The 72,089-nt window shown below is 44.4% G+C and overlaps 1 protein-coding gene across 1 annotated transcript; it reads right to left on the bottom strand.

Annotated features, from left to right (window-relative positions):
- Nucleotides 1-13,860: 13,860 nt before the first annotated feature.
- On the bottom strand, nucleotides 13,861-56,107 carry LOC146821720 (GTP cyclohydrolase 1-like). Its single transcript, XM_085612756.1, has 6 exons — nucleotides 55,636-56,107; nucleotides 24,159-24,268; nucleotides 22,876-22,931; nucleotides 20,008-20,039; nucleotides 16,945-17,029; nucleotides 13,861-15,164 (listed from the first exon to the last, which is right to left on the bottom strand). Exons 1-6 carry the CDS (start codon nucleotides 55,964-55,966, stop codon nucleotides 15,038-15,040), a joined length of 741 nt encoding a protein of 246 aa, XP_085468882.1. The 5' UTR covers nucleotides 55,967-56,107; the 3' UTR covers nucleotides 13,861-15,037.
- Nucleotides 56,108-72,089: the final 15,982 nt, after the last annotated feature.

The following is a 72,089-nucleotide window of genomic DNA, read 5'->3' as shown; positions in this document are numbered from 1 at the left end:
ATCAGCCGGGCTAGCTTGAATTCAGCAGGAAAGTGAGCAAGGGACCCACGTCTGGGCATCCCTTAATCATATTTTAACATACATATAAAAGTAAAATATAATATTTGTCATATATCCACATGTGTAGATAATATAGGATGTTAGACTAGTCTCTGCTTATAGGTTCAACAGCTAAAAGCAACTGGTTTAATTAGAAGACTGTATGTGAATCAGTGAGTTGAAAGGGTAGAAAAATAGGTTGTATAAGGAAAATAAGGAATAAATGGAAGGATGTGATCTTATAAAAAGAATTGGGAAATACAAAAGTTAAAATAAGGGTATTGAGGCAACAGGCCTACTAAGTAGAGAGTTTTTGGAGGTTAGAGAGAAAAGTGGACAATCTATCAATGGAGTAAATATTGATGCATTGTCCAGATCAACCTCCCTTTTCAAGTTTAGGGGTTTGCCAAAGAGAGATGGGGTCCCCTGTAGAATACTTGGTCAAAGTCTTTCGCAGAGACAAAGACCGGATAGGAAAACAGTGTACAGAATGGTACGAAGCCACTAAACACCACACACCCATGGCCACAGGAGCCTGCCAGTCCTCCCACTCAGAAGAGGCCCAGAGACAAACCAAAGAGCGGTACAAAGAAAAGTAATTCACAGAAAAAAAGTAGTAGGCGCACAAGTCCAGAAGAGGTCATGAAAAAGCCCCAAAAATGGCAAAAGCCAAGGGGTCCCACTGATAACATAGGGAAGAAGGGACTACCAGCTGAAGTACAGGACAAATTAAATAACTTATTAGCTTTAGATACCAAACCATGGACGGAGATACAGGCACTTGTAATACATTTTTGTAAGAAGAGGCAGGAAAAGGAAAAGAGTGAGAAAGACAAAACAGAGAAAGCAGCAGTCAGATTGGTCCAGCAGAAGTTGGCCAAGACAACTGAGGGAGACATTGTCACTGCTCCTACTACGTTGGCCACAGTATCCCTGGGTGTGCCTCCTGCAGGCATTCCACAACGCCAACCACACGCCCAAGGGATAAATAACATGAATAGAAGAGGAGGGCGAAGATGTTTTGGGGAAATAGCTCATATATATTTCAGAGCGGACAAAACATGCTACTATTACAGGAAGCCAGGACATTTTATTAGAGAATGCAGAATTAAAAAGAATGATCAATGTAATGGACAGACAAGGGCAACATATGGCCAACAATTAGCAGAGCAGCATCCATCAGACAGATGACAGCCCGAGAATTTGAAAGGAAAGCAGAAGATCCTGGATTTATGTAAGTACGTTAAACAGTGGGTTTTTTGATAACAGTGTGTTAATAACCCCCACTGTTTGTGTCTATCAAACAGGCTAAAACACAGAAGGACAAAATAACATGGATGGCTGAGATGCAGCAAACTTTTTGCAAATTAAAGACCGAGATAATAAATGCACTGTATTGGGAACACCAGATTATAACAGAGGTTTTTCGTTTTCTTTTCTGCAACTGCAATGTTCATTTTCTCACCCAGAAAGTATCTATTAGGCCACAAGCCAATTGTATATTTTAGTGGCCTACTTGATTCTGTTATGAAAGGCCATTACCCTTGCGAATGAGGACTAGCAATGGCAGCCTTTGCAGTGAAGACAATGTGCCCCATAGTTTAAGTTGCACCTCTGGCATTGTACGCTGAACATGCAGTATTTGCGATCATTCAGCAAGACAAAACAACAGTAACAACACAAAGAGGATCAGGCTATGAAATAATATTATCATCACCATCGCTCAAAATAGCTAAGTACTATACAGTCAACCTTGCTACCTCCTGTGCACACCCCATTCCAGGCAGTGTTGCATATTTTTGTAGATTAGCTTTTTCTACAATAGATTAGGACATGGGATTGAGACGCATAAGTGCAGTAGTGGTCAAAGTCATGTAACTTGACTCTTCAGATATACTGTAGATAACAGACCAAATAACTTTTCCACTTCATTACTTAGCCCAGGCTACTGAACTAGTAACTTTAGTGACAGCCCTCAAACAAGGGGAGGAGAAACAATAACAGTATACTCTGAATCCACAACAGTGCTCTCCAGCATCATGAGGTGGAGCAGATGCGGATTCCTTAAGTTTGATGGAAGTCCCGTCATGCACCGTCCCCTCTTGAAAGACTTCATACAGGCCTTAACACTGCCACATGTAGTCGCAGAGCTGAAGTGCACAGGATTTTGTATCCCGTGGAAACACCTTGGCTGATTGGGCAGCCAAAGATGCAGAACCCCCCGGCCCCCTTAGTGACAGACACACCACAGATTTGGTTACTAGTGAAACATCGACACCATCGGACTCTTTGGATGCATCAAGCTATTACACTGAGTAGCTTACCTGCACCTTAGAGAGATACAAGAAAGTGCCCCAGAGAATGAGAAACAGTTATGGGAAGTCAGAGGGTGCACATAGATAGGAATAGATTTAATATATAGATAGATATCCACAGGGAAACCTGCCATGCCCTAAGCATTACTACAGATAGCCCTAAACCAGCTACTTCTTCTTTTACTCACTGCCAGAGACAACATGTTCTTCTAAAATGCCAAGATTAAGTTGTAATGAACATACACACCGGTACCATGTGCCGGCAGTATTCATCAAGCCCCACCTTTGGGGTGATAGCTTCCATAATATCCCAACATCAAAGACCCTTTAAGGAACTGCATATTGACTACATTGATATGAATGTAATCATAATCACTGTCTCATAGTTGTAGTCTGCCCATTCTCTTTTGGGGGGAAATTTGTTTATTCAGGTTATTGTTAATATAAATACAAATAACATTGAAGCATAGCTCATTAGGTACATTCATATACATCTTCCCACTTGCAGTATATGTCAGGGTAGAGCAGGAGGACCAGGCAGGTATCAAGGACCTGAGAGACAGTCAGCGCACATTCAAATCTGCAAGTCTGCCCATTCTTAAGAAGCCAGACATTGTGTCCACTTTAATGTCAAGTCTGCTGCTAATTTTCTCATCCATGAGGTAAATACCCCAGTGGGATGTTCCTGAGTGTGATTAGGTCTGACTTTTGGCACCCATGCCCTCAATAGTACCTCTTCCCACCTCACCGCCTTGTTAGGGATAACGCACAAACTTTGTCAACTTATCATCTCCAAGGACAGCCTCCTAAAAACCAAATCTTTCACTAGCACTGTTCATCTTAAGAAACACCTAAAACCAGATTACCATTTGGAGAGTAATGAATATATCTGTGCCACTAACTAGACATAAGTTGCAGATTGAGAGTGCACCTGAAGTAGTACAAACTAACAAAGCCACAAGGTTCTTCTCTAAACAGGTTATATGTGTTGCTGATGTGCACCAATACACAGACACCCTGGCCATTGGGAGCTACAATTAACATTGATAATCTTTCGCAAGTGACAGACCTCTAAGTTCCAAAGACCCTTTCTTGTAACACACAGCACAGGTACTGTAATGAAAGTCCACTACTACAAGCCATGGATTCATCTGACAGGCGTCCACCTAGCCCCGAACATGCCATCCTTCCTTTCAGACACCGAGCAGGAAAAAGAGGTAGGAGAACAGGAGAAGCAACCGGAGTAAAGCCTCCCTCTAACGTTCCAAACATTAGAGAATACTTTTTTCAAGTTATGTATTTCTTGTTTGTTTTTCCTTCTCGATGTACTAATGCTATTCTTACCCTTAGTGAATTTATATTCCTTAGATCCTACATCAACTATTACATGCATGTGCAGAACTGTTGATAATGATACTGACCATCACCCTCTCCATACTGCTTTATTTAAGAATATGTGGTACCAGCATATGCATAGTATAGGCACATCCACATCCATCATCAGTTGTTATATATGCTGCCACAGCCCCCTTGTTTCTGCAGTGGACAGATCAGATTGACTCTCCCTAAAGAGGTATCCCCAAATATTACACGCTGTCTCCTGCACCTCTTTATATGCAGAATAAAAGCACACCTACAACCAACTCATGTTAGCCCTGTAACTGCACAAGTTAATACAACTAGATTTGACACCACCCCTGAAGTCCTACAAGTCCTGACAGAAAAACAAGAGCTAATGGAAGAGATATCAAGAATGGCAGAAGGCAGGGCAAAAGAGGGCTCACACAGAGTGGGGAAAAAGGGGTATTACACCAAGGCCAATTAGAAACAAATTGCTGTATTTCGATAGCATGTATCATGAAAACATTGTTCGACAGATGTACAAAGAAAAGAGTAAAAACAAGTAATCAATGGTAATAGGTCATTAGGTATATATATAGGCTAAAAGATGTACTAACTCGGTGATTTGGACCTCATGTTATACCACAAAGCATTAAGAACAGTTATCATTAAAACAGTTATCTACAAGGTGTGCATGCGAATTTCTGCAAGTTAATTCCTTGAAATGCACACAACAATTAAAAACAGATATAGGAGGGGAAAATAAAAAGGTAGTAAATCATCACAAACTTGGTATGTAAGGTGCAAGTGCTATGTTAATCAGGAGAGACTTTCTTGGATTGTGGTAATTTCCCGGTGTCACCTAATATTTGGTGAGAACTGTGTCTCGAGGCTTTTTACCGGCCTCCGGTGTCGCCCACGTCCTGTAATTGGGTAATTAGGTCACCCCTTGCAGGGCTTTATGCCTGACTTTCCAGGCATGGGTTAAAAACATAGCCACCCCGCAGGAGAAAAGGACGCGTGGGTCGGATTTCAGGATACGCAGAGCCACCCGGTGATCATGGGTGCCCTTGTCTCTGCAGATTGGCTTTAGCCATTTAGACCTAGCATTGTTATAGGCCGGGCAGGCAAACATGACGTGGGCAACACACTCCAGCTGGTCTCCACATCAAGGGCAGCCTTTTGTTGTGTTTTTACTTGAGTGCCACTTTGATGTTAAAGCGTTGACTGGGAGCGAGCCAAACCTAAATTGAATGTACAGGGCCCTATCACGCGGAACCTGGATTACATCCAGGTATGCCTCAAGGCTTCTGGTCTGTTTTAAAGTAAGAAATTTGTCTGTGAGTCTCCCCATATTCGGCTTGCTGAGCTCCTGACTGTCAATCCAGCCCCGGTATAGACTCTTGAGCTCTACCTTGCTCGGGGGGTTTTGGGTTTCCCATGATTCTTTAAGGCCCAATTGTACCAGCGTTTTCTTAACATTTGATAACCATTTGACCCTGTGGTCCACATCTAAGTTTGTCACCTCCGTTAGAGCTGCAGCATATTTGGTGAGCTCGGGGGTATGCCTTAGGCGAGCCCAGGAGAGCAGTTAACGGAGGTTGGCAATGTCTCTGAATGGTAGTCTACCCATATCATACATTAGGGGTATTAGTGGGGTGTTACATGGGAGCATCACCAGATCCCTCAAAAACGCATGCTCCGATCTGCTAATCTCATCTACGTTCTTGAACCCCCATAGCTCAGCTCCATATAGAGCTGAGCTAACTGCCTTTGCATCGGAAATTATGAGGGCAGGGACAACTGGCCTGCTATACGAGGAGCGATGTTCTTTGGTTAGTGCCCCGACTAAGCGTTTATGATTCATAAGCATTTTGTCTGAGAGTCGACTGCCGAGGTATTCAAATGTGCTGACTCTCTCCAAGGGGGGCACTATTCAGTGTGAGATTGTTCCTGAAAGATTTATGGGGGTTAAATACCATGAGCTTAGTCTTAGAGGTGTTAATGACTAAACCCCGGGAGTCACAAAAGGATTGGTATCTATTCATCAATTTTTGTAACCCAGCTGGGGTCTTCGACATCAACAGGGTGTCGTCAGCAAATAGAGGCGTCGGCACTTTGCCGCCCGTCAGGATTGGGGCATCAGCTGGATCTTCTTGAAGAAAGCTCACCACCCCATTCACATAAAGGAAGAACAGGGTGGGGACCATGACACAACCCTGGCGGACTCCCTTGCCTACCGTGATCTGCTCTGTCAGCTGACCTTTGGCCCCCCATCTCACCTGGGCGTAGTTTCCATCTTGGAGCCGAATCAATAGGTTGAGGATTAGGGAGGGAATGCCCATATCTTTGAGGATCTGCCACAGCCTGGTCCTAGGTACCAGGTTGAAGGCAGTCTTTAAGTCGATGAATGCAAGGTAAAGGCTGCCCTTTCCAATTAGCACGACTTTCCAGTATATAAACATTAGCCTAAATACCTGGTCGATCGCCCCAGTGCTGGCCCTAAAGCCAGACTGGTATAGGGAAAGGACGTCCTCCTCTTCGGACCATGTTAGAAATCTCTGTAACAGGACCCTGCTTAGCACCTTTTGCATTATGTCGATCAGACTTATTGGCCTGTAGTTTGAGGGATCTTCCCTGTCGCCCTTTTTGTAAATCGGGACCACCTCAGCGCCTTTCCAGGATTCTGGGACTGCGCAACCTGCAACTATAGCATTGAACAGTAGCTGGAAGTAAAGTGACCAGCCTCTAGGGTCAGCGAGGAACAGATCTCCTGGAAGACCGTCTGGTCCAGTGGCTTTGGCAGAGACTAACTTCTTAATAGCTGTCTCGATTTCGGCCAGCGAGAAGGGATCTCTAGCATTCCCAACTGGAGGGACGTCTATGGAGCTGCATAGCTCCTCCAGACGCCCGTCCTCAGTAGTGGAATACAGTTTCCCAAAATGGTCATGCCAGTCTTGGCTTGTGATGTGATTAGGCAGAATGTCTAATTCCCTGCTGTTGCCAAGGCTCACTAATGACCAAAAGTGGTTCCTGTTTTTTCCAAGGCTAGCGTTCTTTAATTCCTGCCAGTGCAGTTCATCCCACTCGATCTTTACTTTGCAAAGGGCAGCCCTGTAGTTCTTCCTAGCCAATCTGATCTGAGGGCAGTTCTTAGTTCTAATTGCCAATGATAGGGCCTGCCATTTGAGACTACAGTTCTTAGTGTACCATGGACGACGGTTTTTGTGGGGGACACGGTTTGCTGTGTCTGCTAGGTGCTTGAAAAAAGGAGCTCAGTTGTTCTATTGTGTGGGAGTGGATGACAGGAACTGCTGCCCGCTCGCCTGGTCCGCGAGTGTGGCTTGGAGCTCAGATGTATTCATGGACAAGACCTCCCGTATGCCAACTAAGTTAGAATCTTGCAAGGAGACCGACCTTGTGCCACTTCAAGTGCCTTTTGCAGGTGGATGGGACGATGTCAGTGCTAGATTTTGAGACCCGACTATTCTGAGGGTGGGATGGTGACACACACGGGATCTTCATAGTCATGCATAGAGGGTTATGATCGCTGTCAGTCGTGGTGCCCACAAACATGTTGGTCGTTTTGTCCCAAACTTTAACATCGATTAGAATGTAGTCTATGCATGATGGGCAACTGACTCTGTTTAAAGTGTTTGCCCCCTGGGTGTCTGATGAAGTTCTACCATTGGCAGCCCTTAGGCCGAACTCCGTGGTGAGCGCATTTAATTGAATTGCTAAGTGAGTCCATCTTTTGAAAAGAGGTATGCTGAGTGGAGGGACTGCCCATTTACTATCAACTCCTTCATGCTCCAGCATGACGTGAGAGCTCAAAGGCTCAAAGGTACAATTGAAGTCGCCTGCGACCAGAGTTCTTGCATGGTGCGCACAGCTGGATATGGCTTGTTCTAATAATGTGACAGTAGGCGATGGGTTGCCCCCTTTGGTCCCTCTAATGTAGACATTGAACAACTCAAGAATGTCCCTGCCCCTAGGGCCCTTGATGGTGAGTCTCAGGATGTCGGGGCTTCGGAATGGGTGTGTACTGATTTGGCAGCCTAGAGCAATGTTCACCCATACAATTAATCCCGCTGAGGGACGCCCTCTCCCCTTGGTGGTCGCTGGAGAGCAGAAGCAAGCATAACCTGTTTTATATAGTAGAACCAAATTCCAGGTCTCCTGGAAGGTACAGAAAACAAATCTCTCTATCAGATCGTTCCAGTGAGGGAGTAAGAGTTTATTGTTTAGACCTGCTACATTCCATGATATGATCTTTAACTTAGTTGGGTCTAGGACCTTGACAGGATTATAGTTTGTCAGTGTTTTTTGGTATTACACTGAGGCATGTTTGGAAGGTCTACCCATTGTCCGAATGTAGTAACTATTTAGTTAACCCTCTACCCCCTGATTGTGTGAGCAGACCAGGTCTTAGCATTACGGGATCAGTATTTGCCCATGACAAATAATACACTGCAGTCAAGTTCACATGCAGAGCAATATCATTATGGAATGGAACCAAGACAAATGGTCACCTAAGATTTGATAAGTTAATAGGCCAATGTCATGAAAGAAAGGATGTAAAATACAGAGATATAGATGGACAGGAATTACCACACACCCTAGAATAACAATTAATTTAACACTGTTTTCTTTTTGTTTCAGAGAAAAGTGGACAGTAAGGGTGGGGAGCAAACTTAACTGCAAGATCAACACCTAAAACGCTGCTATGCAGGGCAGCACCTCCAGCCTAATGGATCACTATTGGATGTGTGGGGCCCGGTTGCACATGCAACTACCCCCGAACTGGAATAGCTTCTGCTCCCTTGTGACTCTACACACCCCCTCCCTGGTGATCTCAGGTGTGAACATGTCTCAGTTACATGACCACCACATGGGCCGTCCAACAACCTTGCTTCATCAGCACCGGACAAAAAGAACTGCTGAATTCTATGGTACTGCAGTTTGGAAAGAAGTCCCACAGGAACAGATTATTCAATGACACTAGTGGTTATAAGTATTGTGGTGGAAGATGTTATGAGTTACCACCAGATGGTTGAGCCAGGGGGAGCTGAGAAGGTCTGGCTAGGCCCAGATGTCGTTTGCAGCCCCTTGTGAGCTCCCCCACATTTGATCTTGAAGAAGAACTAAAATTAAATTTGATAATGACAGCTATGAAGGGGTGTATGTGCAGAGGGGCAATGGGACTTTGGCTGAGGCCATTCAGACATTGCCCAACCTACATAAGAAAATGGTCAACGAGGGGGGTACCCCTGATGAGTGGTTCATAAGTTGGTTTGAGTGGGTGCTGTCATGGATGCTGGGGTTGTTTAAGGCCTTGTTGCCTTTGGTGGTGGTGTTGCACTTGGCGTGTCTTATTTTCCAGATAATAACAGCATGTTGTAAAAGGATGACAGTTAAAATGGGAGGAGCCTTTTTGGTTTGGAAAAGCGCTAAGAATGTTGAGGGATAGAGTAGTGAGCATAAGGTGATCCCCTAGTAAATGGGAACGTAGGAAAATAGTTGAAGAATCAACTAGAGGGGGGACTGGTGTAGGGAAATAATAAAAATTCATTTTATAGACACCTACACATCAGTGTAAAATCCCAAACCCCAATACAAACATTTCAGGTATGGAATAGTTTTAAACCTATGTAAGTAGTGAACCAACCTAGGCTAATACATGGATGTGCTGAAAATTATAACTGTGGGTTCTGCAGCAATACATAGGTCATAGTGCACATTAGTTTTAGGAAATACACATTGTATGGTCAATTTAGCTGTGCTGAAACACATAGATTATAGTTCTTAGCAGACTCAAACTTGACAGGATATCAATACTTAGTACAGATGTCACAGTAAAGGTTACCACATCTCTATCTGATAAACAAACACAACGAGAGTCCAACTGTAGAAATTGCTTTTGCATTGTCATTGAGCACAGGATGTAAACATGGGTGGATTCTGCCTTAGTGCAAGCCTGTTGAGACTGTGTTAAAGTCAGATAGGCTGGGCCCAATGACATCAAACAAGAGATAATCACTTGCTGTGCAGAAAAAGTAAAATGTTTTTCTATGATTATCTCACCCTTATTCTGAGAACTAAAAGAAAACCCCAAAAGAAGGGGTTTCTGCTAAACATGGACATGTACACAATTCTTGGAAATATTTATGTGTGTTGGCAATATTTTATCTGTCCATCTTGCATATGGGAATTTGTACCTGTGTTTTTTTGTGGCTTTCACAACATATACCACTGCTTGCAATCCAGAGCTTTGAACTTCAGACTTTGGTCTCTTTTTGAGACTGGATGATTTTTCCAATTGATTGATTGATTAAAACCATAATATTATGTAAAAGTGTTTTGTCTTACTTCATTAGTAGACTTTCCCTCCAACATGCACTTGTTTTCTGTCCTCCCGCCTTCTGCCCACCCCCGGCACAATGTAGTATTAAAGAAGGGGCAGCACATGCTTATGCAGCTCCTTCTGTAATACACATAGTGGTGGCACACACTCAGTTCATCCCCTGATGGCAGCCCTCTGAAGGGATTAAAAGGAGTCCCTTGGACCCCCCCCCCCAGATATCCACCTGAAGGAGGGTCCAGTCACTTACTATGCCCACCAGCAGGTAATCTCTCTTCCCAATTCAAATTGCAGACAGGCTGCCGCCTGCAAAGAGAACGACAGAGGGGCTGATTCAGACAGCTTCTTGGTTTTTCACTAATACACTGCCCCCAGAGACAATAAGATATCTCCGAACAATTGGCTAGTTATTGGTAAAACCGTGTCCTGTGAGGTTCTGCTGCATTCTGTTTTTACAAGTACAAAGTCAGTAAAGATCACATCTTCTCACGCTTGCAACATCTGGAACTCCCTACCTTAACTGCAAACCTCTCAGCTAAGTAACTTAGATTTTCTGACTGTTTCTTTTCTGAATTACATAGTTGATCTGTGATTTTTTATCACACTCCGTTCATTGTGTTCTACTTAATGACAAAGCAAATAGGTCTTGATTTTCATAAGTGAAAGTGCTTTATTGAAAGGTGAGTTCTTCAGTCTGGTTCTTTGGATAAGGGAATAGGTCACCTCATAAATGATCCTTTAGTTCACTCATACAAACATTGATTTGGGATTTTAACAAAAGTATGTTTGTTTTAAATTGATGGCCTACTACTAGCTCTGATGGAGCCTGCTCTAGCGCACGGCCTATGGTGACTGATGTCTTGCAGGTCCCAGCTCTGTTCAGTGAGGTGGAGTGGCTTCCCAAGACCAGAACGAGGATCAAGCAGTTCACACTTTACAGGTTGTTCTGATCCCCATTCCCTGGGCCATCTTGAGCGTAGGGTGGGAGGCTGTTCTGTAGGACTAGCCATTTATTCAGGAATGCTTTCTGAAAACAGGCAAAAATACCTTCGACTTTCTAATCTAGTGCTAGCGTTCCAGATTTCCCGTAGGGTGATGAGCAGGCTACCCTAAAAAGAGTGCTGTATGTCCTTTGCTTTGTAGCTGTCTCTTGAAAATGTAGTTTTTGGTGTGGAAGCAATCATTGTGGAAGCAGTTCATATTAGCATTTTTAGCAGAAGCCTGTGTAAATCTGAAGCTTAGGAAGATCACTGGTGATGAAAAAAGTTTCATGATTGAAGTAAATGGCCCTCGGCTAGAACACCACCTCTTTGGTTAAATGCTCCTTGTGTGTCTGCTCTGGAAAGAATGATACTATAGGCGGGAACAGTTTCTGAAAGTTGACCTTTAATGGCAGTATATCATAAGGAAGGTTCAAAATGGTGGTTGTCCATCACCAAAAGACCGATCACTTAGTAAATCAAAAAAAGACAAGCACAACATTGCCAAACAGCACAGGTTAGGATGACCCCAGCCCTTGTCCATCTGATTTAAAAAATACATTTGTCTTCACTAGTTTACAACAGAATGCCTTTGGGTAAGCATTTCAGTTACTTCATAGCATTTAACACACATAACTTCTGACATAGAATGCCTTTCACATAGAAACCTCAAACATTATTTCCATACACCAATCAATAAAACACATAATAATTTGAAACCACAGTTTGACATATTTTGATAATCGTTCTGGAGATTTTTTTTCAGACAAGTCCTCTGTGACAGCTAAGTTTGATTAAAGCTGAGAGAAGAGTGTCGTAGACACTATAGGTTATAGCTCGGTCAACTTTCAGATAGCACCCATATTGAGTCAGTTATTTTCAGTTTACTTTTGTGTCAAAAGCCTAGTTTTTTCAGACATATATAGAACTACCTCTTATGCTGCAAATCCTATCATCGATATCATACATTTCATTTTTTTATAAGGACACTAACGTATTTGTAAAATATTTGTCAAGATTCAAAATTACGTATTTCCACACAACATTTGAATTAGAGCTGCCTCTTTGTTCTATTTTACGGAACACAAAATAGGTTAGCATGTATGTCATTTTTTTGACTGAGCTCTCAATCACATTCACATTTGAGACTCTTAAATCTAGCTATCTAAAATACAGATAAATATCTATCTATATATTTATATCTATATATCTATATATCTATATATATATAATGTCCTAGTGGTGCCTTTCTAATGCACACCATCTACATGTATGCATAAATAAATAGGAGTCGAGGAATGGGACCTCTTGTTGGTTTTAAAAGCTACTTTATGATCCATGAAGTTCTTTATAAATTGAGATTAAGCAATCAATTTGACAATGTCTCTCTATTGTACATATAAACTCATTAAAGACACGCAAAGGGACTATAATAATTATTTAGCCAGGAGCAGTACAAGGATTTGTGTTGCTTACATGATCGAAGATTGGGGTAACTATTTCCGGTTTCTATATGCTTTTTGATGGTAGTTCCCGAAGTGGCCGCTTAGTCATGCTTTGTCTTAAAAACTGGTCTCAGATTTTAGATTGTCAAGTGCTTTTGATACTGGGAGTAGTGACTTCCACAACAGGTTCACAAGTACAGCTCTCTTCTCATTGATGTTGGCCTTAAATATGTGGATACAACTTGTGAAAACAGAGTTGTGTTTACCACATCTACAAAACGTTGTGGCCTATATCTGAATTGGCAAAGATGATTTGCATTTCATTCAGGAAGCCTAAAGTTTTATCTTATCTTGTTTCCTACTTAGATTAAACTAAAGCTCCGCCCTGATTCTTTACATCATTTCAGCTCTTATTGTTGCAGTTTTGTGTTATATCTTATTGTATTTAATTAGGTGGTGAACTCGGCGGCAATGCATCCTTCAGTGATTGACCAAGCTACCAGCTGAGCAAGAAAATAAGTAGCCTTATTCAAAAACTCTGCATCACTAGGGACAAGAGTAAACTGTGATGAAGGATAGGAAGAAAGTTGAAAGAAACACTAGCTAAAGTTGTTGCATTTGACAGTGTACCAGAATCTGAATAGTGATTGCTGGGTCAACGAAACAGCAGTCACATCCTGTTTTTTAAAAGATAAAATAAATCACGAATCCCATTACACAGAAATGGTACATTCCTCAATTAAGTTGAAACTAATGTGAAACTTTTCAAGTTGATGCCATCCAAATACAGTTTCGGTGGTGACTACAAACAGGATCTATGCGTGTTACTAATGTTCGTATAAATACATAGTAACTAACAAAATTAGCTAGCCCTCTATGTTCATACTTGCAGGTCGACTCAGCAGATGGGCAAAGGACCGTCTAGTAGAAATGATATGGGCCCTTCACTTCTTGAGGAAATCTTCCTAGGGCAAGCATAAGAGCTTGCATTGGTAGGATGTTCTGCTGTCAAGAGAGTGTCTTCGCTTGGAAGATAATGTCTTCAAACGCTGTCACTCCAGTGCCATTCACACAATCGAGCAATCCTTAGGAGTTGGATCGTGTTTACCAACTCTCTACAAAACCTATTGTCTATTCTTTGAGGTAGATACAGTGAATCACAGGGCACTTCTGTCTATAACTTGAGGGTAAAGTAGTCAGAAGGAGATAGAAGGCACTTTGTGTTCTGCTTAATAACATCACCTGGTCACCACAAAGCTTTTTACTACACTTCCAATGGTTGTGAGCTGGCGTTCATTCTAATCCTGTTAAGTGTATTGTTTATTATAGCATGGGTTTTGAAGCATTACATTCTGATCATTAATGGAATTTATTTTTTTCAATGGTTTGAGCAGTATAAATATTTGGGGATTTGGTCCTCTTTGATTTCTGAACCCCAAGCAATGTTGCCAGAATAATTAACTATGAATATGTGATTACAAGCCCAGGTTATAATGACTTATACTTATTTAAATAATATGGAACTGATAATAAAATGAAATGAAAAACTGTACATTTAGGGTATTGGCATTAAAACTACATGTTGCCCCTTGTCTATCGCTAAGATCACAAGATATTGGAAGTTAGACATGCGCACTGCTTCCCCGATTGCTCCATGTCGAGCAATGGACCATGGCTGCAACTTGTACCATAGATTATTGTGAGATGATTCTGGCTTACAGGCTAGTCCTGGTTTCAGTGTTTGAAACCCAACCATTTTACAATGTATTCTCTAAGAACCAGCTATATAGTTCCAAGGACCACTTCACATTATAGAACCGCCAGGCTCTTTTCCGGTGTTTCCTGAGGAGCGCAAAATGACCTGGAGCAAGAAAACTCATCTCAGTGCGAGAGCCACGATTTGTACGCCATAGTTTAAAATGTAATGCTGAAGAGATGCATCCTCACTGATGTTGATATGGGGCACAAACACCAGAGTTGGCCTTTTGACCTACTTTCCTGTGCCAGCTTGGTGACCTATAGAAAGGTAGCAAATGTCATGGTAGTGGAAACATCTAACCAATCCAAAATCTCTTTACTCAATGTAACCCGAGTGCTGTAAACAGAACCCACTTCTGTTCTTGTTTTAATCTCATGTCACTCAATGGTGGGAGTGACAGGGTCAAAAGAAATCTTTCACACAGATCATACACTACAAATTATACCTTCCTGACCATGGCGTGCTGCTCAGGGAGGCTCGCATAGGAAGAACGAGAAGCTATCTTGCGCATTTCGAGTTGGGGCAGGGTTGTCAATGCAATGGCATCATTAGACCAGACTAAAGACATAGAAAGCAGAGGGAGAAGCAGAAGGCCAGGTAGGTCCCAAGAGTTCTCTTGAGTGCAGAAAGTTATACTGCATATAAAACACGGAGTAAACACAGGATTATACCAAGGGGAACATGAATATTCTAAAAACGATATAGTGACGCTCTTCAGTTAGCCAGGTTTCATTTACAGGGAGATGTTGTACATAGCACCATGATGTGATATCATTTTCCAGTGGCAGCAGCCGGTATCAGCCCTTGATAAGGCTGAGAAACTCCTCTCTTGTTTTGGGATCTTCTCGAAAGACTCCAAGCATGGTACTGGTCACAGTCCTGCTGCCCATTTTCTGCACTCCTCTCATGACCATACACATGTGCCTGGGGATTGAGATAAACACAGGACATTAAAGAATGAAAACAGCATCTCATCATCACAACAATAAGAGCATCCTTCTGTAGCCATGTGTTTCCATCTAACACGTTTCACTCTAAGAAGCTTTATCAAGGTTTGATTATAACAAGAACCGAGTTTTGGGGGCATAATTATTTGCTTCATTACCTACTAAAAGTGCAACTTCTCTAAAACACGTGCACAGCACAGACGGTCTATGTTACAAGCAAATAAAAAAGATAACAACATGTTACATATATATATATATGTGTGTGTGTGTACATGTATATATATATTCTATCTATCTTATGATACCCATCTTCAGCATACTCCTTCGCAAAGATAAGCGAATATATTACTAAAAGGAGACCATCTCTCCTGCAGTGTTTGCACTGTACAATGCCACTATTGTTAACAGCTGAATACACTTAAAGAATTTTAAGTTGTGAGCACAACCTTCCCACACGGTGTTTGTGTTAAATTTCAATTTGCAAAAGGCATTAGGGCGACCGTATCTTATCCTAATTACATATTTCATTGCCGAATACTGACTTTTTAAATATCGCAGGCATTTCATAATGTGTAATTTATTTTTCATATGTTTACCAAGTTACTGCAAATTGCTCAGAGCTTAAGTTACCAGGCCTTGTAATCATTTACAGCACAGAAGTCACAGCGGATTGGGCAAATGGTCGCCAAGTCTTGTTTGGAAATGAGATCAAAGCTGCTCCGGATTCCATGGTCAGAGGCAAAGTGCATGTATGTACAGTGACGTATGCATGCATCTTGTTCGGGTGGAAATGTGTTTTGTATATTCATCGGTGTCTTCTTCTGCACGTCAACTAACGCTGTCACAATTTACGAAATCTGTCTGCTGTTGCAAGCGCTCCCTTCCTTCAAGATCGCAAAGGAGCGCTACAGCTGCCTTCATCCACCGAAGTCTAAAACAATCTATACATTTAATTTAGCTGAAAATATTTTAGAAAGATTGGGCCATTAGGGCTGTGGAGAGTGTGCACTCCACTAAAAGCACAAATGCTCGTACGTGGAGATTAGGCAAGCTAAATACACAATAAATGTATGTAGTTGTGTCTTTTCCAAGTCTCTGGAGACGAGAAGAGCGGGGATGACAGAGGCATCTGGTCGAAGATTACGTCACAGCATGGCCCCAAACACCTGGATTCAGGTAGAAATTATTGCTGCGCCTGGACTAAAACACGACTACACAAATGGAAACGCTTTGAAAACGAGGCGCTTCACCTCGAGGGCGTGTGGCCAGGGCCTTAGGCAGTGGGCTGAACTTGCCGGTCATATACAAGGTGTCACACCCCACAAGAAGCACAACTTGGTGACACTGACAGAGTATGCTCTGTATGCGTGTTTTTTCAGACTGTTGCGTGCTACAGACCTCCTCATCTAATGAAACTGCGTTAACGAACTATTATCTTGTACACGCAGCTGCTGTACATGAAAACTCTCTATTGTTTCGCTAGATGGTTTAAGCAGCTTAACATGCCAATTTCCCGAAGCCACACAGCTAATTAACTGCACGTCCGCAGCTGGATGACATGTAACGTCATTATCATTGTGCTTTTCCGGTCCCACGTAAGGTGTGCAAACAAAGCCTCCTGATCCTTCAAAATTAGACTCAATGAGAGTCCTACCACCCCTCCCCCCCCAACACACACACACACACACACAGACACCAGGCTTACATCCCACACTGCCTTAAACGTAATGTTGACCTGGACTTGACCAATGACTTACGCTGCTTCGATCACCACTGCGACACCCGCGGGCTGCAGGGCTTCGGTAATGGCGACTGCAATCTGCTTGGTAAGCCTCTCTTGAACTGGAAATAAAGAAAGGACAATTAATAGTGCCCAGGAGGTCGCGAGCTCAAACCATTGTTTCTGCAATAGAGCTACAGTCATGCTAGGAGTACCTACAGTTCATATATTCCAAGTCAGAGTAGCACTCTTCCCATAGCGAAGTATGTAGCATAAGAGAGTACTGGTACTACTGAAAAGGAGGATATAATGTTAGAGTACTTGGTGCTTCTTAGAGAAAAGTACACACCATTGGCCTAGCTGTCATTTTAAGCCTTACTGAGAAAGGTAGGCCTCGACTTCTACAGGTTACTACTTTGCTGAGAGTAAACACTTTTTAGGTATCCACAATCCCAGGAATTTAACGACAGTCTTAGATGTCCTGCAGGGTTCGAAATTTACACGTGCAAAATTTTAATCTAGTGCACAATTGTTCTTGTGTGAATGGTGAACAAATGTGTATTTGCATAGATAGGAAAATAATCTTCACTATGGCAAAATCTCTTCCCCTGATCCCGAATTCACACTGTGAAAGGACACTTACTCCTGCTTTTTTACATAAGTAAATTTGTATGCATTTCCGGGGTGGGGTACTACCTGTAAAATATTTTTGAAAACATATGAACGTTCACTTTAGTTTGGAGTGCTTCCCGTGCTTCCCCCTCATGCACTTAAATTCCCACAATCCCATCATAAGCCCCTAACCTACAAATGAAGGTGTTTCACCATACTGGCAGATTTATGTGATTGTTAGTTCACTTTACAATTGTAAAATGGATTTAACATGTGTTTTGCATTCGTAAATTGCAGGTTTATGCACCTACAAGCTTTTGATTGCCTAAAAGTTTTCTGACTCAGACAAGTAAGGAGCTTGAATGAGCACGGGCACTTAATTCTCTTATGTGAATTTTGAACAGTCACTGAAAACACGTTTTTATTATTTAATCGAGGTTTACGATTTTTTCAGTCCTGCCACATATGGTGGCTCCTTCCAGTCACCTTTGAGTAAGTTTATAAATAGTTACATAAATATTGGTGGGCGGTTGGACATAACCAGGTATTGGTTTTGTGTTAGGTTCTTTGCCTTCTCAACTTCAGCTTCTGGGGTAAGGTAGTTAGTCCTGGGGAATGGCGAGGGTTCATATGTAAGAACAGAAGCCTTGGTGAGTGACAGGGAGTGGCCGTTGTGCATTGCTTGTGGTCTGAATCTGGCCGAATCAGCTTTTCTCTTTCACTACATCACATCACCACAGCATACAGTCATAGCTCAAGCAAAGGTCTCAGTTAAAAGTTCAGTATTCAAGAAACATCTCAAGATGAAATAGATTGGATCTAGACAATGACAGCAACCACAGAAATTGATAATGTTTTTCCAATTTCGTGAGTGTTAAATGTGTGATGTGGGAACTGCATGCACAATGTTGCTATCGATTATGGATTGTGGCTGCCAGGCAGCGGCTGCTTTTTTAGGTCTCACCTGGGCAGCGCATGCGCTGTCTCTCCGAGACATCAAGTAATCTGTAAGTTAGGTGAAACTCCACCCATTGCCGTGAAAATTGTCCTGCTGCTTGCCGTTCATTGAACTTTGGCATTGCTCTTCTTAGCTGCATTTTTATTGACTGTTGATTTGATACGTACTTCCGTTTATTCCAGAAGCAGCACCGTCTAACTACAATTAAGTTCCGCTGCAGGACTATATCTATTAATGTATGGACTACTTCGTTGGTATACGTTTAATGTGTACGGCCGCTTTGTTTCCTGTGCTGTTTGTTCACCCGATCCTGTGGGATGACCACTTTCTACCATTGTTTTTTATTCATTCCTTCAGCAGCTACAGCGTCCGCAGCACACCCGTTGCGCCTCATCACACAGCATATGCGCCTTAGTTTATTTCCACATGGCGTCTATAGCCTCTTCCACCTCTCACTACATCAGCGAAACCAGCATGGGAGTCGAATTTCTACTTCACCTACTATGCGGGCCCGCCCGCAGCGGCTTGACTTGCTCAAGAAGAACCGTCCGCGTGAGTACCGATCACTGTGGCCAATATTCATCGCAGTTCCACTCCACTCCTCTAACACCCACCTCTCTTTACACCATCACCCCCCTTTTAATCCCTTTTAAAACCCACCATTATCTACACAACAAATCCCATTAAAAACACCCACGGCAGTACACCACAAAATAAAATACCAGTTTTCTAACATATCAGGACGGCCCTAACGCATCTTACCCCGCGCTTACCTACTCATCTTGGTAAAATATCAGTTTAACTGTCATTAATATATTTATATTGCCCCCTTCCTTTTTGCATCCCTCATTTTTCTCCCAACCGTTGCACCTTATTTTCTTTCCGCATAGCATCTGTAGCCTCTTTCACCTCTTCCCAAGTTCTTTACATGAACATCAATTGCGTTACACAAGGTTATATTTATTTTGTATACACGGGGAAATGAAGCGCTTTTTTATGTTAGGTTAGGTGGTTGACTTTAGTGTAATTTTGTAATCTGCATCCGCAACTTCTAAAAAATTATATTCGTCCAGCTCAGCATATCAGTAATGTTGGCATCCGCCATGCGGAGGGGCGTTCATTACACATGTTCAATGTTTGTGATATGTGCCTGTGCTCCTCTCTGTGAGCCACAAAAATACTGGCAAAAACCCAACAAAGTTAACCAAAATTAAAATTAAACACAAATGCAAAGACAGATTGACTCACGAGCTCTGGCACTAAAAAGCACTTGTTTTCAGGCGGGTATACACATGTACATAGGGGAAATTCCATCACTCAGTACGCAGAGCCAATGGCTGAAGTGGGCTGACCCACTGCCCATGCTCAAAGCTGTGGTGGGCGGAAGCAAAATGTGAATGGCACAACAACAGACCAATGGATGAAGGGGGCTGGCTGAAACCCCCTACAAGTAATATATTATATGTATTTATTTTTGTAAAATCAAAAGGTCTTGGCTAATGCCAGACCTAAAAAGACACAAATACAAACCTTGTAGTCGCCTGCTGAAGACTTCAACGATTCTGAAACAAAAGAGATTGAATTCAGAAACACAGTATGAGATACAGTTTGCTGTACCACAATCAGACAAAAAACGAACAACTCCAAAAAGTTGACATTGTAAACCAAGCCAGCAGGGAAGGGATGGCCTTCAGTATAGAGATTAATCATAACACAAAGCTTCATATGTACAGAAAAGTAATGAGCACAGATTAGGACCATCAGTTAGATTCTGTCATGCCTACCCTTGCATACTGGGTACTGTTTTGCCCTTTTGTTTCAGGCCTGCTAGAGTAAACCCTTAGCACTAACAGGCAGGAACATGTAGTATTTGAAGGATTGTAAGTATCTTATGTTTAAAGGTAATTTAGATTGGTACAAATTGCCAACATTTGCCACGCCCTTGCGTGCCATGCCAGTCAATCCTTCTACAGTACAGGGGTCCTGTACTCTTATACACCTACCTCAGGCCCAGGTAATAAGCCATGATTCATAGAAGACAGCCTGACAGCGGGCCCTTACTACTAAGATCACGCCTACTAACGAAGAGGTAGGCAGGAAAATGTCATGAATAAATGAAACCGAGATAATGTGATCCGTTCTATTTATTTTTTAACATATTAAATATGGCTACCCCAAACACTATGGGAATGTAACTAGGAGACAGAGTATGGTACTCACCAAAGATTGTTTTGTTCACTCCTACATGTTCACTCCATGTGTTATGCTCTTTTTCTAACTCATGATGCAATATCCCTAAATATATGTTTGTGAAATATTGTTATGCAGCTCCTTTTCTGTTCAGTTTCAAAAGCAGTATCAAGTGGACCAACAAAGTGTGTATGGTCCACAAAGAAGTAAACACATAGAAACAGTTTTAGAGTATGGCAGAATAAGGTGTGGTCTTTACCAAACATGGTAAATACAGGTACCCTGGGTTGAATATGTATTGTGGGTCATAAATACATCAGATTACACTTCACAGACCTCTGCATTACATGCAGATTTGTTATTTATTGCTGTGAAATATGCATGTTTTGCCATTTTGCCTAGGCTTATCCCCACTATATTTCGCCGCGTTTCATCTAACAAAATGTATAAGGAGAAAACAAATGGTAACTCCCTGCCCCCATCTGAGATTAGCCTTTGGCTGTGGGCAGGGAGGTGTGGTGTTGGCCAAAATGTCTTCAGCCAAGGATCCCATTGGGCACAGCCAAAGGATGTGCCGTAATGGGTACCTTGGTAAGAAAGGGGCATGTCCACAGGCAAAGCAATGTGGTCAGTGCCTCCTGGCACCTTTCATGGATGCGTCATGTGCATGTCAGCTGCACCCAGGGATGGTCAAAAACACTTCCTTAATAACTACCCACTGGGCACAGGCAAAGGCCAATTGCATATCGTGAAAAAAAACAGAACTATTTGCAAGAATATCTTTAACCTAAGGGATGTTATGATAAAAAAAAATTAATTGCCGACATTTTATATTGCATCTTCCTTCGTATTTGAACCGATTTAGGACCTTACATCTCTCGTCTAATGATTTACTAAGGTATGTCGGTAGCCAGAAGGTAGCTTCCGAAAATGCAAATACTTTAGGAGCCAAAGTCACAAAGCTATTTACATACCTAAGTGATATTTAGGTGCACAATTAGCAGCACTTATGAGTGCAAATTCAACTTTGTGGATTACGGAATGCGAGTTTGAGCTTGTAAAATTATTTACTCACACCTGAAATTACACCATCATGGTGTAAATTTACATGGAAGCAAATCCTCACACAAAGGTGTGCTGTGTTTATTTCAAAGTGGAGGCATCTGCAAAAGGTAAGTACCTACAAAGTTTAAAACAAGTGTGTGGGTCTTTTCAAACCCTTTTCAAGTACTATCCCACCTGTTAAAGAGTTATAGGTTTACCCCGTCACAGGCAGAGGAGAGAGAACACTCACAATCTGGGAAGAGTGCTGTCCACAGGGAAAAATTAGGTCTTTGTGTTGGAAAACCCTAACAAATGTGTGCAAATACATCTCTGCATAACATTTACCCAGTTGGAAAAACATTGTTGCTACATTTCTGAATGTGTAAATGTGTATTCATGTTATTACTTCTGTAAAGCAGTGACATTCACAGTTTCCCAGGAGAATTCCTGGAATATTTGTAAATTTTCAGATAGCCAGAAATTTCTTTTAGGGGACCAGCTTACTGACTTTCTTCCTGAATTCGGCCACAGGTGAGGCCTCACTAATGATGCGTAGAGCAGATAAACCTCACTGTTGAGCACCCCAATAAATCCCTAACTCACCACATTACTAGAAGTGCACAGCTCCTAATACATCTGGAAATCTAAAAGTTTAGGGAGGAGGTGTCTAAGCAGTAAGGGGAACATCCCACATCTGTAGGAGCAGGACAGGATGAGCGATCATGGCACCAGTTCAAGAACAAATGACGGCACAACAACAACAACATGTTTAGAGATAAACATATCAAAATTATTTTTATCATTATCTTACACGGCAGTCACAAAAACATTTCCAATGTATATCATTTATATAAAAAATAATGCAAGTATTTTGTTCATTCACGACTCTCCAGGAAACCTGTGCACCCCAAACCATGCCACCCAAATCAGAGTTACTCCGCTAACGGGGAGCGAGGAACAAGCATTACCTAGACCCCAAACAGAAACACAATGACACACATATTCTGCGATCGTGTGTTGTGAAGGCATTAAGAAGGATATTTTAAATCCAATGAGCTTTAATACTTAGTGTTGGAGCAGAAATATTATTTCTTGATCCTAAGCACCAAAAGGACCATTGTGGGAATACGGAATAAAGAAATAGCGGGAACTTAAGAAACTCACCGTGCAAGCTTGCTCAACCCTACCACTTTCTTTGTTGGGATGTAGCCAATGTGAACCTGCAGACCAAAAACACCGACAGTGAATCTTCACAAAAAACAAAGTTTTTTCTAAAATACATGTATGAAATACCAACATGCACTGACAGACTCAGAGAATTTGGTGGTAAATATGTGCATATACATAGTGCCGGCATACAATGGTAGAAAAAGCTGTGAGATTTATTTAACTTGATTCATTGTTTATGCATTTTTCGCTCCTGGTGTATTTAGGGATATTATTTGATTGAAACACACACTGTTGTCTAAGAGACACACCATGCTTACCTATGCTATCATCTGCTGGCTGCAATATGAATGCACTTTAAAACTTCTGAGTGAACAGTAAAAAATAGGGCCCAATTCACAAAGAGAGTAGTAAATCTGTACCTGTAATAGGTCTCCTATGTATGAGTGCAGATTAATTACTTTTAGGATTTTACAAACATTTGCAGTAGCAGGCCAGGAAAGCTGCACCAAACTCAGGTAACTATTGACTTTACAACTTCTATCAGTGGTTTATGGCCAGCTTAAGTTCTTAAAGAGCCCTGGCGTGTTGGTTGATAGTGTGGTGCAATATATTTATTAGGATAGGAAGAATACGGTTAGACCGGTCGACCTCAAAGCTGGGGAACCGGGTTCGAGTCTTGGCAACGACGCTCAACATCCTGTGATTCTGGGCAAATCCCTTAATCTCCCCGCGCCTAACAAAAATTAATGTGTCCATTTGTAATGAAACTGGTGCTCATGTAAAGCGCTCTGATACCCGATGTCTCGGGTGTAGTTTGCGCTATTGTAAGACTCGTTTTTTTTTTTTTTAAATCCTCTTATACACTATTTTAATATTAATTACATTTAGGTATAGGGTGTAATGGGCGGTTATTTTCTCAATCCTGTTTACTGATGTCAGGGGTTTTGGTAACTCTGGAGGCGGGAACAGTCTGGCCTATTACAAGGAGGAACCCTGAAGGTCACTAAGAAATGTGGAATAATTACTTGGGAGCCGGTAATTCCAGGGCAGATTCCTCCGGTAATTTTACATTTTGCCCTGGGATTGCCATCAACGTTTTCAGCTTCTTTGATCGGATAGAAGTAAACCTCACTTAATTCCAATGAACTGCTTTTCAGAATTAAGTAGCCGCCTGTAATGAGGGCCTAGGCAGGGAGCTTCTCATCAGCCATATAGGGTGCCTTGAAATTCCCTCAACATCTGTTTAATGAGTGAAAACAATGTAGGAAACCCATTACCTTGCCAAAGAACGGTACCAAGTGGTGTTCACAAAGCGAAAACATATCGATATCCTTCACGATGACTATCTCGTCATGATCTTCATCAAAGAGGGCATCGTTGAGAATTTCTGAAACAGAAAAGAAGAATTTACACCTTAGTGTCCCCTTTGTAATCTCTGTCTGTCGAAGAATGAGGCTCCATGCTCACTTTATAATGCTCCCGCCGCTCTCCCTGGGCTCTCAGGTATAATGCTCTGTGTAACAGCTGCATTTGTCTTGTCATATCTCGTTTACCCTCTCTCACTAATGCTCTCCTGCCATCCAACCCTATATTAAATGCATTGTTTCTTGCACAGTACGTATAGAATTTGCATTCGAGTGCAAGATTCCCAATAAATAAATGCTTCCATAAAGAATTACATGCTCAGATAAAGACAGCCAGGCCCATATTTATCATAGTGTTGCGGCGTCCTGTCGCCCACTTGCTAGGCGCAAGGGCCATTCAAGACAAAAGTCAGATTTGTCAAGCCAGACAAGGCCTCCTTGCGTGGGCCCAAATAGATTGATAAATCTCGTGTCGTACAAGGCAGCGGAAATCGCTATGCTGCGTTTCTCCGCCGCGGGAAGGCGCTCAATGGGTGAAGCATGGGTGCCATGCATCCACCCAAAGATTTTGGGGCATTCCCATATTATCATTAGTGTTAAACCTGGGAATGCATCAAAATGCTGCGCCTCCCCAGGGGAGGCATAACAAGGAGAAATATCTTTATTTCTCCTTGTTTTTTGCTCTTTCTATGTGAAAGAAGAAAATACCTCTGACGTGTTCCTTCCTGCACAGCAGCTTAGCTTCCGACGGGGGGCAGTGGGGGGTTGGGGTTGTTACACCCCCCCCAGTAAATGTATTTTCCAACAAATAGTTGGGTCCAGAGCTTTCAGACTGGGTATGATGAGATGTCTGACGGATTCCACCAGAAATTGTTCCCTACACCAGTAGCGGCTTGTGGAGGGAGTGCTGCGGGGTGGTGGGGCGGGGGAGGGGCAGGGTGGGGGGTAGTAAACTCCAGATCACGGCCGACCGGAGTAATGTCAATTAATAAATAAATAAATAAAACGAATTTCATTGCACGCGCTGCATCGCCACTTGGCGTTTCAGCACGCGCAATGAAATTCGTTTTATTTATTTATTTATTTACATTACTTCGGTCGGCCGTGAGCTACCCCTCACCCTTCCCTCCCCCGCCCCGCAGCGCTCCCTCCACGAGCCGCTACTGCCCTGCACACAGACAAAAAAGCACACACACTCTCTTCATCTCTGTTTTGAAAGTCCTCAAAAATATTGGTTATTTTACAAACTGTTGTGTTTTCTCTCATAGTGCTCCCACCAATGCACATTCCTTTCCCTTTCCACTGCCCCTTAGACCTCACTCAAACACCCTGCTTGTCATACACTGTATTTTATCATAATATGCTAGCATGATTGTCAGAAAATCTGAAGCTCATCTTCCCCCCCCCCATCTTACTGACCATAAAAACGTATTGTCTACAATGCAGGCACCGTTCAGCCATGACACAAGGGTGCCTGCGTTGGAAGGGTGCCTGCGTTGCAAGGGTGCCTGCGTTGGAAGGGTGTCTGCGTTGGAAGGGTGCCTGCGTTGGAAGGGTGCCTGCGTTGGAAGGGTGTCGGTGTCTGCGTTGGAAGGGTGCCTGCGTTGGAAGGGTGCCTCCATTGGAAGGGTGCCTGCGTTGGCACAAGGCAGTACATTGTGCGTCAGCGCAAGGAAAGGACAGGAATACACTGTTTAATGGTAAATACAGCGCACCCCTTGCTGCATTGCGCTGCGTGAAAGTACGATACGTCTGGGTCTTTGTTACAAGACGGGTGACTTTTGCCGCAAGCAGGCGGTGAGTTGTCAGGAGGGCAGGATTCTGGCTGAGCCAGAGTGAGGATGAATGGGTCACTCACGGCCAAGACTCATGACTTCCTAGCCCTTGACATTCATCTCATGATCTGGCTGCCCATTGACATTCTTGACCATTGATTTCTGGGACACTCGCTTCTCTATTCTCCATTTAGTGAGGACATGGGGCGGAGCGGGCCATGCCTGCGTGACCTGACCGTATCTTCCTTCGTGTATATATCATGCTTTCCAAACATTCTCAGCTCGAGCCAACTAACAGCAATCATTTGCTGATCTTGCTGACGGGGGCGGGGCCGTCGGAGGCCTGGTGTTGAAGAGCGCTCTCGAGGCCTGGCCGTGCCCGGCGCCCCATCTGGAAGCAGTAGCTGTGCGTGTTTAAGTGCGCGGTGCATGCATTTCCAGCTGCGTCAACAGGAGGCCGGTAATTGAAAGCATTTGGACTTTACCTCTCGGGCCCCTGTCTGTGCGCATCTGTGTTACTGCCTCTTCCTCGCGGGGGCGGGGCTACTTGTGATGCAACACTACAATCTCCGCTCTCAAAGAGCAGTCTGCATGACACCGCAAGCCACTCACTCTACTCTCTGGCCAGAGTTTTAACTGTCACTAAACATACGAAATGCAACGAGACTCTGACGTCACTTGAAAAGCTTAAGACAGGCACGTTCACCTACATGCGGCACCCTGCTCGTGCTTGACTCGCATACACTCCTGCTCAGACTGAGGGGCAGATTTATGAGCCCCTTGCGCCACTTTTGCGTCACTTTTCCCATGTTAAAAGTGACGCAAAAGTGGCGCAAGGGGCTCATAAATCTGCCCTGTTTAGAGACTCACACGTGATAACAGACTAATGCTGGCAGGGCGTGTGTTACCGGTACAGACCTCGGATTTACCGTTCACCACAAGCTGAATTCTGTCTCGAGTCTCACTAAATTAATGCAAGTCACTTATGGGCGTCAGGGGGATGAAATGCCAGTTCAGCCACGTTCACGTCTAAATCCAGTGGCTTTCCAGTTACACACAAATCTCTTTAATCGGCACTAAAACCACCGGTCTTTCTCACCCCTGAGCGCACATTGTAATGCAATGGAAACAGAATCAATATGCACGTTCTTAATATGCAGGCTCTTTGGAGTTTTGCTCTTCTAGGACATTAAGTTGCAAATGTGAAGAAAGAGGGAAAAAACAAGTAGAAACATTAGAAACAGAGGGGGTTATTTACAGGGTCCTTGCCCTTTTAATATGGGAAAACGTGACGTACCGGCGGCGCAAGGGGCTTGTAAATAACCCACAGAGTGTCTAAACAACATGTAAACAGCGTTCATTGAACGCCTTTAGCGTGAACAACCAGACTTGAATCCGGTTATCCCCTGAAGCGTTGTCACTTGGTGCTGAGTTCGATTCCCCTCCCTTCCACTGCCCCCTGGGGACCCCAGACAGATTGGCGGTCTTACTTACCGTCCTGGTCTCCTAGGTCTCCTCAGACCAGAGGGCGATGGGGTCGAAACACGGGCAGTGCAGTGCTTTCACCTACCACATTTCCCCCTGTCATTGCGGGTCTCTACAGACCCACGCTGAGGGGAGAGTTAGCTGTGCTGTCAATCAGCTCCCACAGAGCCATCAGTGTGGTGCTAGCTCTCCGGAGAGTGCAACTTTCGGCTGGGAGCGGAAGGGAGTGCACAGAGGGTGGTTGGTCTGGGTGGGTGGAGATCAGGGCTGATTTTTTTCAGTTTGGGTATGGGGGTAGGTGGCAGGATTCCAGGTATTGATTTTTTTTAAAATTTAGGGAACATGGAGGGTATCTCAGCAGTGGTGGAAGCAGGTGGCAGGATTCCAGGTATTGATTTTTTTTAATTTAGGGAACATGGAGGGTATCTCAGCAGTGGTGGAAGTTGGTGGCAGGATTCCAGGTATTGAGTTTTTTTTTTTAATTTAGGGAACATGGAGGGTATCTCAGCAGTGGTGCAAGTAGGTGGCAGGAGGCCAGGTATTGATTTTTTTTTTTTTAATTTAGGGAACATGGAGGGTATCTCAGCAGTGGTGGAAGCAGGTGGCAGGATTCCAGGTATTGATTTTTTTTAATTTAGGGAACATGGAGGGTATCTCAGCAGTGGTGGAAGTTGGTGGCAGGAGGCTAGGTATTGATTCTTTAATTTAGGGAACATGGAGGGTATCTCAGCAGTGGTGGAAGTTGGTGGCAGGAGGCCAGGTATTGATTTTTTTAAAAATTTAGGGAACATGGAGGGTATCTCAGCAGTGGTGGAAGCAGGTGGCAGGATTCCAGGTATTGATTTTTTTTTAATTTAGGGAAAATGGAGAGTATCTCAGCAGTGGTGGAAGTTGGTGGCAGGAGGCTAGGTATTGATTCTTTAATTTAGGGAACATGAAGGGTATCTCAGCAGTGGTGGAAGTTTGTGGCAGGAGGCCAGGTATTGATTTTTTAATTTAGGGAACATGGAGGGTATCTCAAAAGTGGGGAAGTAGGTGGCAGGAGGCCAGGTTTTCTTTTTTTACCTTTTTTTGACTACGTGTGTATGATGCCCCCATTGTTCCTCTGCCCGTGCATATATGTTGTAAGAAGGGCAGATGATTTGCAGGGGCCATATACAATATAAAATGACAGATGGGGAAAATGCAATTAAAAACAATGTTATATGTCTTGGGTCTGATTGACATCACAGACAAGTCAACTTTTGCTGGTGTCTATTTGATATCATTCAGAATCCCTCTGTGAATAAAATATTGTCTATTCCCAGTTACCCATCCATAATTGTGTGTGTTAGGTAGGGCTTTCTCTATCACTATCTTCAATACCAGATTCTAAATCTGATTATTAACTGTTATGATGCAGGAACAACAGTGGGAACAATTGTTGTTTCCCACTGTTGCTACATCAAATATGGACTCCAGACTGCTATGGCTGGGATCTCAGAGCCTGTCAGTTGAGCTCTGGCTCTTTGATGGAGAGCAGAAAGCGCAGTTTGAGACAGGAGAATGCGGCAGGAGACATTTTATTCTTCACATTTGTGACAGGGAAGATAGTATATGTTGTTTATGGCTCCCCTGTTACTTCTCATCCTCTCCATACCAGTTGCAAGCACAGACAGATGATTTTACATAGCATAAAATTACAGATGGGTAAAAAGTGACCAAAGAGGATGATTTTTAACCTTGGGGTTCTGAGAGACAGCATAAGCAACCAGAGCTTTTCTCACGTCATCTAGGTGAAGCTACTCCGAATCCCTCGCTGTAATACGTCCCTGTTATTTACTGTTACCCATCTCTAATTCTTTATATTTCACATTATGTTCTGATTACACAAACCAAAGCTCTTTCTTGTTTTCTTTTAGCCCAGCTCATTTGTGTCAACAGTGAAGGTCAAGTTGTACTTCAAAAGGTAATCCTTCTTCTGGTCTGCATAACTCTGTGTCCTTGTGCCGGAGGAAACAGAGATCTGTCAGAAGGTATTAGTGTGCACCCACCAAGAGAGCCTTTGGAAACTGTAGAGGTCTCAAGAGTTCACTGGGCAGCTGCACACGGGGCCATGCGCTCTCGCATCATATACTCCTGGCAGGAGTCAAGCTTATTCTCTCTGAAGGGATTTCAAACTATATAAAAATTACATTCATGATGGAGCGGTACCTCTACTGAAGAGGTCTCGAAAGTCTCTGCTTTTTTATTTACATATTTATACCTGTGTGGAAATTTCAGCTGGCAAGTTACAAACGGCGTTGAGTTGATCCAGCTGTAGCATACTGAATATGTTTACAAAGATCATGACACCTCCCAAGTGATGGTGAGTTGAGTGACATAGATGCTGTGTTTCTAAGAAATAATACAAATAATTAAAAACGCACCATACCACTCACTATCTACAAAGGCCCAAGAAGAACCTTTTCGGGGGAGCAAATAGGACGCATCCTGTAGTGGGGAAGGCCCTACAACTGCAACTGAAGGTCTTTGCTTGCATGCCTTACGGCTATGGATATGGGCAAGATAGACATTTCTACTACCCTCCCATCACCTCATGAGTAAAAACGTAGGCCAGCAAGAAAAGTTGCTGCACTGTGTTGCGTGAAATGGACAAGGCAAAAATATGTAATTTCTACTAAGATATGGCACACTTCTCCTCCCTCCTTGCACTGGCCCACTTGAGGCTGGCTAGGGCCATTGCACTCCCCCATGCGCCTTGCTGCAAGAGTGCCTGCGTTACGAGCAGGATTGTTGGTGAGCTGGAAGGGGTACCTTTCTACACAAAAACAATCCTTAAAGGCGTTTTCCTTTTTCTATGTCTGATGTGGAATGCATCACACATATTTCTCCTTGCTCTGCCTGGGTCTGGGAGGTACACCACTTTGGGACAATTCAAGGTTTACTGACTTTAGTATATCTGTGATTGCACCAAAATCCATGGAAGGCATTCCTGACGCGAAGTGACGCAAGGCAGCGCTATGCACTATATTGCTTTGTATTTACAAAACCACGCAAACTGGCTTTGCGTGTCTTAGTAAATCCCAAATTGGGACTTGTATTGCCTGCAATGACTGGCATCAAGCAAGGACAATGCAAGTCCTTAGTAAATCTGGACCCTAGTACATAATCCCTGCAGCCCCCAAACACCCCTACCTGCTCAGATGTCAGGCTTGAGACTGAGACTAGGTCCGAGCCTTTGCCTCTTGTACTATGAACCCAGGAGCCATCCCTGGTCTCTGTCACTAGGTGTGCACCTCTCAGACATTACCTCAGGTGGTGAATGTGTATGTGTTAGATGACACATACCTCAGTCACTGTTCAATTCCGCTGTGAGGTGCTTGTGAAATTGCAGTCGACATGATGCAGGGCCGGTTCTAGGGCGGTGTGATCGGTGCCACCGCACCGGGCGCTGACTTGGGGTGGGGGCATCATTTTTGCCCATATATTATCATTTAAGTACCTGCTGCCCAGTGCCTGACCTCCAGCAAGTTTCAGGCATCAATTAAAATGTCAAGATACCTCCTGTGATTAATTGTGTTCCTGGAAAGAGACCGGTTTGTCTTATGGAAGTTTTGATTCATTCTAAGGTAGCGCAGAGGGTTTTAATGCCTGCTGCTAAGAACGTGTTCCATGCAGATAACAAAGTGCATGTAATGTAAATAGGTCAGTGGGTTACTGCTCTGTCAGAGAGCTCCTTTTGTAACTTGTAAAAATCCTAATATAGAACAGAACTATTAACTGTCATCAAAGAGCTGCACGCAACTGCAAGATATATGCTAGAGCGATATGTATTTTTGCCCAGTCTTTCATTATCCTAATCTTGCGAAAAGGGTTCATTTGGCTAGAAAATAATTCATATTATTAAAGAGTACCCCTAACAATGATGTTATGTTTTAAATTCTGAATTTGTGCTTTTCCAGAATAAGGACTCTTAAACTATATTGCCTACCAGTATTGATAACTTATCACTCCTACACTACACCATGTAGTCCTGTCTGATGTAGCATTTCTTATACACTGATTTACACACAATGTGATTGTCTCTGTGCAATGTGTGTGTGATGTAGAGTGCTCTGGCACCTTACACTGGTCTGAGTGGTGCAATAAAACTAAATTAATCTGAGAGACAGTGGTACTGGAGACTTGAGGGGCACTGTGAAAGGGTGCTAGTGAGGGAATATGTAGCAAAGGTGGTCATGGGGGGGGGGGGGCACCAACAGACATTGTCGCACAGGGCGCCACCAGTGTTAAAGCCGGCCCTGACCTGATGTCCGAGAGGCCTGCTTCAGATTGACACCAGATGATCTTCCACCTCTCTACAGAAGAGCCTCTGAGCATAGGGGACATTATAAGAGGACTCACCCCTGAACCCCGAGCCCTAACTACCAAAAACAGGGCGATGGCTTAGAAAAAACTCAACTAATGACTTCGAGTCATACCTCTTTATTACAATGCAGACCTTCCCATCCAAAGCAAACACAGCGACACACATTCCGTTTAGCAAGTCTATCACCAATCCATTGTCCACGGAAGCGATACATACCGTGCCTTTTAAACTTTATTTAATTCAAAGCCGCTTTGTTTTTCATGTTACACGTGTAAAGAAAAAAAGAAAGAAACCATTTGCCTTCTGAATAAATTGTTTTGCTGGCATTTGAAAGGCCATCAATTACAGGATGTAACTTAGAAAGTGGAAACAACTGTTAAAACATTATTACAACATACAAGCATACAAACGCTTTCTCACAAGTGTGCATGCCTGTGGTTGGGGGTCAGCATATTAAGCCCAGATCTGTTGGCTTTGTCAAAGTTGGTTCCTCTGGGTGTTCAGATCTGGATCGCGCGATCTCTGTTCAATTCACTATATCTGTAGTCAGCTTCCTCCAAACTCGGCAACAGTTCCGAACTATACGTGTGCAAAGTATAAACTACAAGAAAGAAAAGACCGGAAGACGCCTTGAGAGAGGGAGAAAAGAAAGCCCAGAAGAGCCTGTGCTGAATAAAATGGAGATGGGAAATGAAACTCACGCCTGTGACCAGGCCTGGTCACAGGCGTCAAAAATCACCTACCCGTCATCTGTGTGATTAGGTCCTTAATGACCTGTGGCTTAATCAGGTATAAACATGTAATCCTCTCAGCTATTTAGAATCAGCTGAGAGCAATGAAATATGACATGTATTTGGGACTTGTGACTCAAATTATAGAAGTCTTTTTCAAATATAATAGTTGTAGCTGACCCAAGGCTCTACGTGTTGTCTCGAGGACAAACTAAAATGTATAAGTGAACAGTTGCATATGTACGTGTTGTAAGCTTTCTGCATAATGCACAAAGGATGGATTATGGAGAAATATTTAAACCTCAAAGCCATATTGCCGATGTACCAATGTAGCAGGATAGGAGTGTCACAGTACACTTCAGTCAATGTAGAAAGAAGCATTCATTAATACTGGATGCCTTCCAGTGCCAGTTTGTGGTGACTTGTGCAAAAAGAACAGATGATGGAGGGAATGTTGAACAAATAAAACATTCACCCCAGTCACAGTTCTGGGTTAATTCCATCGTTTTTAGGTCTCGCCTGGTGTTAGCAGCGCGCTTGCGTTGCCTCGCCATGTGAGTGCCTTTTGCTATTGATACAGTTTCCAAACTAATTTAAAGGCCCGCCCGTCTTTCCAATTGGCGCGCGTCATCGTTTCTGTTAAACAATGGCGCGTGATTGGAAAGTAGGCTTCTCGGTTACCGCTTTGTCCACTTGTATGATGGCCCATGTGGACAGGTCGACGCCATCTTTGTTTCTGGCACAGCGCACACTGCCATGCGCTCGTGAAGGCAGCCCTCCCAGGACCTGGCACAATGCACACTGCCATGCGCTCGTGAAGTCAGCCCTCCCAGGACCGGCAGCCCCATGCAGTACGGCACCAGGACGCCCAGCAGCCAGCCCGCCTTCATGGGCACATGGCCGCCCGGTGAGCCCAACCTGCTCTTCAGGATGTCCCAGCAGCTAAGGGGGGCTGCGCTGCTTGCCGCAGAGGAAGGGTGGGGGTCTGTGTGGGTCTCTGCGCATGAAGTACCGCGCTGGCCTGCCGCTGTGCATACAGCCAGGCAAAGTTTGCAAGCTGGCCATCTGTTTCACCCTTCCTCTCCACGCCCACCCAGTGCCTCTTTGATCCTCCTCCACAGTCCCTCGCTCCGACCACTCTCACTCCTCCCTGCGGCTCTATTCTGTGTGCCACACACAGGTAAAGTGGACAACTTATGTGAAGCTGTGTCATTATAAAGGACTCGCTACAGGTAGGAATGGGTGCCATCATTCGCTACAGTATAAAGTTTAAAATATGTTTTTGCTACATTTCAAAATGTTAATATTTTTGCATTATTAGGTAAAACAAACAGTCCTTTAATAAGTAAAATGGATACTGGTGATATGGCAAATGTATGAATAGGAAAATATATGATTGCGCTATCTATACTTTAAGCATGCAAAGCGCTAAACGGATACTAACTTATTCATTGGATTATTTCTCCATGTACTTAGTTGATGGAGCGAAGGTGGGAAGCCTCTGAAGATTTTCTTTCTCTTTGAGGGTTCCTGTAAATAATGTGGTTTCTTGCGGCTTTTCATGGCAGGACATGCTGCATGCTAGCCATTTTCTAGGTTCGAGGCGAAGTTGCAAACCATTTGTCAGGTAGTGAGGGTTAGCTCATTTTAAATTGTCTATTTTTATTACTTGCTCTGAGGTTTCTATGACATTCTTCCCTTCTAAAGCAGAAGGATGGGGTGCATTCCCCTTTCCACAACCTATTAAATTGCAATTTTTTTCAAGACAACTCATGTACATACATTTTCTTAGGCATGTTTTCACGATTCTGAGCACTGGCCACCAGGCCCCATTGATTGTTTGGTAAAGCCCAGATTGTATTTTTTATGGCCGTTCTTTCTTTTGCACCAGTTAGGTTTAGCCACATTCGGAGCCCCGAAAACCGCCTGTTGTTCATTATATTGTCAGTCTTCCTGACTCAAGGCAGATTTTCTTTGTGTAGTGGAATATTAGCATTTTTTTGTACTCTTTTTCCGGGGAACTATTTGTTTAAGTCTATCTCATCCCTACAAGTGTCACAACTCTGAGATGGTGGTCTGAAGATTATTTGGACCATAGGTCTATATAGTCAGGTCACACACACTTTTGTCTCGTGAATTAGAGTTAGTTTGTGTTATGCTTGTTTTGTGGTATATTTTTCAGTCCTCCGTCTCTTCTCTTAATCTGGGTTCCAAGCCTGTATTCAGAACATTAAAAAAAAGCATTGCAAATGCAATAGGTCTTGCCTTTGATTAAGGTAAAGCCATTTGCTTTGCTAATGGTATTGTTTAGCAAAGCAAATGGCATTAACTTAATAAAAGGCGAGACCTATTGCATTTTCAATGCTTGGTTTGCTTGCCATTTTATTCCAGTTTGGACCCAGCCATACACAAATCAGTCTTGATCTTGGTCCCCATGGGAACAGTCCAGCCCGAACTGTTTGTGGTGACTTGGCACAATGCCAGTTCCGCCCCATATCAAGAGGAGTTGCAGAGGGGGTGAAGGGAAGCACCATTTTAGTTGGGCAATCAGCAGTGGATGCTTGGTTAGCAGAAGTCAAAAAAGTGTCAAAAAGTGGAATAACCCATTGGACTGATGAATGTGCTTACGCAAAACAAGATAAGTGAACAAATATTAGCAAAGCATTAAAACATTAACCAAGATAACGCATTGCAAGCTGCCATGCGGGTATATTGGTATGTTAAATGGCCTTAATAAAGAAATGTTCAGTGCGTTTTTCTGAACACGCAGAAGTGTTCTGTAATTCTATTTCTGGAATGGCAAGGCATTCCAAAGATGTATCGAAAAGAAACTACGTCGAATTTGTGAGTTTGGAAGCAGGGTTTGTAAGTAGGACAAAGAAGGCGGAAGTAACAGACAGAAACAGGAATGAAAAGTGAAAGGTAGCTTGCTAAGGGAGCAAAACATTTGCTGGGGTAAAGTTTAGAACACGCTCTGTGGTTCCACTTAACAGAAGGAAGGTGTGACACAGAAGACATAAAGTTAGTTCATTTGCCAACTGGCATATGCTTTGACGTGAAGTGGGGAAACTATGTAAATTCTCTAGCAAGAAGACAGCAAAATGGTGTTTAATTGTATAGTCACTAAAGAGTAGAAGCAGCTCTTTGGAACTGGGAAAAAGTCAATATTGTTTCCAGATCAGTAATCCACTGTAGGGAAGAATAACAAAGAACGCCAGAGGCAAAGAGACAGAAAACAGAGAAAGCTATATAAAGATAAACAGAGGTGGAACAGCAATGGAGAGAGCTATACATGAAAATGGAGTACGTTGTAGATAGATAAAGAAAGACGTATAAAGTTGTAGAGCTGTAGTGAGACAGGAAGAGAATAAAGCCACCGCCACAACCATGCTCCCCCCCCCCCCCCCCCGCCCCCCACACACAGCTGGTTTGGGAGGGAATTGAAAACGTATTGCTTTTGGTCCTAGAATGATTCTTAATTAATTGCAGTAGTTTGTTTTCGTTATATATTTTATCCGTTAATCTGTGTGTTACACGAAACATTTTGAATATATGTTAGAATTCACTGTATTATGTGTTTTGCCTGTGTTGTAAAGCGCTTCCTTGGCCATATTTTCGAAAAGGATTGAACTCAACGAAAAACCTAGACAGGCGTCAGAAGGGGAAAAAAGAAGGAAACTATATGCAACGAAGAGTGCCCGCAGCGACTGGACAGAGAGTGCAGGTGAAAGGGAACTGAAATAAGGCGGGGAGTAATCGGGAATTAAGAAGAAACAATGTGGAAGAACTGCGGATTAGCAACCCAATTGTTTCAGGGCTGACTTTACTTGACTGTTAAATTGCGTTTTCCATTCTAACCAAAGCCCTGCAGGTCATTAGCTAAAATTGCCTCTGGTTACGCGATTAATCTCGTGCAAGAGAGCTCTTCCGTGGCAAGGGTCACGCCACTGATACTAGTGCACGTGCAGCTGTATCCAGTGATAGCTGCGTGGACAGGGGCCTGGCAAGCACCAGCAGCTCGTAGGTGACATCACAGGACCAAGAGGCTGGGCCGCTGAGCTCTGCGTTCTGGAGAAGCACAGCAGTGGGACTGCAGGAAAGAGGACCCTAGTGTGTTAGCCAAAAGTGCACTGTAAGACATTCGATGGTAGCAGATAACACGTATATAAACACGGCATGGAACACTGCTCGAGTTAGAGAACAGCAGCTACAGTAGGAAAATGTTCTCACAACTCCTCGCTACGGGGTAGCGTCCATCTTGTAATTTAGTTGGGGTGGGGTGGGGGGGGGGGGGGTGGTGTATGTTGGAGTCCCAGATTGCCACAGGTAATCAGATATCGAGTCATAGCTAAAAACAAATAGGAGAAGGCCAAGATCTTGGTGTGTGGAAGAGATAAGAGCACACCAAAGACAGGACCTGCACGTTTTTATTTTTGTCTGGAAGGACGGTGAGCCGGCTGGGTCATAATTGAAGTGGCTGTCAAAACAGAGCACAGCTTTTGAAATGCATTACAATGCACTGAAGCCTGCATGCTCTCCCCCCACAAGTAGAAACAGAGATGTATTAAGGCATGGGAAAAGTGGGTAGTTGCATAGGGCCCACGTCCTCCAAGGGGCCTCCTGGGAAAGTGAAACTTCGCTCTATTTGACACCTTTCTATTCTATTTTTTTTTATCTAATCCTCTCTCCCTCTCTGTCTACCTCTACCTCTGACTCTATCTATGTAGTGTCATCTTAAAGATTTTTGGGGTCCTAAGCAAGACACATTTGAACTGTTTTTGTGTGACTTTGTTTAAAATGAATATTTAATTTAGTATTTTTTGGCATCGTGTGGGCTTGAATTAATAGGACATGGGTTAGAAAAATCAAACTTGATCCGTACAGGGGCCGCAAAACATGTTATGCCCAGGGCCCCCAAAATCCTTAGGTTGGCACTGAGTAGAAACTCAGTTTTACAGGCACCGAGGCAGAGCCACCTAACTCCCACCTGGGACTGGCATGTAATCATTAGTTTACCATGTGGTGGGTCTCCTCTATGCCTTGGTTTCTCAGTTAAAGCTGAGTACCAGTGGAGTACAGGGTGGCAGGCAACAAGTTAGAGGCCCGCCTCAGAATGCTGCTGTGCTTGAATGAATTTATGCGCCTGTTCTCGGAACATGCATTGACAACGTTTGTGTTGGGATGAGCCCTTTTTAAGTGCGGTCAGTGTCCATATGAAGTGTAGCCCTTCCCTAATCTGGACAGGGAGGACACAGTCGATAGATGTCTAGACTGCGTTCATAAATACCGGTGTGCTCTAACACCAAGGGTGGATTCAATCGAAACACCTATTTCTTTCTTCTGACTTATTTGGGAGAAAACCTCAAACATATCCTTCCTGCAGAGCCTATAAAATGTTTTACCAACACATGTGAAAGTAAGTACTTCAAAATTTCTGAGCTTTTCTTCCCACAAAAATAATTGTAAGGAAACCTAACAAGGTTTGTATGGGTCCGATCCAAGTGTAACACGGTTTGTAACTTAAGCAAGCTACTGTAGACTTCCTCTCTGAAAAAGATGGGGAACTGGGTTTATAAATAATGCTTGCATTTCTAACAAAGGCGGAAACTTTTCTTTGAGTTTAGTGTGTCCGGGCAAGAGTCTGGATTTTTTATGGTTGATTATGATAAAATATCCAATTGATGCAAGTATATCAAGCGATACTGGTGAGAAGTTTGTGCTTTTATTTGTTTATCAGAAAAGAGCAAGGATGGCACAGCCAACACGTGTTTCGCCCTCTAACCGGCCATCAGGCCTAGGGCTTCTTCAGGGCTGAGCAGAGATAGAGTAGCCATAAGAGTTCATAGCACCCAGTCAAGTGGATCATATAGTTAGTATATGAGGGTGTGTTAGGTGGGAATAGAGGTGGAGGGGTGAGGAAGTAAACAAGTTGTTAAAGGAGACCAGTGAAAACGGAAGGAAGGAGGGAAGAGAACAGAGTTAGAATATGAGAGAAGGGCAAGGGTTGTTTCCGAAAAAGAAGGTGTAGTTGCAAGGAGAAGTATATGTGTGGGTTAATACAGGATAGATATTATGTGGGGGTCAACGTAAGTGATTGGGGTGGTCGAGCAAGGAGCGGTTAGGTTGTGCGGAAAGAGGGGGAATGTGATAACGGTATTTGGATCATTTAGATGGTGAGGGAGAGAGATAGAATAGAAAGTAAGAAAAGGGGTAGGTTGGCATTAGTGGAGGAACATTACATACATTTAGGACATTTGCATGATTATTTATGTTTAGTCAAATGCAAACAGAATGACAAGTGTGATAATGGAAGGTAAATAAATTACGAGGTTTTGGATAACAACAAGTAACGGTGGCGCGCGTATGCAAAAGGACATTCAGAGCAAATAGCGATTGACAATGTACATGTTTGTAAAGATTTCATAATAACAATAATTATGACAGCGTTTGTGTCCAGGACAGGAGTGGGATAGAGATCCGTTCGTAACATGCATGTTTGTAACACCATCAAGGTCACGAAGGCATTATTTCAATTTACAGATTCAAGCGGACATTCAAGATCACAAATGAGGAGAGAGCATGTCATACAAGAAGTCGGGTATTAATAGTTAATAGTTAAGGTACAATTCGTGATGGTAAAGCAATGACATGGTCGAGAAGGGAAGAGAGAGAGGTTGACTTTAGTCACATTATTAGGAGGTGGCGTCAATAAAAGTGAGGCGGTGACAAGGGCGGGCCGCGGGTCGAATGTGTCCTTCGTTTAAGAACAAGGTGATTTGAAAGATGCAGTATCATGCAGGTATTAATCATTAATGATCTTGTGATATCTTTAGAAATAATCGAGACAGTAGTCATGGGCATTGTGGCAATATTGTGGAGTGTGGCTAGTTCAAGGTGTCAAGAGGTGCTCATACGCGCTAGACTCAGGTAAAAGTGTAGGAATCGTTCGTGAATGCCAACCGTAGCGTGATACTGGTGTTTCATTTAAAAGTGTGTCGAAATTGTGAAACGTACAGATGCGCTCGGCGTATTGGGTGAGCAAGGCCATGTGAGGTGCTCAAAAAGATCGAGGTTCCCTTACCGGGAGGTCAGGTAATGGGATATCAGAATGATTGTAAGGGTTTGTCAACCCGAAGATTCTAGAGGGAAATCAAAACAAAGCAGAACAATTGAAGTGCGGGTAAAAAGGCCGACGTCAATTGGGACAATACGGGGGTGGTCTGGTAGCTCTTACCTATTGTCTTGGCTAATGCCTTGCTCACCCAATACGCCGAGCGCATCTGTACGTTTCACAATTAATACCTGCATGATACTGCATCTTTCAAATCACCTTGTTCTTAAACGAAGGACACATTCGACCCGCGGCCCGCCCTTGTCACCGCCTCACTTTTATTGACGCCACCTCCTAATAATGTGACTAAAGTCAACCTCTCTCTCTTCCCTTCATACCTGACCGGACCGCCTTGACGCTGAACTCCAAATAATTCTGTAATTATATACTGTGTTTCTACCATCTTACATCTGATTTTACATATCCTGTTTTTGACGTCTCTCGACCATGTCATTGCTTTACCATCACGAATTGTACCTTAACTATTAACTATTAATACCCGACTTCTTGTATGACATGCTCTCTCCTCATTTGTGATCTTGAATGTCCGCTTGAATCTGTAAATTGAAATAATGCCTTCGTGACCTTGATGGTGTTACAAACATGCATGTTACGAACGGATCTCTATCCCACTCCTGTCCTGGACACAAACGCTGTCATAATTATTGTTATTATGAAATCTTTACAAACATGTACATTGTCAATCGCTATTTGCTCTGAATGTCCTTTTGCATACGCGCGCCACCGTTACTTGTTGTTATCCAAAACCTCGTAATTTATTTACCTTCCATTATCACACTTGTCATTCTGTTTGCATTTGACTAAACATAAATAATCATGCAAATGTCCTAAATGTATGTAATGTTCCTCCACTAATGCCAACCTACCCCTTTTCTTACTTTCTATTCTATCTCTCTCCCTCACCATCTAAATGATCCAAATACCGTTATCACATTCCCCCTCTTTCCGCACAACCTAACCGCTCCTTGCTCGACCACCCCAATCACTTACGTTGACCCCCACATAATATCTATCCTGTATTAACCCACACATATACTTCTCCTTGCAACTACACCTTCTTTTTCGGAAACAACCCTTGCCCTTCTCTCATATTCTAACTCTGTTCTCTTCCCTCCTTCCTTCCGTTCTCACTGGTCTCCTTTAACAACTTGTTTACTTCCTCACCCCTCCACCTCTATTCCCACCTAACACACCCTCATATACTAACTATATGATCCACTTGACTGGGTGCTATGAACTCTTATGGCTACTCTATCTCTGCTCAGCCCTGAAGAAGCCCTAGGCCTGATGGCCGGTTAGAGGGCGAAACACGTGTTGGCTGTGCCATCCTTGCTCTTTTCTGATAAACAAATAAAAGCACAAACTTCTCACCAGTATCGCTTGATATACTTGCATCAATTGGATATTTTATCATAATCAACCATAAAAAATCCAGACTCTTGCCCGGACACACTAAACTCATCCTACTTCATTTTAGGGGGATAGGGGTTTCTCCCCCTGTCTCTGGGCCAGAAAAATAAGAAGAAAATACACGCTTATTATATGATGAGTAAGGGATGTGGATCTTTTTCCCCTCACCGGAAACTTTTCTTTGTACCCATTCTGCTGCATTATTGAGTGTTGTTGTTCTAGAGAGTCAGCCTGGTATGGAAAGATAAACAAGCATTTGAATGCATCTTGCCCTTCTCTTAGTTTTATGGTTCCCTTTAGTTACTGGGCCATCAACAAGTGGCACTAATCCAGACAGGTTTCTGCAGCATAAGGTAGCTCTTGTGAAGGCACCTGCACCCCTCAACAACAAACTAAATCCAGGAGACCACGTCTGTATTTTCCACTCCATCCATAACACTACCCGCTAAAGTTCTCTGGCACCAGGAGACACAGTACAGCTGCGTCTTACTTAAACTTCCATCCATGATTCAAACCACATTTGTTAAGGAGCTCCCAAGCTTCTGAGTGAAGTTATGAGGAAGATGCAGACAGAGAGGCAGTCTTTACACACACTATTTACACTGTTTACACTGTATGATACATCTTTTTAAGGCAATCATGGAAGTTGTTTTCACTCCTTGGGCCATGCATTGTGTTCATGATAATAATAATGGTAATATTATAGTAGTAGATTGTTTTCTGTAGTGCTTCACATTGCACTTCTCCAGTGCACCCAGAGTACTGAGAATTCACTGCATGAGTGTTCAATTACATAGAATTCACTGCATGAGTGTTCAATTACATTGAATTCACTACATGAGTGTTCAATTACATAGAATTCACTGCATGCGTGTTCAATTACATAGAATTCACTGCATGAGTGTTGAATTACATAGAATTCACTGCATGAGTGTTCAATTACATAGAATTCACGCATGAGTGTTCAATTACATAGAATTCACTGCATGAGTGTTGAATTACATAGAATTCACTGCATGCGTGTTCAATTACATAGAATTCACGCATGAGTGTTCAATTACATAGAATTCACTGCATGCGTGTTCAATTACATAGAATTCACGCATGAGTGTTCAATTACATAGAATTCACTGCATGAGTGTTCAATTACATAGAATTCACTGCATGCGTGTTCAATTACATAGAATTCACGCATGAGTGTTCAATTACATAGAATTCACTGCATGAGTGTTCAGTTACATAGACGCCACAACATTAAAATTGCCATCAGTGACAGCACCATCACTGACAACACCACTACACAGCATAGTGTTCGGTTTACAGGTTGTTAGTAGAGGATAGGCTTAGCCTTGGTTTATAGTTGGAGTTGCTGTTAAGTAAAATCCAGGGTTAATGTTGGGGTTAAGTTTAGGTTTAAGCTTAGGGCGAGAGCAAGGGCAAGATTTACTATTTGGCTTATGGGTAGGGCAAGATTTAAGATCAAGTTGAAGTTATTTTTAAGGCTCTGGGGTTGGAATATTTACCCTTGTATTTGCCTCATTTGCTGTAGTGCTGTTCTCATAAGTGGTATAGTCCCTGTGTTGGCTTATAAATGGTGGTCAACACACACAAACAGCCAAAATCCAACCGATCTGTCTTGTCGCGATGGTAGGCTTGCCAGATCCTATTACTCCACTGAATGGTTCATCATGCAAAGACGCCTGGCTCATCAAGATTCTGCTTTTAGATTTGTTGCATGTTCTTTTGAATTGCAGACACGAAGCTATGCATGATTTACACTTGTTTTGGCTGCATCTCCTATCCCTCCAAGTTTCTTCTGTGGTTGCAGCAGTGAGAGACAAGCCCTCCTTCTGTTACCATACTGACTGATTATCTGTTGCATTGTACTGTGTGCTCATGAGTGCTGTTGAAACAATGCCAGAGGGGTTTATCTTTGGCTAGTGGTTTCTTTGAGCTTTCCCAAGATTGGATATAGCCAGGTATCTACGGTGATCAGATGTCCCTAATTAGCCCGGACGTTCCTGATTTTTGGGCGCATGTCCCGGTGTCCTGGCAGTTTGCTCCAAACTGAATTCATGTTTTTTTTTTAGATGGAGTCAGGTGAGCAAGAGCTCCACCCTTTGAGTGTTGTTCCTGGATCTGACCCTCTGTTGTGATGATGCTTATTACAGGTTGCTCGAAACGCAGGCATCTCTTTACTGAAAATAACTGCTTGAGTCTGACAACTTCCTTCGGAGAGAAGGGGTAGTAGATGAGCTTGACATGTAACATGCCACACAGAATGCGTTTCCATGCCTTAGTTTTGTGGCAAATGCCATTTTAAAAACCATTGCAAAAACTTCCATTTGTGATCTGCCAATCAGGCACGCCAATCAAAACAAGAACTAGGAGTCCGTACAGAGCATTTCAGGTCAGCTGGCACTACCATATCACCCATTGCCAAGGTTCACAACCCTAACCCTGTCTCGACTTAGTTATTGTCATTCTTTTATGCTGTATAGGGAAATGTAATAAGGATCAGAATATTTGCATTTAATGTCCCCTGTGATTACCATAAAAATGACTGTCTAATGTCGTGCAATGGGTATCGCTTTTAGTATAAAAGGCGCTTTATGTAACATTGTCTCTAGCTTTTGTGTTAGTGTATACTTAGATGAAGACAGCTATAATTACAATCCTACTTCTGTGTCTGTTGAATATCCTGGTTTTTGGCTTTGAAAATCTGGTCACCCTTCAGGTATCCCTCCCGTGCTGTATGTATGTTCTCTGTAATGGTGTCCCCATGTAGTAGTATTCCAAGTAGTCACATTCAGCCACTTATCCTGTTTCTAAACATTGCGACAAACTGATATTACTATTGCCCAATTGAATGGTACTCGATTTTACCGATCTCGGGTGGATTGAAGGCAGAGATGGCCTTGCTGGGATTCAGACTTGTGACCTGCAGGCTACACAGATGACAGCAAGGAGCGTTTAACTATAAGGGTCTGTTGATAGCTGTTGTAATTAAAATATACCCTCTTGGTAAGCAGAAGGCAGGTGGAGGCTCATTTAGAATAACAGGATGTAGGTTTACATAGTACAGTGCCCCACCCAGAGCAGCATCCTCTCTGCTCATCCCACTCTCTCTAACCGCCAAGCAACCTCTAGTCATTCACCTGCATTCCATGACATCACACACTGCTGAGCAGAGCAGGGCATAATGGAGTTGTGCACAGAATGCACCACAAGCATAGCAGATTATAACACATCTCCTTCCCTTAGAAAATAATACAATGCAAAGAAGAAACCTAAGATAGGAAATGAAAAAAATACATACTCTTGCGGGACCAGGGAACTGAAACACTCACCCCCTACTGCATACTCTTGCGGGACCAGGGAACTGAAACACTCACCCCCTACTGCATACTCTTGCGGGACCAGGGAACTGAAACACTCACCCCCTACTGCATACTCTTGCAGGACCAGGGAACTAAAACACTCACCCCCTACTGCATACTCTTGCAGGACCAGGGAACTAAAACACTCACCCCCTACTGCATACTCTTGCAGGACCAGGGAACTAAAACACTCACCCCCTACTGCATACTCTTGCAGGACCAGGGAACTAAAACACTCACCCCCTACTGCATACTCTTGCAGGACCAGGGAACTAAAACACTCACCCCCTACTGCATACTCTTGCAGGACCAGGGAACTAAAACACTCACCCCCTACTGCATACTCTTGCAGGACCAGGGAACTAAACCACTCACCCCCTACTGCATACTCTTGCAGGACCAGGGAACTAAAACACTCACCCCCTACCTCATATTCTTGCAGGACCAGGGAACTAAAACACTCACCCCCTACCTCATATTCTTGCAGGACCAGGGAACTAAAACACTCACCCTCTACGTCATATTCTTGCAGGACCAGGGAACTAAAACACTCACCCCCTACTGCATACTCTTGCAGGACCAGGGAACTAAAACACTCACCCCCTACTGCATACTCTTTCAGGACCAGGGAACTAAAACACTCACCCCCTACCTCATGTTCTTGCAGGACCAGGGAACTAAAACACTCACCCCCTACCTCATATTCTTGCAGGACCAGGGAACTAAAACACTCACCCCCTACGTCATATTCTTGCAGGACCAGGGAACTAAAACACTCACCCCCTACTGCATACTCTTGCAGGACCAGGGAACTAAAACACTCACCCCCTACATCATATTCTTACAGGACCAGGGACCCAGAACACTCACTCCTATTGCATACTCTTTCAGGACCAAGAAACTAAATGACACTTTACATCAATCATACACATGCAAAACACAGACACCCTCTACTGCACACACTAGCAGGACCAGGGACCGGAAACATGGACCACAACTCCTCATAAGACTCCGGCATACTCTTATAGGTATAGAGACGCAAACAAGGAGCCCTAACTCCTCACAAGACTCTTGCATACAACACCCATTAAAGGCATTTTTTTTAATTTGAACATGTCATTGAAAAATATACTCTGGCAGAAAATTCAGAGTGGCATTAAAACATATTCTCTGGCAGCACCCAAAGTGCTCCACTCCGGTGTGAGACATCTCAGCCGAACTTACACACAGTCCACTGAGTGTAGATCCAATACTTAGAGGCACATTACAGTTCTATAAATGTTCCGGAAACAATTTTGAGACTTCAATGCAGTTAACAGTTAAACTTGTCTTGATACTGTTGTTGTGCCCTCATTTTGATCCTACAGAGCAGTTTTTGGCCTCTCATTATAATGTTGCACACACTTTGACGTGTTTCCAAGATAATTATGCTGACGCTGATCATGAAGCTGATTCCCGCATTGACTTTCAGTCGGTATGCGGTCTAGTCTTTTGCTCCGACATCACTCTAACGTGTTCCCTCATCACAATTAGGCCATTCCCAGGCAACTCTGATCACATCCTCATTGGTTGAGCACTGGCCATGCTCAGGATTGTTTTCCTTCGCGCCTAGGAGCCCGTGCTTGGGATCAAAGTCACACAGATCACACAGACGGTGGACCGTGCTGCAAGAATTAGCATTAACACATGCCACACACCACATTTGCACCAGCCGCCACTTTTCCAAGTGATCACGCCTCCACTGTGACAGCACTCCACCAGGAGCAGCATCCTCTCTGCTCAGCCCACTCTCTAACTGCCAAGCAAACTCCAGTCACTCACCAACACTCCATGAAATCACACACTGCTGAACAGAGCAGCAAACAAAGGAGGTGTGCACAGAAGGCATCACAAGCATAGCAGATTATAACACAATCTTTACCAAAGTTAACAACAGCGACACATCATACAGCCTTGTATACCATTTTAGGTTTACATTCCACTGAACTCTTGGGCGGGATACAGCAGCATTCACTTCTAAATTGCCATAAAACATTAAATTCAAGGCCTATCAAAAGTGATGTTTTTTCTGCAGGCCAATATGTGTCTTGCTCGCAGCGTCTTTCCATATGTGACCAACTGTAGGCATGCTATATTTTAGAAACAATACAGAATATGATGCAGCAGAAATGACATTATCTCATTCTAAAAGTGTAATCAATACATTCTACTAGAAGTACTTTACTCGATTTGCATAATGCATTAGTCCACCTGCTTGCATTGAGTTTACTTCCGATGTGGCAGTGGTGACGGGAGTTCTGAGCTTTACAAAGCATCCTCTGCTTCAGCTGAATCATGGCTTAAGGTTGCATCCTGGGTCCCGGCACAAATAGAGCTGTCACAACATATTATCGCTATATGCTATGACCTTTGTTCTGTAGCGGTAGTAATTCCTAGAGTAAACTGGGCAGCCACACATGCTGCCGCGGCTTCTGCGGTCTTTCTGATACGTGCTCTCTGTTCTGTTCCACAGACAGGTAAGGGACTGCTCACATGTCTCTGTGGGACGTGCTTGCAGGAATCTGCTTTAAGCTCTTTAGTGTGCAGACTTTTAGTTACAGTGTGCACCTGCACTTCTTGGTGTTGGCTGCTGGGTGTGGGTGTGGTTCTGAGTTTAGCAGGACACAATTTGGAGTCCCATGGTGAGGTGTTATTGTCAAAGATCTCTATTTCTGTCTTGTCAGTGTTGAGCTTGAGACAGCTGACTTTTATCTAGCTTGCGACTTCGGTCATGCAAGTGGAGAACTTGATTCTTGTGTTGGGGGTCTTATCTGAGAGGGAGAGGATGAGTTGCGTGTCGTTGGTGTAGGAGAGGATGTTGATGCTGTTTGCACGGATGACATTAGCCAGAGGGATTATGTATGTGTTGAAGAGGGTGGGGCTAAGCCATGAACCTTGAGGCACTCCTCAGATGAGGTTTTGAGGGAGTAAGGTACCAGGGTGTCAGCTTGTGTTCTATCTGTTAAGAAGGAGCAGAGATCAAGTCTGTGGATTCCAATCTCGTGCAGGTGCTAGATTAGGATGGGGGATGAGGCCATGTCAAACGCTGCGGATAGGTCCAGGAGAATGAGGGTTGCAGTACAAAGAGAAAAAACTGTACAGAGTACGGTAAAAAGTTAACAACAAGATATCTAAAATGTGATAGCTGTGAACTTATACACTGCAGTGCTGCCTCCTGCCTGCTGCAAGGGTTAATTAAGCATACATTTTTATACTGTCCATAAACACACATGCCAAATCAAAAGACCTGTAAATAGAATAATATTAACTTGTTATACATCCATGTTGTTAGAGCTGGTTAGACTGCCTATTTTAGAGACAAAGTGGCATATATCCTGAATGTGCACTTAGTTTCTTGTGATTTGATTTTATCATTTTCTCCTTTGTTTCGCATTTTGGACGGGACTGGATATTGGCTTGCCTCCTCCTCTAATGCTGCACACAGCTGAGCATTCCTTCCAAAAGCCCAATCATGTGATATATGTCCCAGCATCACACAAACAAAATTCCATTCTGATAACAAAGGGGCCGGGGCATTATAGAATCCTCATGACCATGTCCTCCCAATCACATAGCCTTGTGCACACATCCAAATCCTAAGACTGGTTTAAGAACAGTGTGACTCGGGATGAGTTAAAGGTTAATGTTGATGACAGCAAGAAAGCAGATATAAGGACTTTTGTAGGGTCCATTCCCATATAAATCTGGATGGTTTTTAATTTAAGTGAGCTCTAGGACAGAGCCGAGGGTCGCTCCAATAGACCAATCACATCTGAGGTCCCAAAGTCTAATCATCATGATTAATGCCCCCTTTTGGGATACTTTATAAAATCTGTAGAGCAGGCCCAAACGACATCAAAAAAAAGTTCAGGCTGCAGTTGAATCATATTGAATTAAGCAGATGCTTAACACTGGGGTCTTTTTAATAAGATTTAACATCATGTTTGTGTCACAAAAGTGACACAAAACACTGCAAAATCTTTTTTTTTACCAATTTACTTTGCAGTGTGCTGAAAAACACTAGAAAAGAACTCTGTTTTGCATTACTTAGCACCAACGGGTGTACCATGGGTGGTGCATGGGTGTTTCCATACAACCACTCAAGGTGTCTGACGCTTAACCCTATTTACTTAAAAAAGTAGACACGGTTTATCGGGAGAAAAGAGCGCTCATTTCAATAGGCGCTATGAAGGAGAAATGCTTTCATTTTTACTTCCTTTTCCGGCTTTGTATGTGCGCTGCACTGTACAGCACACGTACAAAGTGGGAAAAGGCTTACATTTAAGTCTGAGCATAGTATTTTGTACTGGAAGGGAAATCCTTCTAGTACAAAACATATGCTAGACTCACACAGACAACCTTGCACTATGGAGCAAAGGCGTGTGTGTGGTGCAAGGCAGCTAATTTCAACACCGGCGCTAGGGAGAGGGGAGGAGAGTGCCATATTTCTGTAAATATGGCACTCCCCTGCTCTCTTCTTCTTGCGATACACAGCACAGATTTTTTGCCTGCTGCATCAGATTTTAGTAAACATGCCCCTAGGTCTTTAAGATGATGTGCACATTTATGGACATTAAACCAATGTGTGATGCATCAGAAAATTCGGAGCTGGGGACAAAGTGCAATTTGAGGGGTTACTATGGCTAACAGATTAGAAGAAAGGGATCAGTCCGCAGGTGCCTAAATGATTTTGATTAGGTGATAAAACAACATTAAACATACTAATCAGTGTAGCTACCTAACGGGCAAGATGGCAGAGGCAAATCTACTGCACAAAGCTCTTGAACTGCAAACTTGTAGATAAGACACATAGAAGGCATAGGCTGTTCCCGTACACTGAACATCTGCCCGTGATGAATAATACACAGACTGTATTAATACTGCATAGACAACACCAACCAAAACTCTTAAAACAATATGTTAAACTGAAGTATTAGAAATTAAATGCCAGTTTTCGCTATGCACTTAAAATATATCTTTCCGCTCATCGCATAGAAATCTTTTCCAGACACTATGTAGGAGGGTGATGGGAGTTTCACAAGAGCGAATAACCTAGATGCATAATCACTATCCCGGTGCTACACAGCACATGCAGAAGCTACTACATTATATAATGCAGATGGAAAGCACCATTGCTTCTACTTCAGATCGTGTAACCATTTCCAAAATACAAAATGACATCTCTCCTACCCCAGGTTTGAAGGACGATTTGTGGCAAGACTACTTTTATTTCTCATGCTGTGTTTTAATTTATGGTGGCCTAAAGGTACGAACTGCTGACTTTGGACCTGGGGAACCAGGTTTGAGTTCAAGCCTTACCTCAATACCTATTGATTCTGAGAACATTGCTTAATCTCCCTGAAGGTATATCCATATGTGTAATGGAATCTGATTCTTGTGCAAAGTGCTTCAATGTCTCTGGACCATGTTTGCTTCAACAGAGAGTCTGGCCAGGGCACTGATTTTCGGAAATGTTAATGGTATTATTGTTCATAATCAGTTTTACCCTCTCATTTTTCGCTACTGCTGTATTTGCCTAGCCAATTGATATGAAAATGTTCTGCCAAGGGCTAACATTATGCATGACATCTGGAAACAGCCATGAGGGTCACTGACCAAAATATGGTGATATATTCCCATTAACATGCATTGCAGTGATTTTTAGAGGAAGAAAGAAAAATTAAAATGGTATTTTTTTCTTTTCAAATGAGGAGCTCTCCCTAAGGAGTAATGCTGACATGTATATACCCAATATAGGTTGTCTGGCTACTACACCGAAGGAATGGAACATATGGTTTATCTATGCCCCGCAATGCTTACTGTTAGACAATTTTTACTGCGAGAAGAATGGATTAGGCTCGGAATTCGATCATGCCGCCAAGCCATAATAGCAGCCTTAAACCCGGACAATACGAAGTTGAATATCGGGTTAACAAAATTTGTCACCAAGGCGTTAGAACTGTTGGAAGTCATCGGAGATGCTAACCACTCCCCACTAAACAGTGCAGCACTCCGCCCTAACCTGGTCTTCGAGTCGAACGTTAACTGTCGTGAAGCTCTGCAGAGTTCCAAGTAAAATGTTAATTTTGTAACTTTCTGTAATTTTACCTAGTGTTTCTTTTGAGAATACGCTGCAAGTGTTTTTATATTGTAAGGTTTTTAATTAACCAACAATAAAGTTCTTACTGCTCAGACATGTACTTGACAGGAGCATCATATTAATGACGTGTCTTGCTTGGACCCAAAAGGATTAACAGTCACTTTTTCTAAGCACACATAAATTCAACTCTGGCAACGACAAGCATCATTTTTAGAAGTAAAAATAAAATACCATAAAATACACACTGCATACTGGATACACTGTCCCAAAACACACGCCGCCTCCTGTTTCTCTGTATCTTACACTCAGACCTCCTCTCATGTCTCATCAGCACCACACTGCCCTTCACCCCGGTTTGCTGGCTGGGAAACAAAACATACCAACTATACGACCTATGGCAAAAAAGTTAATGTAGGTGGCACTGTGAAAAGAGTGAGGTGGTGCACGGTCAGAATGAGTCAGGAAGTCCATAACCAGGAGGACAGGAGGCAGATGACCCTTGCTCCGAATAGATCTGAGCTGCAAAGAGATCAGTACACAAACCAGGCATGTGACCATCAATTTCGGAAGTATAGAGAGAGGAAACCGTGCTGGTATTTTGCTAGTGCATCCAACATGAACACATTCAAAGATAAGCTGCACTGTTTCTGCAGGACTTCTGCACCAATTCAAAGTGACCTCAGTTCAACAAAATGCCAGGGGTATGTGAACTGCCCTTTCACGTTATCTCATGGTCGACTTATTTCTTAGTCCCTCGTGTTCTTATGTGCTATTGAGAGTAGGTGGCAGCCATAGAACAGACATGGCAGAAACTAAGCAGCGCTCTTAGCACACGGTTTACTGCCTGTTCCTGTCTCTTCTACTGATTGCTATCCGTGATCTGAAATGTCACATAGACAGAGGGTAACTGTTGCTATCACCAGCTGCTGCAAACCATGACATTAGTAGCCATTACCTTAGAGTGCTATATGCATAATGGGACACTAGCCTCATGGGTTCAGTGCATGGTGCGATGGTCATGTGACATTGTAGAGCTGGTACCAAGATTCAACAGCCAACTAACTGTACAGCTAGGCAGAATAAAGTGAAAGGCCTTCTCTACTCACATATAAAAAGGAAACATAAGGATTAAAAATATAAGATAGTATTGGTTTCCTTGTATGGTGGAAAGACTTTTCATTTTCAGTGAAAGCATTTGCACATCCACCCTGCCTGACCTCCATGACATTCAACAGTAACATCCTTCTACCCAAACTAGACTACCTTAAACCTTTACTTCAACCTTATAATATTTGTCAACACAGAATTCAGAGAAAGTTACCATTATTATGCCATAGGGCTTTGGCAGAGATGCCAAGAGGCTCCAGTTCAAGCCCCCGTAGAGGGCACCCAGCACATCACCACCAATGTTCTGCAGGCCTCACCTAACAGTTTTTGCATCATGGCACTCCGATTACTCACTCGTAGGGCTGTGCAACTTCTGTCCTTGCTTCAGTTCTATAACTCTAAGATTAACAGCCGATGACACTGAGGACCAAGTGGATTTCATAGAGCTCACCTCCCACATGCTCTATGCTGTAGTCCAACCTCATCCTGCAGCCTAGTGAACAGGACACCTTGTGGTGGAAGATATAAAGTGTTCCAAATACAGAGAACACATTTAAGAGGTGGAAGGAAGCAGATATTGATAAGAAGGTGTTCTAGTTGTTTTAGTGAGAATGCTGAGTGGCCTCCCACCTCCCCACCTGTGAGAAATTTCACATTCCATTATCAGCGAATTATATTTACTTCCTCCCCTTTATAATGCATAAACAGTGGCCGATTTTAGCCGATCAGTCCACATGTTGGGCATGACATCAACAAAAGCAAACCACTGTCACAGATAAACCAAGACAGTGACTTAAACTTCACCATGTTCACTTGACCAAAGAAAACTTTAAGCTCCGAAAAGAAGTCTAGAACTACCACACTAAGAACATATTCAGTGTAGCTACAACCAAACAATGCAATGAATATACCACTATGACATACTTCACAGAGACGAGATGGAAGGCCCACTGCTAGAATCCAGGCTTGAAGTTACAAGACACTAAACAAACAGTAGAGTACTTCTGATATATGGGGAAGTGCGGTACTGATAGAATTGATCTCCTTATGTGTTTTTTTTACTTACTTTCTAGCTCTTGTTGTGTGCTCAGAGACTAGCCCTCCATGTGTGCTTTATTGATGTGCTATCTCTTCTCCTGTGCTGACAGACTAGCCCTCCTTACTAGCTCTATTGGTGTGCTGGCTCTTCTCCTGTGCTGTACTGACAGACTAGCCCTCCTTGTGTACTTTATGGATGTGCTAACTCTTCTCCTGTACTGTACTGACAGACTATCCCTCCTTCCTCACTCTATTGATGTGCTAGCTTTTTTATGTGCTCTGCTGACAGACTAATCATCTTTTCCACTTTATTGATGTGCTAGCTCTTCTCATTTGCTCTGCCTACAGTCTAGCCCTTCTTATGTGCTTTACTTATGTTTTAGCTCTCCCCCTGTGCTTTGATGACAGACTAGCCTTCTGTATGCACTTTATTGATGTGCTAGCTCCTCTTGTACTGTGCTGACAGACTAGCCCTCCATTTGCACTTTATTGATGTGCTAGCTCATCTTGTGCTGTGTTGACAGACTAGCCCTCCATTTGCACTTTATTGATGTGCTTCCTCCTCTTGTACTGTGCTGACAGACTAGCCCTCCGTTTGCACTTTATTGATGTGCTATCTCCTCTTGTACTGTGCTAACAGACTAGCCCTCCGTTTGCACTTTATTGATGTGCTTGCTCCTCTTGTTCTGTGCTGGCAAACTAGCCCTCCGTTTGCACTTTATTGATATGCTAGCTCTTCTCCTGTGCTGTACTGACTAAAACGTATTGTGTACTGACACATGCTAGTCCTAGTTACATAATTTACTGACGCACTGGTCCTTATTGTGTACAGTACTGACACCCTGTTATTGGTTTCACACTACATTGTTATGCTAGCATTAGTTGTCCACTGTACTAACAGCCTAGCCTTCTTCTGAAATGCACCAATAGATGAGCCTTTCCTCTGTGTTAAAAGAGCAACCCTTCTCTTGTGATTCTTGTCCTTCTCAAGGCCTGTACTGGCAAAAACAACATAATGTGTTTTTGCAAAGTGCGGGTTCACTCGTGGGCCCCTTGGTGCTGAATAACAGATGTTTGTTGTTACCCAACTCAATGGTACTCATTTCATCTGAAAGGCTGAGTAGACCCACCGGGATATGAACCTGTGAACATGAGGTCAGACACTGGCCCCTACAGTGGACGAATTACTCTTCTAAGCCACCAGAACCAGCTAGCATCTCTCCTGTACAGAAGCCTAATCCTTCTTTTGTACCGAAAGACTGGTCATTCTCATCGTTCTACACTTTATTGTTATGTCCGTTCTTTATGGTGCTGCCACAGATAGATCATCTATTCTCATGTGCTTTACTGGTGGCGGAGCTCTCTCCTTGCGCTGCAGTACAGACGGACTGGTCTTTCTAAGCTGACAATCTAACCCTTCTCCTCTACAAGACTGACAGACGATCAGTGTAAGGCTAGCCTATAAGGCAATCTGCCAGCGCCAGAAGGGCTGGTCTGCTAGGTGAGTGAGGGGGGGCCATTTCTTCTGTTGATTTGCATAATATTACCACAAACACTGGCTGCAGCAAGCACAAGTGCACACTGTCTCCCATACCATGCAAAACACATATACAGCATTCTGTACAAGTTCAAAACTGTCTCCATTTGCAAATCTGAGCCAATTTGATTCAGCTATATGATTCACTAATAGGGACCACTTTTATTTCGGTGCCCAGGCCTATTTTCTGTGCCATTCCAACCCTGCAAACACCCCTTTTGCCATGAGCTCCTCGACACAAGCACTTGTCAGGGCTGTCAAGGATCACCTCTTTTGTCAGAATACATCATATGTACAGATCACACTTGCCGTCACATCATGAGGAGTTGGAATTGTGTGTTTTGTTTTGCAAAACACTTGTTGCAATCAGAGCTACCACCACTCAGTCAAGTATTATTTAGCACTCTTGAGAGGACCAGTCGTTTCTGCACACCGTAGAGACATGTAACTATGGAAGCGCTCTTTGTTATAGGACATAGATAGGAAATGGAATGTGGCAGAGTATTCAGGGTAAGTGGTCCTTTCATCCCCAGTCAGTGTAGAGGGGCACACGGTTAGTCCAGTGGAATAAAATGAGAGTAAGCGAGGGGAACGCACTATGTAGAGTGGGGAGGCTCGCTATATTACAGGATACCTCTTCTTTCTCCCTCTTTCGTTCCCAGTCCAACCTCTATGTCAACGCGTGATTTCCAACAGGGTTTGGTGCCACCTCTATGTATTTTATATTTGACCGAAAAAGTATTTCATAACATTAATCGAAATCCAATAGGAGATCCTGAATTGTGAAATAACAAACCCTCTACATTTTATATATTCTGTCAAATGCCTAAATATTTAAGGATTGCAGTTGCTGAGATTTCTGTTCTATTTCCATAATTTAAAAACATGTGTTTGGCGATCCTGCAGTACAGCACTAGCGCCCTAAAAACACAATGACGTATTCTTGGCGCCGCGCACATTACTTGAATGCATTTCACTGAGAGCCAGCCTCTTTTTCCCCCTCATGTCGTCGATGGTACTGTCACACACTGCAAACTGCCCCCCTCTGTTGCTTTCGCGCTCCCTCCTCTTGCAGCCACACATGTATATGATATATACCCTAAGTGGAAGCGGATGTTTTCTTGCAAAACAGAGCCAAGAAGCAGTTTAACGGTATGGCAATCATATAGCGCCTACTAGTTACTACCCCTCACGAGGTGCTGATGCATCTTACAGGAAAAATACTCATAACTGGACACATGAGGGTATATCAAATTATATAACTTAATATACCGCCGCACACTTGCCCGCGCCAATGCTTCTTACCCCGTATGTTCTCTTTGTAGCCCTTGGTGAGGAACTGCATGGCCTTGGCCGCCCGGCTGGGGGTCATAAGCAGCCCTTCTCGTGCCGGGTCCTCGCCCAAGCCCCGGAGGATGGTGGTGTAGGCGTCTTGCATGGAGGACAGCTGCTCTTCAGGCTCCTTGGCCCCGTCCTTGGTGCACGTCGAGAAGTTGCACTGCTTTAGCGCCTTCTTTACCTCGGCCACGGGACCGTTGTTGGCGCTGTAGGCGCTCAGGCAGTTGCAGTTCATGTCCACGCTGGTGAGGTGGAAGCCGTTCATCTGCTCGACCGGGACTTGCTGCTCGCACTGCATGGTTGTCGGGTCGCGGGGGTTCGGAGAGCTTCTAGGCGCTGCGGGTACTCGGCGGTTTCTGCTGCTGGTAGCGGGCTGCTGAGCGCGCTTGGATGAGGGTTGCGCTCCGTTGCTTCTGCTGCTGGCTGTGGGTAACCTCGGTTGGCACTACAACGGCACTAGACTTCTTTGTGGGCACTATGATGCTGGTTGCACAGAGGCACTGTCTTCAACAGGATGCTTACTGCTGCCAGCACGTAATGCCCGTAGTATGGTGAGTTTGTCAGAGGGAGAGTGCAAAGGTTATAGGGTCTGTCTCGCTCTACACCCGTATGTCCGTCCTTAAAGAGAGCCTCGGACGATCCTTGGACAGCTCCCTTCGTGGCACTGCAGGGCTTCTCCCCCAGCCTGGCAGTATTTATCCTTCTCCCCTCCAAGCAGAGCGAATGCCGAGCGCTGCCCCGGGCTGCGCAGCGCCTGACGCGCAGCGTCAATAGGAGACTGACTGGGACGCCGATAAGTGAGTTAATCACGCCGTGCCCACGGGCTGTCCGTGTGCCCGCCAGGGGGCAGACTGGCCAATGAGGCAATCGGGAATTTCCAGAAGGGATGGTTTAACAGGTCAGCGAGGAGTTTGAGGGACTGTGTCATGGTCTATTGGGCGTTTGAGGGACTGTTTTATGGTATTTTGGGCTGTTGATCTCACCCAGAGGCGCAACTAGTGCCAATTTTTTTTTTTTTTGGGGGGGGGGGGGGGGGGGAAATCCGGGGGCGGGGGGGGGGGGGGGGGGGGGAAATTCTTCCAGCAATAGGCAGGGTGATGTATGGGCTCTAGGGTGGGGTGAAAAGACAACAAAGCCCCATTAACAAGTAAATAAATGACCTGTGAAGTACTCGGGTGCGGCTGTATGGGTGCCCGGGAAGCTGTCTCAGCCCGGGCTGCCGCACACGAAGGGGGGGGGGAGAGAGCTGAAGCCCTTAGCCCAATGGGCGTTGCGCGTCTGATCTTGATATTACCACAAATATTGACGGCAGACTCCACTACCTTGCGAAACACCTATGCAGGATGCCAGGGGCGCGGGTTCAGTACAACTAACTTCTGTGTATGAAGTAAACTACAGCATTGTCGACGTTCAACGGGCCCCTCCGTTTTTATTATGTTTTATTTCTTGGGGCACTCCTCGTAACATTACGGGCGGTCTGTGTCCTCGTTTTCCTGAGCACCTTTCTCGTTTCGGAGAGGCTCACCTGAGCAAAGAGGGAGGAACGCTTTCATGTGATGCAGTGCAGGATTGAAAAGCATCCCTCAGCAGAAGACACTCATGTTCAGATCGACGATACTGTGTGCAAACGTTGCATTTAATGCCCCTTCCTGCCTCACAGTGTTTTTTTAATACGGTGAGACATCATTTTATGTGAACTCTCCAGGTTTTTAAAATCTGGTCTCCCTACCTGGTTTAGACCCTAAAATGCTTGTACGTTTCACTCTTGTAACAGGTAAACTTCTTGATTTTACAATATCTTCCCTAGACGTTCCAAATATTCCTGCTCAGTCATGGGTCTGTCCGAAATCCTAATAGTTGCCTCCAAACTGAATATGTGTCCAGGCTTTGAAAAGGAGCCAGTTTAGCTCACCACATCCTCAAATCCAAAAAAGAGGATGTCCCCCAAACGCAGAGCTTGGACTACAATATTGCCTCCATCGAGGGGCTTAGAATGACTTAATTGACAATGCTCACCAATTTAGAAAAGACATGGAATTAAGGGACATAAAGTGGAAGTTTGCATTTAAGATTATGTATATGGTATATACCTCTCCTTCTGTGTGTTCAGTCGACTGTCTCTGAAAACCAGGGAAAGTAAAACATTTGTTGGGACAGATTATGAGAAATCAAGACTGTCCAAGCAAATCCAGGGCGCCAGAGACTGCATTATGAAGAGGGGTGGGCGGAGTGTTAAGAGTTGCACTACTCAGAGTTCTGCGGAGTTGCATTAAAACTCAGTGGGATCCCGCAGAGTTCTGCTCCGGCCTACAATGCAGCAGATTGGGCCAAAAATCAACATTGTTTAGATTGGTTGTCCAATTAACAACTGGCAAGCATATTCCGAATCAGTCAGCACCAAAAATGTACGCACTGCCAATAAAGGTGCTTTCCATAAGATTCAAAAGGATCTCCATGCTTTCTCTTGTCTGACAAAAAACTTTATTCCATAAATTAGCAGGAGAGTCACAGAATGAACAAGCATTTGCAATGCAATAGGTCTTGCATTTGTTAAGGTTAGAGCTGTTGGCGTTGAAATGAACAATGTTTTTTACTTTTGTTTTTTTACTTGCAGTGGAGGTATCATATTTGCATAGCACTATTGCCAGTGGTATAAAAAAGCAAAAGTGAAAAACACAAATTTTCAACGCCAACATACACATTTTTTCAAATTTGAAATGGAGATCACATTTGTTTTTTGTTTTGTTTTTCGGGAGGGGGGAGGGTTGGGGTGGGTAATGGCCATAACGGATATCCAATGACGCTGCTTATACCTTCACCAGCTATAAGGGAGGGCACGCTTCCAGCTGACCAACAGCAATAATTCTCCCTTACACGATATTTCATCTGCTGCTCGGACCATCAAACTTGCTGCCTCAGCGGTTACTCGCTGGTGTCGGCCTCTGGGCACTGTGCTCAGGGCAGTAATTCACAGTCAAGAACGCAGCCCTAGGGCAGAGTAACAGTCGAACCTCCCAAAGTTCACAAGCTTCCCTCGTAGGAGACAACGAAGAGAGAGCAGGGGAGTATGAGTAGGATGAGCAAGATGAAAAGCAAGCCCAAGGGTCTTTCAGGGTTCAGGGGCAGAAATACGATTATGATAGGGAATAACTTGTGCGAGGGGACAGACAAGGAGAGAGTTAAACAGGGAAACTACGGAAGGGGTTATTAGGAGACCGTGATCGGAAATAAATCAGGGAAGCCTGAGGAGGAAAGAAGAAAGGGGTTAGCTGAAGGAATTTGTGCAGTGGAGAGAGAGGAACATAACCAAATGCAGGCATTGAGGATAGATACTCTCTCTGCGTTACAGAACTGCTTGTAGAGGGTCACAGGTGCTGCGCAATGACAGATCGGAAAACGTGCACATCAGCGCATCTACACATGGGGTGGCATAAGACCTACTGAAACCAGGACTAGTTCAACAGAGAGAAGAAGTGGGAGGAATGCTCGAGGACACCAAAGAGGCAGGGGTCGGGCTGTAAACTATGGAAAGAGCTACATGGACCGAGGCCTTCCCCACATTAGTAGTGGTCCTGGGAAGGAATGAGGATACGAGCCATGGGGTACGTGAAGGAACTGGAAAGGGAGAGAAGGGAAAGAATAGGATTAACAGTAAAGGACAACTTCAATTAAGGCCTCAAATTTATAGGTTCAATGTTGGACAGGAAATGCATTTTGGGGTTACTGGACCAAGCATTCTTGAATTTAAAAAACAGAGTTACTATTCTGGGGTTGGAGGTCTCCCTTAAATGGGGCAACCATGCTCAGTCTAATGCATGGGCACTCACAAACTTTCTCTCGGGGGCCAAATTTACAGTGTGGTTTGTGGCCGAGGGCCGCACCAGTGGGGGCGGAGTCAGAGGGGGAAGGGTGGGGCTAAAGCAAAAAAAATTGTGACCATGAGGTTGAACACAGGTCCCTGCAGCAGACGCCTTCGTCCACTGAGCCACCAGACCCGGCATACACACATCTCTGTCTCTCTCTCCCTCTCCCTCTCCATCCCCCTCCCTCCCCCTCCCCCTCTCCCTTCCTCTCTCCCCCTCCTTCTCCCTCCGTCTCTCCCCCTCCTTCTCCCTCCCTCTCCCTCCCTCCCCCTCCCTTCCTCTCTCTCCCTGTCTCTCTCTCCCTGTCTCTCTCTCCCTGTCTCTCTCTCCCCTGTCTCTCTCTCCCCCTGACTCTCTCGCCCCCTGTCTCTCTCCCCCTGTCTCTCTCCCTGTCTCTCTCCCTCCGTCGCCCTCCCTCCATTGTCCTCCTCCCTCTGTCTCCCTCCTCCCTCTCTGTCTCCCCCTCTGTCTCCCCCTCTGTCGCCCTCCCTCTGTCGCCCTCCCTCTGTCGCCATCCCTCTGTCGCCCTCACTCTGTTGCCCTCCCTCTATCGCCCTCCCTCTGTCGCCCTCTCTGTCTCTCTCTCTGTCTCCCTGTCTTCCTCCCTCTGTTTCCCTCCCTGTCTCTCTCCCTTCCTCTGTCTCCCTCTGTCTCCCTCCCTCTCCCTCCGTCTCCCTCCCTCCCCCTCCATCTCCCTCCCTCAGTCTCCCTCCCTGTCTCCGTCTCCCTCCCTCCGTCTCCCTCCCTCCCTCCCTCTGTCTCCTTCCCTGTCTCTCTCCCTCCCTCTGTCTCCCTCCCTCTCCCCCTGTCTCTCTCCCTCTGTCTCCCTCTCCCTCCCTCCCTCCCTCTCCCTCTCCCTCCCTCCCTCCCTCTCTCTCCCTGTCTCTCTCTCCCTGTCTCTCTCTCCCCCTGTCTCTCTCTCTCCCCCTGTCTCTCTCTCCCTGTCTCTCTCCCTGTCTCTCTCCCTCCATTGCCCTCCTCCCTCTGTCTCCCTCCTCCCTCTGTCTCCCTCCTCCCTCTCTGTCTCCCCCTCTGTCGCCCTCCCTCTGTCGCCCTCCCTCTGTCGTCCACCCTCTGTCGCCCTCTCTGTCTCCCTCTCTGTCTCCCTCCCTCTGTCTCCCTCCCTGTCTCTCTCCCTCCATCTGTCTCCCTCTGTCTCCCTCCCTCTCCCTCCGTCTCTCTCCCTCCGTCTCCCTCCCTCTCCCTCCATCTCCCTCCCTCAGTCTCCCTCCCTGTCTCCGTCTCCCTCCCTCCGTCTCCCTCCCTCTGTCTCCCTCTCTGAAAAAGGCAACTAAAAACCTTGAGGCTAGCCAGGAATTAGAAAAGGCCTGGCATGACCAAAAGGCTGTGCTGACTGTTTACCAGCCAGGGCAGAAAGTGTGGGTGTTGGAGCAAGTGGCCCCAGCAGCCCTCCAAGATAAATGGAGTGACCCCCATACAATTGTTGAACAGAAGGGAGAGGTAACCTACTTGGTAGACCTTGGAACTCCCAGGAGTCCCCATAGGGTACTCCATGTCAACAGACTGAAACCATATGTTGACAGGGATGACATGGGCTTGCTCATGGCAACTGATGAGGGACGGGAGGAAGAGAGTGACCCTCTCCCTGACCTGCTCTCTCAGAACACTGATGATGGGTCAGTAGATGGTGTAGCCTTGGCAGGCAGCCTCACTGTCCAGCAACAAACTGACTGCAGAAAATTTCTCAGCCAGTTCAGGCATATGTTCTCTCTGACTCCAAGTCAGACTACCTGGTGCACTCATGAAGTGGACACTGGGGACAGTCTGCCTGTTAAAAATAAGATTTACAGGCAAGCTGATCATGTCAGGGACTGTATCAGGACGGAAGTCCAAAAGATGTTGGATTTGGGAGTCATTGAACCCTCAGATAGTCCTGGTGCCTAAACCTCACACCAAAGATGGCAAGAGAGAGATGAGGTTTTGTGTGGATTACAGGGGTCTCAATGCAGTCACTAGGACTGATGCCCATCCCATCCCAAGGGCAGATGAGCTTATAGACACTTTGGCCTCAGCCACGTTTCTGAGCACATTTGACTTGACAGCTGGCTACTGGCAGATCAGACTAGCTGATGATGCAAAGCCAAAGACTGCATTTTCTTCCCCTAGTGGGCACTACCAATTTGTGGTGATGCCCTTTGGTTTGAAGAATGCACCTGCCACTTTCCAAAGGTTGGTGAATCAAGTCCTTACAGGCCTGGAAGACTATAGTGCAGCATATCTAGATGATATTGCTGTCTTTAGCTCTACCTGGGAGGATCACCTGGTCCACCTAAGAAATGTTTTGGAGGCCCTGCAAAAAGCAGGCCTAACTATCAAGGCTACTAAGTGCCAGATAGGGCAGAGTCAGGTTGTGTACCTGGGCCACCTTGTAGGTGGAAGCCAGGTTCAACCATTGCAGAGCAAAATTCAGACCATCGCAGACTGGGTTGCTCCAACTACCCAGACTCAGCTCAGAGCTTTCTTGGGCCTGACTGGGTACTACAGAAGATTTGTAAAAGGTTATGGATCCATAGTGAATCCATTAAATGATCTTACTTCTAAGAAAATGCCCAAGAAAGTTCAGTGGACAGTTAGCTGTCAAAAGGCATTTGATGACCTGAAGCAGGCCATGTGCATGCCCCCATTCTGCAAAGTCCTGATTACTCCAAAAAGTTCATTGTGCACACAGATGCATCTGAGTTGGGGGGTAGGGGCTGTACTGTCACAGTTGAATGATGAAGTTCATGATCAGCCAGTAGCTTTTATTAGCAGAAGGCTGACCCCCAGAGAGAAACGTTGGTCAGCCATTGAGAGGGAGGCCTTTGCTGTGGTTTGGGTTCTGAAGAAGTTGAGGCCATACTTGTTTGGTACTCACTTCATTGTTCAGACAGACCATAAGCTCCTCTTATGGCTAAAACAAATGAAGGGTGAAAACCCTAAACTTTTATGGTGGTCTATTTCCCTAAAGCGGATGGACTATACAGTGGAACATAGACCTGTGAGTAACCATGCCAATGCAGATGGACTCTCCAGTTATTTCCACTTAGAACATGAAGACTCAACTGGTCAAGGTTAGTTTAATGTCCCTGCGTTTGGGGAGGGGGTTGTGTAGGAGAGTGGGATCTGCTTCTTGTGGTTACCCCCACTTTTTGCCGATGTTTCACTGTTTGTCGACTTTAGTCTGGCTGGGGTCCTGCTATTCAGGACCGCAGCCTAACTGCTTCCTCTCTAAATTGATTCCATGTACCTTAGGTACACCACAGATTGGATTCTGGGGTGCCCTTATAAGTCCCTAGTATATGGTATACTATGTACCCAGGGCATAGGTACCCCAGAGGCCTACCAGGGGCTGCAGCATGTATTATGCCACCCCTGGGAAGTCCTCCAAAATGACACCACTGGTCTGCTACTGTAGCCTGGGTAAGGTGGTGCATGCCTTCGGAATCTCTTCTCCGGGGTTGTCTGTGATGCAGCCTGACTATATACACTTAAGTGCATTATAACCGAACGGTAAATGCTAACTTTGGACTGGCTGCACGGAAACATGTTGTGTTTAGTGTCAAACACCTTGGAATCATACCCGGGAGTATGATCCCACCCTTCTAGAGGGAGAGACATGACAGCACCGGTATACCCGGTACCAGCTAACAGAACCCTGGCATCACAAAATGGATGCTGCCAGCCACAGACACGGGTCTGGCCTCCTGCTGCTGACCGAAACTCTGGCAGGGGAGGCCTGGACAATAGGTTTCTTGTCACAGGGAGGTGTTACCACCTCCCAGACAAGCCTTAGTGGATTAGTGCTGGGTGGGGCACTCCAGCAGTGCTTTGAAGTCTGCACAGGGGGCACATTTGGTGTCCCTGTGCATAGTCCAGCTCAAACCGGTTGCAGAGGCTACCAGCCCCTGCTCTGGCACAAAACTTGACAAAGGAAATGGGTGTAGCCACCCCTCTTTCCAACGCCTCCCAAAGGTGCGTCCCCAGAGTAAGTCCAACCCGTCCTTGGATATAAAGAAGGAACCCCTGTCCTTAAGACTTTAGATTACTCCTGGATGAAACTCTGCTACAGAAATCCCACAACTTTGACGATCTACATGACTAGATGACTGTAGATCTCCCTTGGAGTAAAGGAGTTACTCCCCTGCTTGGCAGGCACCAAAGACGCATCTGTCCGGTCTGCATCTCCGAAGTTCCCGCCCGACACCAAAGAATTTGCAACACAGGAGGTGGGTTTCCAGACTTCCCAGAGGCTGACCCAAGTCCCAAGGAAAGCTAAGACTCATAGCCCTCATGGGTGCCGTGGAACCGGAACCCCTGGACACAGTGCACATTTGCAAGTGCATCAGCTTCTTGACATCCTTTGAGGATGTGCATTGGGTTACTTGTAGCCCAGACCCCGAGCACATTTTCCACTGAAGATTTCTGGCCTACACTCCACGAGTGTTCCGTGAGCGTGCTCTTTGTGGTTTCGCTCGAGGCTCCTTCGCAATCTCTGGTCTGTAAACTGGTGGGTCCCTGCAAAGGCAACTCTTACTTTATTTGGGCTTCCCTGGTTGCTCCAGACGTGCCCTGACTCTCCATTTCTTGGGGAGTGTTCAGGACCTTGCTGGTCCGCACCGAACTATTTCTTCTCTTCCTGCATGGGTTGCGGTTACCAAGGGTTGTTGTGTACAATCCAGGCACCGATGCTGCAGCACTCGACATTCTTCATGGTACAGCTCGAATCCAGCTCCTGGTCATCCTCAACACCTCCTGGTCCTCGTGGCTGAAGAGTCAAGCTTCCCCTCTTCGCACCTGAAGCACCCGATGTCGGTGGGCATTCGTCTATCGTGCCCCTGGTCACTGGCAAGTGACCCAGACTCTGTTCCCTCTGCTTTCAGGTTCTCCACATCTACAATCCAGGCTTGGATCTCTTCGGACACTTCTCCTCTTCCCGGCATCAGCACTTTTCAATCTCCTGCCATTGAAAACGACGACGCGACCCGTCACCATTTGACACCTATGCACCCGGCTTCCCTGGGTGAGGCAACACGAGTACTCCGGTGCTCCCATGGGTGTTGGCCCTAGAACCATCTAAGTCCAAACGGGGTTATTCCTTGTCCACTCCTAAGTGTCCTCAACTTTAAAATTCTAACCGTGACTTTCCCCATAGAAGCTAATGGGAGCTCGTGGCTGTGTATTCACACTGCACACGTCCCCCGTGGGTCCCCTGTGTCACTACCTTGGGTGGTTCCTTGGGGTCCCAGTGATTCTACAGGCTCTAGGCCTTGTGTCTAGTCAAGTCGTGGTTCTTATACCACTTTCTTAGTATATGGTTTGGTCCGCCAATAGGGCCTAACGTGTATTGCACTAATTTACTGTAATATTTGAAGTGTAACTTATGTGATTTTATCTCTTGCCTCATAAATAGACTAGTAGGGTGTGTCTAGGAATAAATACATATATTTTATATATATACCTGGTGTAGTCTCCTTTCATTTAGCCACTCAAGAGATTATAGACTGGTAAAACAAGCTGCTTTACATTCCTTCAAGACTTAGCCTGAAGGCTGCTCTCCATAGCTACCACTAGGATAGCTTTCAAATAAGGTTTTCTTTAACCTATCATCAATCAGGGGTTGTTTGGACTGGTGCAAGGTGCCCACTATAACTAGTGGACAGCATATACCAGGCCAACTTCTTACAAGTTGCGTTCTAGGCGTGAAGTTGAATTGGTAGGGAGGGTATAGTTTGGGATTTCCAAGGTCAGGGGAATCAAACAGTGGTCAGACCAGGGAAGCAGAGATGGCACCCCTGAGGTAAGATTGGGGCAATTACTAAAGATGGGGTCAAGCAAGTGGTCTTTAATGTGAGTGGGTTTAAATACTAACTGTTTGAGCTGAAGTGCGGAGAGGCTAAGATTTAGTTCATTAGTGGTGTGATCCAAGGTATTGTCCAGGTGGATGTTAAGATCCCCAAGACTGTGAAGTTTGATGGCGAGCAGGCTAAATTTGCAATGGTCGTCGGGAGGGTGTTGAGGAATTGTACCAGGGGTCTAGGTGGGCGATAAATTAGTAACCCAGAGAAGGTGTTAGTGGGGGAGAAGTCTATGGAGAAGAGGAAGCTCAGGCAGTCTGAAACCTGGTCTGGAGAGATGCGGCAGTTAAAATGGTCTTTAAAAACAATCGCTAGGCCCCCCCTCTGCATTCTTTACGATCCTCACGTTGTATGAAGTAGCCGCAAGGGAGATTTTGGGCAAGGACCGACTCTGACTCATTATTAAGCCACGTTTCTGTCAGGAAGAGAGCATCAGGTTTAAGTTCCTCCAGGAGTAGGACAATTTCAGTGCCATGCTTAGGGACCGATCTGCAATTTAGCAGACATCTTTATGTTGGCGTGATTTATAGGGGGGGACCGTGCTGTAACGACCGGCCGAAAGTTGAACCCACAGTGGGGACAGTCAGAGTGTGCCTCTGCTACATTCCTACAGGTGACGGCATTTGTCAGAGGTCGTTCCTCTTAGATTACGTAGAGTGTATGAACTAAAGGATCTGGTGTGGGTCGGGGAACGGACAGGGGTTCTGGTGCCTGGTCCCGGCCGGACACGGATGGGCGCAGACGGGCTTGCCTTTGGCGCGCCCGCTGCGCGCGTCTGCTGCGCGATGCTTGTGACATGTGGGCCAAGTAGTGTGAGAGCTCCACCACCTCTGGTCTCCTGCCGGAAGTGGTTGGGGAATGGTGCCAGATACTCCCTCCATGCAATCAGGACAACCCGTGGTGGACCGGGAAGCAGTGCGGTTCGAGAAAGAACAGGTAAGTGAAAGTAAAATGCGGCGGGTTTAGAAAGAATGATTCTTCAGTCTTTAGCAATTATTAACAACAGTGCTTGTTTAAAAGGTATCAGCGCTTCAGCTTGCCTCAGCCTGTGCGCGTCCGCTGTGAGATGCTTGTGGTGTGTGGGTTAAGTAGTGTGAGAGCTCCGCCCCCTCTGGTCTCCTGCCGGAAGTGGGTGGGGAATGGTGCCAGATACTCCCTCCACGCAATCCGGACAACCTGTGGTGGACCGGGGAGCAGTGTGGTTCGAGAAAGAACAGGTAAGTGAAAGTAAAATGCGGCGAGGTGGTTATAGGACTACATGGATAGTGTAAATGTGATTGTGGCAGTGCATGTGTTAGTGCCTGGGTAATTAGAGTACTGCTAAGGGGAGAGTGCATGGTGAATTTATAAGTGCTTGTGTTTTGGCGGAGTGATTGGATTAGTACATGGTACTGGCTCGGTGATTGGACGAGTGCATTTGGAGTGACAGTGTGATTGCTGGACTGCATGGGTACTACCTGGGTAATTGGAGGAGTGAATCAGTAGTGTGTAGGTGGTTACAGGACCGCATGGATAGTGCACATGTGATTGTAGCACTGCATGTGTTAGTGTCTGGGCATTGCATGAGTACATGGATAGGGGCAGGATACTCAGAGTGCTGCAAGGAGAGTGCATGGTGAATTTATAAGTGCTTTGGTTTTGGCAGAGTGAGTGGATAAGGACATGGGACTGGCTGGGTAATTGGAGGAGTCCATAGGTAGTAACAGGGAGATTACTAAACTGTATAGGTAGCACTCAAAAGATTGTAGAAGTGCATGAGTGAATGCCTGGGTAATTGTATGAGTACATGGGTACTGACTGGATGATTAGAGTACTGCAAGTAGAGTGCATGGTGAATTTATAAGTGCTTGTGTTTTGGTGGAGTGATTGGATTAGTACATGGTAGTGGCTGGATGATTGGAGGAGTGCATTGGGAGTGACAGTGTGATTGCTGGACTGCATGGGTACTACCTGGGTAATTGGAGGAGTGCATCAGTATTTTGTTACAGGACTGCATGGATAGTGTCATTGCATGAGTACATGGATAGCGACTGGATACTTAGGGGCATATTATCAAGAACAGCGTTAAAATTATCGCCGCTTTAGTGGCAGGAAACTGCCGCTAAAGCGGCGATAATGGGCTTGATAATATGCCCTTGAGAATTCCAATAGAAGCCCAGGTTCACACCAGAACATGGGCTTCTATTGGAATTCTCTAAGGCATATTATCAAGCCCCTTATCGCCGCTTTAGCAGCAGTTTCCTGCCGCTAAAGCGGCGATAATTTTAACACCGTTCTTGATAATATGCCCCCTAGAGTACTGCAATGAGAGTGCATGGTGAATTTATAAGTGCTTGGGTTTTGGCAGAGTGATTGGATAAGGACATGGGACTGGTTGGGTGACTCGAGGAGTGCATTGGGCGTGACAGAGTAATTGCTGGACTGCATGGGTAGTACCTGGGGAATTTAAGATGTGAATGAGCAGTGTCTAGGTGGTTAGAGGACAGTAATGTGTAGGTTGTTACAGGACTGCATGGATAGTGCACATGTGATTGTAGCAGTGCATGTGTTAGTGCCTGGGTGATTGCATGAGTACATGGGTAGCAACTGGATGATTAGAGTGCTGCAAGGAGAGGGTATGGTGAATTTATAAGTGCTTGTGTTTTGGCACAGTGATTAGATAAGGACATGGCAGAGTGATTAAAAGAGTCCACAGGGAGGGACAGGGGGATTGCTATACTGCATGTGTAGTGCTCTGGAGATTTGACCACTGAATAAGTTAGTGCATGAGTCATTGCATGAATGCATGGGTAGTGTTTGGATACTAAAAGAGTGATTGCACAATATAGAATCAGTAAATTATTTCTTGTGTACTTATAAAATCACATATTCACTCCTGTAATCAGTCAGGCACCTCTCAATAATTTAGTAAATATACATACAACTATATAAATACAATCTGAACACATACATGAGTCATTACATACTATATAGTTAAATAGATAGGTACAACATACCAGAAAGAGTAATATGTGGTGGTTTACTTTTGAGCTACATCTTGACCATTAAATCTAGAAATATGCGACATCATCAAACTATACCACTCAAAGGCTTAAGAAAGAATACTAATTAACAGCACCTTTTATGAGCATTTCTAAAACAACACTTTTATTATACATCTTCACCATTGCACCTTAAAATTATGTAGCATCATTCAACTATACCTCCGCTCAGACTACAAAAAGAAGCATAATTAACAACACTTTACTTAACCATTCTATCTTAAAACATATTACCTAATTTAACTTTAACTTCTGTACAAACTATTAACAGAAACTTTATTATTAACACATTATATGATCATCTTTCAAACAGCACAGTTGTGCTGCATTTTACCAAACTATATATAATTATGCAGTATCATTAAACTATACCTTTGTAGAGAGAAGAAAAAGTGATGCTTAATAAACTACACCTTATATGAACATCTTTCAAAATACACATTTGTAGTGCATTTTCAACCAACTATCTAAAAATATGAGGCATCATTCAGCTGTACCTTTGAACAGACTTAAAAATATATATATTACTGTACAGACTGTTTTTTAAACAAACTTCAAGTACAATAAAAATAATTCCAATACAAATCTCTACATTTAATAATATATTTCCAACACAGTTTTAGAATAATGTCAAATCCTTTTTAAATAAACCTCAAAAATATATAACTCACCTTGCAAATAAATCTGTTGAATGAAAAATCTCACACACTCAGGCAGGATTTTCTTTTACACACAGTCAATATAAATCACCAGACTCTACAAGGTGAAACCAGTAATGGCAAGGTTTCCCTCTATTTTTCCATACAAATACACATAAGCAACAAATGACATTGCGTCCCAGAGATTTTCAAATTTTAAAACACATTTCCATTGGTCACAAATAATATCCCTTATCAACTGACTTCTTCACCCCTTCTGCTTAATGTCAGTTTCCAAAGCAACAGGTCATGCAACATCCAACTTAACTGACAGGTCACAAGTTCACTACAGAATGTTGCAAATAAGAACAGCAGGTGCGGTTGCCTTTGCAAAACATGACCTTATCCTTTCTGCTGTACCTTTCAAACATTTTTTACTAACCAATAAGAAACTTGCTTTTTAAACAAGCTAAACTTCACCCTATTTTTGAATGTATAATCTTCTTAAACAGCTAATGAAATCTCTACTTTCTTAAAAACAGCATCTTCTCCTCCATTTTAGATACCTCATGTTGGACTTGGCCCTTTTTGCAGGGTCATCCCTGAACTTTTTGCCCTCCTCCTGTATTTCTTCTGACCTGTTTTTGTTGGTTTTCTGACTATGGGCACTTTACCACTGCTGATCAGTGCTAAAGTGCATATGCTCTCCCTATGTTAAATTGATGCATTGATTAGTGACTCCATGATTGGGTTATTTGATTTACTTGTTAGACTCTAGTAGAGTGCACCATGTGTGCCCAGGGCTTGTAAATCAAATGTGAGTGACAGGGGCTGGGGGATTCCAGGAGACAGGGTGAGTCAGCACAGGGCTGTATAGGAAGATCTGCATGTAGATGGGTGGGATGAGTTGCACCTGGGACCTGAATAGGGCTGTGCCTTCCCTCCACAACGCTGGCTCCACCTCCTGTGGTGCGTCTGGTGCCCTGCACTCTGAAAGGAAAGAAGGAGTCTTGTCAACAAAGTGCTCCAGGACTGACCAGAACTGGTTTGGACTAGGCAAAGGCCTCTCTGCCTTCAGAGAACAAAGAGAAAAGTAGTATGAATATGGGGACCCAGACCCCAAGATTTTAGATCACTTCTGGAACAACAAGACAAACCTCTGCCAAGGAGAAGAACCAAAGGAAGCTGTAGAAGTGGACTGCCCCCTGCCAGTGTGCTGTGTAGCTGGGTTGGCCAAGAGTGGTGTCTTCAGTGCCAATGAGAGGAGAAGGAACTTTTGTGTACTTCATCATCTTGCAGAATATTTCTCCAAGGGCTTGAACTTGTGCTTGCCTCCTGCTTAAGTCTCAGGGACAACAGACTTCACCACCAACTCCCCTCTGAATTTCCTTGCTGAGAATTCTATCTGCAGAAGCCTGCGTGTCGCTGGGAGCTGGAAGCGCAACGCAACAAGAAGCGTGTCGCCACCGCAGTTGTAGTCGTCTCATCGCCGGAGAAGCGCGCTGCCGCCGCATCTCCCAGAAGCGTGTCTTCGTCGCAGCTGTCTGCTGTCGCATCACCGGAGAAGCGAGTCGCAACCGTGAGGGTCGCCGTCTCCTCACCAGAGAATCGTGTCGCAGGGCCTGTCGCGGCTCCAAAGTACAGAGTCGCCGCAAGGCTGCCAGAGCGTGCCCGCATCGTCTTCACATCGTAGTATCAAGGGCGCCATCTTATCGCATCGCCCCGGACTGTCACATCGCATCAAGGCGCCATCTTGCCGCATCGCAACCGGGCTGCAGCACGAGAATCTATGCATCACCTCCTCTCCGGTAAGGATCAAGACGCATCCCCTACTCTGTGCAAGCATTGAGGCGCAACGCATTGTCTCCTCGAAGCAAGGAACCGACGCATCTCCAACACTGCGAGCCTTTTGTTTATTTTTGCGTTACGCATCCAGGTACTTTTGTGAGAACTGTGTTACATTTACCATCAACTTGAACTAAGCTAATTCTACGATCTTTAAGTCAATTTTGAGTACAGTATTGTGTATTTTTGTCTTTTTGGTCTTGTGTTAAGTCTATATAAAGAATACTTATTTTGATAAAACCTGTGTGGTGTCCATCTGTAGTGTTTTCACTGTATTACTGTATGTGTTCACAAATGCTTAACACACTGCCTCTGAGATAATCCTGTCTGCTCGTGCCAAGCTACCAAGGGGGTGAGCAGGGGTTATCCAGTAGTGTAATCTCCTTTTCCTGACTTAGAAGCAAGGGTCCCTATTTGGTCAAAGGTACCTACCTCTGCCAACTAGAGACACCCAGTTCTAACACTGGTGGTCAGCGGTGAGGATTTGAACCTGAATTTGTGATTCTTATACAGTGATTGGTGTAAACTACTAGTGTGTGCAGACCAAATGCGACCACATACTTTTTTGGTAGAATTGTTTTTTTCCTTGAACTGTTATTTTTCCTGAGAACTGCCAATTCTTACTGCCATGAGTAGGCCAGCATCTGTTGCATCTATGGATCTCGATTTTGAGGAAGGGAGGTTGGAAACCTACACTTTGAAACAGCTCAAGCATCTCTGCAAGAAATTGAAAGTTGCTACACCAGGCATTTCTAAAATGGATGACTACCAAAAGGCGCTGAGGGCCTGGGTAGAAGCCAGAAATGCCCCATAGTCAGTGGTGGGGATGCAGATGGGCAACTGGATAGGCCAGTGTTTTTAGCCAGGGAAGGGGTATCGTCCCCACCTGGCAGTAGTGTCTCTTCCAAAGACCTGTCCCCCAGAGAGTTGAAAGACGGGAGAGAAATAGGGCACACAAGCTGAAGATTAATATGGAGGGTCAGAGGGAAATAGAGAATAATAAATTGTCCTTGGAGAGAGAGAGAATGAGGATGGAACATGAGTTGAGAATGAGGGAGCTTGATTTGGAGCTCGAGAGGCTTGAGGCCATGAGTGTCTCAGCCCAGCAAGAAGAAATATGTGTAGCTCAGAAAGTGAGCTTTGCTGAGTGGGAGGTGGAATCCAGCTCAGATGGTGGCA

The sequence above is a fragment of the Triturus cristatus genome, chromosome 6 (genome assembly GCF_964204655.1).
Source record: "Triturus cristatus chromosome 6, aTriCri1.1, whole genome shotgun sequence".
NCBI lineage: Eukaryota > Metazoa > Chordata > Amphibia > Caudata > Salamandridae > Triturus > Triturus cristatus.
This window is presented reverse-complemented; position numbering and strand designations above follow the sequence as displayed.

Bases quoted from the DNA above. Each gene is read 5' to 3' on its own strand.
- LOC146821720 (XM_085612756.1), bottom strand. From the start codon at position 55,966: ATGCAGTGCGAGCAGCAAGTCCCGGTCGAGCAGATGAACGGCTTCCAC. The intron at 22,932-24,158 runs GTAATGGGTTTC...TTTGGTCTGCAG, and splicing joins TGGTACCGTTCTTTGGCAAG to GTTCACATTGGCTACATCCC. The intron at 17,030-20,007 runs GTTTGTATTTGT...CTTTATTTCCAG, and splicing joins CTTCAGCAGGCGACTACAAG to TTCAAGAGAGGCTTACCAAG.